Raw genomic sequence first — 72,089 nt, forward strand, 5'->3', positions numbered from 1 at the left:
AGGAAGGGAAAGGAAATTGATTGCTGTGTTGTTGAAATTAGCGTTGGTTTGGACATTTCTTGCATGCTACTTGATTATGTGATAAAAATAATAATTGGGAATTTAAAAACATAGGAGATTGAACGATGCACTAACACCAATGTATTTCCATTCTTCTTAGAACTTTTCAAAATCGTGAGATTACAACGAAGTGATGATATAAGTCGAATATTACTATTTATGTTGCCATAGGATTCGCTTTGTTTAAGCAATAATTCACTTATCTGTATGGAATGTGTGTGTGTGTGTGTTGGTTGTATCCCAAATGGCGCTCAGCTGCATGACATTACATATGGACAAATGGATAGATCTAACAGACATATGTATGTAAAATCGTGTGAATATTTTTATCCATCGACGCCGTTTTGTAAAAACCTTGCACCATGTTTATTTCGCGAGACAGAGTTTCCAAGATTCTTAAAATATGCATTCAGGACACTGATGCATAACGATACATACCTGGCGTTCGATAGAATGGAAACTTCATGAGGTCCACGCCCACCTGGAAATCAGAGTTCCAGACAAGGCAACATTCTAGGGTTGATAACACAGTCCGACAATTTTCAAAAAATTGTTTTACACATGAACATATCTCTAGAACTACAGAGTAAAATGGCACTTTACATTTCTTTCTCATCCTGTTGACATTTTAAAGGACATTTAAATTTCAAAGGGCAACATTTTCCAAAAAAGAAAAATTTTAAATACTTGTACTTATCGCACGATTCTGTTATTGGTGTCATAATAAAGAGGAGAATATTGGCTTTATATAATAATTTTCATTTATCGCAATCAAGGATAAGAAGGACAACAAAAATGTCCTTGAAAAATTGAATAATAAAAAGTCCTATGAAAACATCCTGCAATTTTTGTCAAAAAATATATGTTAATATCCTTTATGTAGTGCAACACTTCCCGAAATTTCTATATTCTAGCTTTGTAAGTTATTTTTTAAAAAATATCAAAGACATAAATACAACTAAGACTAGACAAAATGCATGCAACAAAAAAATGTTTACGAAACTATGTATAGAAACATTACCCTTAACAGGTTGCAGTTAATTCAAAATCGCAACCAAGGAGGAACATTTCATTAAATGGTATCAGAAACGAAATTTATTCATTCAAGGATCTATTCAAGAATAATTCTATGTCAATTGGATCGGTAAATTCGGTTAAATACGTAAAAATGTATAAAAGAAAAAAATGTTATATCACCATATCGTGATATAACATTATGTTAAATTCAAAAGCCATTCACTGAAGAATGATAGCAAAAAAATTTCTTATCTTGTTGTATTTATGTCTTTGAAAATATTTACATGAAATTCTTCAATGACAACAAAACATTTTATTCTATATCATTGTCACGGTGTGCCTTAACCTAATTTAAATGGAAGGTGCTTACACCTGAGAAGTTTTTGCAGATTCTGAAACTACAATGTTCATAGATGAGAAATATCGAGAAACAAAAAAAATCGCAGGAGGAATTTTCAAATAAATCGCGATTTAAGTTCACATTGAAAACGATTTTGATTGGAAACCGCGAGACCTATGTAAATGGGCTTAAAGAAAATGTTGTAGCTGTGAATATTCTCCACAAGACTGACCTTTATTATATTTTCGTAGGTTTTACCGTTTTAAAGATATAGAAGTTCAAATTACGACAATGCATTGACTTAAGACAAAAACCTAAAAATTTGAACTGAGCCTCTATATCTCAAAAATGGTAAAACCTACGAAAAAACCTAAAGGTAAGTCTTGTAGAGAATTTTCACAGCTACAACATTTTTTATACCCTCAGCCTTTAGGCTAGAAAGGGTATATACACTTTCATACGGGCAAAATTTGTCTCACCGAAATAATGGTTTTAGAACCCAAGTATGTTTGGACGAAATGTGTTTCAGACAATTTGGAGTCGACAATTTGGGGTCTGTCTGTCTGGCTGGTGCGCACGATAACTCTCGAACGGATCAACCGATTCGAACCAAATTTTGCACTTCGCAATATTTTGCCCAAACTTAGTTTAAGTTCGAAGATGGGTTATATCGGTCCACTCCTTCCGGTACCTCCCCCACAAAAGTTCGAAAATGTTCGGAAAATTTGTGCGCGCTATAACTCTTGAAGGGAGTAACCGATTTGGTCCACACTTTGCACATCGTGAAATTTCTACTAGACTTAGATGAGGTACCAATATGAACTCAATCGATCCACTCCTTCGGGTACCTCCCACACAAAATTTCGGAAATGTTCAGTTTAGGACCTGTTCCCGAATCGCTTTCATTTTTGTTGCAGCAACTTGTATTCACTGTCCCCCATACGGTACAAGTTTCATCAGGGGCAAGTCCATACTTCCTGAGAAAAAATCTTGAAAGTTGCGAAAACCCCCTATGACACCGTGTGTAGTGGTTGGAGCGCACGATAACTCTAGAAAGGAACTGCCGATTGGGTCTAAACTTTGGCCATGTTGTCCAAACAAAGTTTAAGTTCGAAGATAAGCCATATCGGTCCACTCCTTCCCGAACCTCCCCCACAAAAGTTCAAAAATGTTCGGAAAAATGTTTGCCACCATAACTCTTTATGGGAGTGACGGGTTTGGTCCATACTTTACACAACCTAATATATTTACCAGATATAGATCAGGTTCGAATATGGACTATAATTGTCCATACCTCCCACACAAAATTTCGGTTCAGTTTACTTTAAGACCTGAATCACTTTGATTTTTGTCGAAGCAACTTGCATTCGCTGCCTCAATTACGACGGTAAAAGGTTTTTCATGGGCAAGTCCATAGTTCTTGAGAAAACAGCACGAAAGGTGTAAAACCCCCTATGGCACCATATGTAGTGGCTGGAGAGCACCATAACTCTCGAACTGAGCAACCAATTTGTTCCAAAATTTGGCCTTCGTCATATTTTGTACAAACTTAGTTTCAGTTTGAGGATGGGTAATACCGGTCCACAACTTCCGGTACTTTCCCCTAATATTTGAAGTATGTCACAAAAATGGTACGAACGATATCTCTTGAACGGAGCAACCAAATTGGATATCCCAATATTTTGTCTAAATGTTTTTCTTCTTAGAGATTAGGGATGTGTTCCGTGGACAAGTCCATGCTTCCTGGAATACTAATGCAAAAGTTATACGATGACCAACTGAAATGACTAGTTGGCGCGATATCTATCGAAAATATGTATATGACTCCCAAAATAACATCCACTTCCATAATGGACTACGTTTATGTCGGTCAATTCCTTTAAGTACCTACTCCGCAGTCCTTTTGAACTTTAATCCTAATCCACACTTTTTTGCGTATGAACTTTGTATACCCTATACCACAATGTGGAAAAGGGTATTATAAGTTTGTTTTGGTAAAAATTCATGTAACACTGCGAAATATTCGTCGGAGACCCCCGATGTGGTATACCATTCTTCATATCTCGACGATATAAATCGATTTTGAGATGTGTGTCTGTCCGTCCGTCCGCCCGTCTGTCCATTATAAATTGTAAACAAGCTCCAGGCCGCAATTATGGACCGATCGTCACGAAATTTTGTATGGAGGTCGGGTTCAGATCAGAATAGATCCATATTCTTATTGGTGATGATCGTGAAATATTTAGTGGTTGAAATGGACCAAAAACATAACATTTATCCAATTTTCTAGCGGCTCTGTAGGTCTCAATAATAGTACGATCAACGCGTAATTTTAAATAGGGTAAGAGTATATCACAAAGGTGGAACGCTTGACCTTTCAATTGATGCTAATTATGTTGGTGTGCATGATCAGCTAACAGAGTTACAGCCTAATATATCCCGATATTTGTTTGTAGTCTAATAATTAGCGATGTGTGTCCGTCCATTAAAAATTGTAAACAAGATTAAGGCCGCAATTATGGACCGATTGTAACAAATTTTTTTAAGGAGATTGGGTTCGGGCCAGTATAGAAATGATTAGTTTTTGGTGATGATCGTTAAATGTTCAGGGGATGAAATGGACCAAACACATAATGTTAACCTCTGTAGATTAAAATAATAACCCGCAAAATGTTAAACAAAGTTTGAGTTTATGATGAAGAAGAAGCGTACAAACCAACGTAGAGATCAGATAATACTTAGCGGGTTAAGTGGACTGAAACTTTTTTGTGAAATTAGTAAAAATTTCAATAACGTAGCGGTTAAACAACGGAAGTAGTAGTACTACATAAGTGGGTTTCATTACATTTTAGTTTGTGTGAACTAAATTTTCCTTTCCTGCTACAAAAATGTCTTTTTGGTTTTGGTCATAGGTATTATACATTACATCTCTGATATTGGATAATTAAATTTTCACAATCATTGAAAAGAAGTTCCGTGGAGAGCGACTGTCCAGGGATAGTAGTATAGGGTATCCCATGGTCGTGTTTTGTCAGTTCGTATTTTACTACGTTCAATCGAGCACGAACCTACACGCAAAAAACTGATGTTCTAAGTCGATGTTCGCTCGTGGAATCGATCTTACAGACTTATCTATATCGATGTGTTTTAATCCGGTGGAGACTAGTTTTTTTTGACATTTGGAACAAAGGTAACTTCATATCGAATCTTGGCAATAAAATTACCTAGAATAATTTTAATGTTTAAGTCATGGCATCAGTTATACGTTTCTATTACTCCTAGGATGTTTGGTATTGCAAATTGTCCACGTTTTGATATAGCCCCCATAGAACGCTACCCCCGATTTTCGGTATTTTGATGGTTATAGCTTCATTATCACACCGAAATGGCTGAAATTTGGTACTTTCCCCAGAATATTGTCGGTATAGTAATCGCCTTCATATAGCACCCATAGAACGGTAATTCCTGATTTCAAGTATTTTGAAGTTGTGGCCGAAATGGATGAAATTTGATATTTAGTCTTCGTTGGGGTGTTAAACTTTCCCCTCTAAATATGTCTGTATAGGCCCACGCCTTCATATAGCCCCCATAGAACGGTACTTCCCGATTTTCGGTATTTTGAAGGTTATGACCACAATAATTCATCGAAATGGCTGAAATTTGGTATTTAGTCTTTATTTGGGGTATAAAACCTTCCATATGAAATTTTTCGGTACAGGTTCATGCATTCATATACCCCCATAGAACGGTACCTCCCGATTTTCTTTGTCATGAAGGTTGTGGACTCAATATTCCTCCGAAATGGGTGAAATTTGGTATTTGGTCTTCGTTCAGGGAGCAAAACTTTCCACCTGAAATTTGTAAGTATAGGTTTACGCCTTCATATTGCTCCCATAGAACTGTACCTCCCAAGTTTCGTTATTTTGAGGGTTGTGGATTCAATATTCCACCGAATTTGGTATTTAATCTTCGTTGGTGGTATAAAACATCCTCCCAGAAATGTGTCGGTACAGGTCCACGCCTTAGTATAGCCCCCATAGAACGGTATTTTGAAAGTTATGGCCACAATAATCCTTCGAAATGTCTGAAATTTGATATTTAATCTTCGTTGGGGTATTCAACATTCCCTCTAAATATGAAGGTATAGGATCACGCCTTCATATAGCCCCCATAGAACGATACATCCCAATTTTCGGTATTTTGAAGGTTGTGGCCTCCATATTCCACGGAGATGGGTGAAATTTGGTATTTGGTCTTCGTTGAGTTAGCAAAACTTTCCACCTGAAATTTGAAAGTATAGGTTTACGCCTTCACATTGCTCCCATAGAACTTTACCTCCCAATTTTCGTTATTTTGAGGGTTGTGGATTCAATATTCCACCGAAATGGCTGAAATTTGGTATTTGGTCTTCGTTCTGGGAGCAAAACTTTCCACCTGAAATTTGTAAGTATAGGTTTACGCCTTTATATTGCTCCCATACAACTGTACCTCCCAAGTTTCGTTATTTTGAGGGTTGTGGATTCAATATTCCACCGAATTTGGTATTTAATCTTCGTTGGTGGTATAAAACATCCTCCCAGAAATGTGTCGGTACAGGTCCACGCCTTAGTATAGCCCCCATAGAACGGTATTTTGAAAGTTATGGCCACAATAATCCTTCGAAATGTCTGAAATTTGATATTTAATCTTCGTTGGGGTATTCAACATTCCCTCTAAATATGAAGGTATAGGATCACGCCTTCATATAGCCCCCATAGAACGATACATCCCAATTTTCGGTATTTTGAAGGTTGTGGCCTCCATATTCCACGGAGATGGGTGAAATTTGGTATTTGGTCTTCGTTGAGGGAGCAAAACTTTCCACCTGAAATTTGTAAGTATAGGTTTACGCCTTCACATTGCTCCCATAGAACTGTACCTTCCAATTTTCGTTATTTTGAGGGTTGTGGATTCAATATTCCACCGAAATGGCTGAAATTTTGTATTTAGTCTTCATTGGGGGTATTCAGCTTCCCCCTCTAAACTTGTAGGTATAGTCCACGCCTTCATATAGCCCCCGTAGAACGGTACATCCCAATTTTCGGTATTTTGAAGGTTGTGGCCTCCATATTCCACGGAAATGGGTGAAATTTGGTATTTGGTCTTCGTTGTGGGAGCAAAACTTTCCACCTGAAATTTGTAAGTATAGGTTTACGCCTTCATATTGCTCCCATAGAAGTGTACCTCCCAAGTTTCGTTATTTTGAGGGTTGTGGATTCAATATTCCACCGAAATGGCTGAAATTGGGTATTTAGTCTTCTTTGGTGGTATAAAACTTTCCCCCGTAGTTTGGTCGTTCAGGTCCACGCCTTTATATAGCCCCCGTAGAACGGTACCTCCCAGTTTTCGGTATTTTGAAAGTTGGCCACATTGTTTTACCGAAATTGCTGGAATTTGGTATTTTGTCTTCTTCATAAACGAAAGGAAACTAATTGTTCAGTTTTACTTCAACACAACTCATGGTGGAGAGTATAACAAATTCGGGCTGGCCGAACTTACTTCTTATCCTAATTATAGCTAGTCTTTCATCCAACTGGGGTGAGCCTAAAGCTTCTGGTTAACTACATGCATAAAGCCAACTATGTGTCTAGAAGTTTTTTTCCACTCTCAAATTACAGCCAATATCGAAACATATTTCGAGGACATTTTCATAAATAATTTTAAACTATAGCAACTCTATATAAAAATGCTTGCTGTTCAGATGTTGTTGTCGCCACATATGATTTGTCACCACGTTTAATACGTTTAATAATTGTGTGTTTCCAAGTATGGATATACATACGTGCATACATATACGAGTACATATGCATAGCTTTGTTGGAGCTCCATACATTTTTACCTGTCGAAAATATTGCTTTGTCACAACGGATGAGTTTGTCTGCATTTCTGCCAACAACGGCGACATTCACATCCATTTACATTCCCATTTGTTTAGAATTATTCTTTAGAAAGGTATTTTTTCCGAATTTTTTCCGCTTTTGTTTTTCAATTTGCGAGTTTTATTTAGTATTTTCCGTTTCAAAGCCCTCTCATAAGCCATTCGAAATTTAACCTTGTGCTTCCTTTTTAGACAATGAAAAATATTCATAAAGGGCAAGGATTACAAAAGAATATTTATGTATGCGAGTGAGAGGATGCGTTTGATGGGAAACAAAAGTCTATTATTTTATTTTGCTATCGCTTCAAAGATGATAAATTGTCTTTTGTGTGATTGGTGTTCGCCATAATTGTGGATAAAGAAAACAATTTACATATCATTCAAGATTAAAAGTGTTGTTGTTGTAAAGATGATGTTAATATTTTGGCATGTGTATGGCTTCTAAAACACTTAAGGTTTACATTTACTCGCTTTTTGAATGCCAAAATACAAAGTCGTTCACTACATAGCAATTGCTGTCTGTCATTGAAGTTTATTATATAGTAAAACAATACGGATTGCAGCAATATGAGGCTTAGGTATTTGAAAGTTCAAGTAATTGTGTCTAACTAATATACCAGAATTTGGACATAATGGGTGGAACGCCGCTATACCGAAATTCTGATTTCAGTTTCAAATATATTCTTCACATTTCCACCCTTGAATTGCCTTTTTTCAATTTATTCTTCTATCTGTCAAGTCAAGTGATTCGTTTTGACATAACTTCAAACTTGACTTTACCACTGCCATGAATGGAGTCCACAATATGTACAACTTGGCCAAACTATGTAAACACCATATTTACACTTTCTAATTTCTTTTGGGTTTGAATACACTCACGTTGTTGTTCTTTAATGTTGCCTTAATAAACATTCGTCTGGAATGCATTTTACAAAACTTTAGCCAATTTAGAATATGTTGTTACGAATATAAATATTTTCGCAACATTAACGCTTTTGACAGTTATAAATTTACCAAAGAAAGACCATAACTCTTGTCGTAAAACTTGCAACTGTACCCAGCGAATATTTCACTTGAAATAACCGCAATATTTTTACCACAAAAACAAAACCATTTTGCCGCACATATAAAGAGAACACACATTCACTTGTCAAGATTGTAAACAAACTTCACACATGCAGAAGTTTTGTGTGAACATGTATGTGGGATTTGAAGAAGATAAAAGTCTTTGAAATTTGTTATATTGGTGATGTGCATCCTTCGAGTTCGCAAATTATGATATTCGGTTGGATGATGGACTTCAATGTAAATACTAAATTATATTTCAAATATTATTAGGAAGAAATAAATAGCTGTGTCTTTTTACGTGATAATTAGTAATAATTATTATACCCTACACCACTATGTGGGGAGGGTATTATAAGTTGGTTTTGGCCAAAAAGTTTGTAACGCATCGAAATAATGGCCGTAGACCCATACTTATATATATCAAAATGAATGTCTCGACGACCTGAGTCGATCTGGCTATGTGTGTCCGTCAGTCCGTCTGTCCGTCTGTCCGTCTGTCCATCTAAACCTTGTAATCACGCTACAGGTCACAATTTTGATCGGATCGTCACGAAATTTTGGATGTTGATGGGGGTCCCGGAGGGGAAGAAGCCTATTGATTTTGGTGATGGTCGGATAATATTTAAGAGTCGGAATGGGCAAAAAACTTATGTGGATAAAAATAAACTTTTTCCAAAGCTAATATCTCAGCTTCTATAAGGGGTATACCAAAAGCAAAACCTGACAATGAAAGTAGAAAAATATCACCTTTCTAACGATGTAAAGTGGGTTCTCGTGGGTTATCAAACAACGAAGATATCACAATAGTCGCAAATTAAACCCAAATTTTCATTTTTGGGATTTTAATTATAATGTCGAATATCACAGATTTGGTTGGATACTTTCCAAAAGCAAAGCCTTATTATGAAAGTAGAAGATCCCATCTTTACAATGATGCAAACTAGGTCGGCGTAGGTGACCAAATAACGGAGATCACAATAGTCGGTAATACATCCCATTTTTCCATTTTTTTGGAAATCACGCTACTGGGCGCAATTTTGATCGGATCGTCACGAAATTTCGAGGGTTAATGAGGGTCTCACAGAGGAAGAAGCCTATTGATTTTGATGATGGTCGGATAATATTTAGGGGTCGGAATGAGCAAAAACTTTATTTGGAGAAAAAGTCAACATTTTATTTCAAAGCAAATATCTCAGCGTCTATAAGGGGTCTACAAACAGCAAAACCTGGCAATGGAAGTATAAAATATCACCTTTACAACAATGTAACGTAGGTTGGCGTAGGTGGTCTAACAACGAAGATATCGCAATAGTCGCTAATAAAACCCAACTTCTCATTTTTGCGATTTAAATAATAATGACGGATATCACACCTTTGGTTGGGGACCTTCTAAAAGCAAAGCCTGACTATAGAAAGTAGAAAATCCCATCATTGAAATTATGCAAAGTAAGTTGGCGTAGGTAGTCAAATAATAGAGATATCGCAATAGTCGTTAATGCATCCCTTTTTTCCACTTTTTCTGCAATCACACTAAAGGTCGGAATTTTTATCGGATCATCACGAAATTTTCTCACAGAGATAGAAGCCTATTGATGTTGGTGATGTCAACAGTAGTCAAATATAAAATTAAATATTAATTATTTTGGTTCACTTCGCCTTAAGTCATTTGGTAAAAAAGCCAGATAGGTGAAAACTTTCGTATCTCCATAAAAGAAATGTTTTGGAGTGAAAAGATTATTCACAGAGGTAGTGGTGTAGGGTATCACATAGTCGGCCCGTACCGACTATAGCCTTTTCTCACTTGTTACTAATGTTGCAGATTTTGGCAGTTGTATAAAGGAAAAGTTGCTGAAAAAAATGTTTCAGCAACATTTAGTAAGTAAAAAGACACACCTAATATAAATGTAGTTATATCAATTTGTATCATATCAATATGTTCCTTCTCGTACAGAAAAAAAATTTCACATTTACAAAAAAAACAAGTAAGATAAGGCTATAGTCGGACTGGACCGAACATGTGATACCCTACACCACTATCTCTGGGCACTAGTTTCCCACAGAATTTCTTTTATATGATTGCGAGATAATTAAGCCATCAGGTCATATATACATACATAAGTTTATATACACGATACAAAATCATTGGCATACAAAAGATGTTCAATAAGAAAACTTATGATTCAAAGAGAACTCAAAATATTAAATTACATTAAACTAAGTTTGGTAGACATTTTTGAAAAGGATTGAGAGTTATTTGGCACAATAGGCCTTACCGGCAGGGTTTTTGGGCCATAATATCAGTAAGTTTGGACTTACTCGGAAAAAATGTTACCGTTTTAAAGGGATCAACTAAAAAAGCGTCAGTCGGCTTTGCCGACAGATATATGGGCAAAAAATTGTAAAATTGAGTTTTCCTTTTTAAAAAAATCAAAAAAATTTTTTGATGCTACATCAATGATTTTTGGTACATAGATTAAGAAAAAAATCGTCATTCCAAATATATTTTTGTTAATAACCTTGTTAGAGTTCTTTCTCTTTTTCGTCAAAATTTCGTCCAATAATGAATATATTCGGTTGCAACCAATTTTTGCTTTATAGTTTCCCTTTTGGCGAAAGTGTTTAGATCATTATATTAAATCACAAGGACTTCGTATTGTGGCATAAAATTAAAATAAAGTTAAAGTAAATATTACAACTTTTGAAGCGCATAGAAACCGCGTGGTCGTGGAAATGACATGATGCGCATCCGATTTTCGAAAACAGCGAGTCAATCCCTTTTATTTGATATACACTTTGTGAAATTCTATTTGGTGACCACGATGTAGCATCTGTTGCATATTAGGGGGTAAAATCAGTAAAATGGCTATGATTTCCACGAAGTACATTTACATTTTATGCGCATCCGATTTCAATGATCACCATTAAAAAATACATCAATCTATGCCGTTTCAATGCGATCCATCGATATCCGTGGATGTAGCATCGCACTTAATTTTTAGGAAAAATCTATTATGTCTCTGGATTCGCGATAGTTTTTAAATATCTGTTTTCGCAAATTTTAAATACGCGTATCGATCTATTTATTTGAGTAGAACTGACACATCTAAAACTCGTATTACTACGCGATATTTTCAAAAACAAATTTTCGAAATTTGAGGAGTATCATATCCGCCGATCTAGTGGACCAATTTGGGTGCGTTGCGGCTTATTAGATTCAGAACGCAAAAAAATAAATTTACGCGGGTTTCAACGGAAATCGTAAGACATTTGTAAAATTTGGACCAAAAAATAGGTTTTTCAGAAAAATTTACGCACAAAAATGTTGATTTTGTGTATTCTTTAACTTACTCTTTGAGCATTAAGCTGTGCATTGTGTTCTAAAGCTAATAATTGGACAATACTCGTAACAAATAAAAACGTGTTTGCTTCAACACATTTTTCCTTTTTTTTAAAATTAATGTGGTCACAGCTTCCGCACAAATAATTATTTTAAAAAAATCCCTCGGTGAATCGTGCTAAAACAGTTCATTTTACCGATATACATTCAGAGTTTGTGTTGATGTACAACAGATTGCGTGTTACAATACACCAAACATACGCTTCAACATAACATCGGTGTCATGCTTAAGTGTTCCATACGCCATTTTTGACTTTTTGAGATACAGGCGGTTTCTAGGGTTTTCCGGTATGCTCTTTCTGAATTTCTAGTCGGTTTTCTTCTATCTGCTCTAGATATCCACGCCTCGACGAGAAAGCATAAACTTTTTTCAGTTATGAAATTAATATTTTAAAAACTTACAAGTTTAAAAACACATTTCTAAAATCAGAATTTCCATTTTCGATTTAGAAGTATTTAATTTATTGAGGCAAAGATGGAAAATTTTTTGTCACTTTGTTCCATGTGATTTACAATATTTCACATTTGTGTCATAAGTGCGGATATGGAACAAATCGACAAAAATTCTTTTTTTAAAAAAATCTCTATAACTTTTATATTCCAATACATATTCCTCTAAATTTTTGCAAATATGTTCTATAAACTATTATTAATATTTCAAGTCAAAAATATAAATATTTGCTTTAGCCAGCTCTACACAGTTGTGACACAAAACATTAAAATGCGATTATCTCAAAACAGGCAAATGGCGTATGAAATACTTAAGCATGACACCGACGATAAGTTAAATTTCTACAAATATGCCCAATAGAGTGGGGCGATTTGAACACCACCACGGGCGCCTGCAGTTTCTGATTCTTGGGATTGTACTGAGCAAAAAAGTCAACTAGACCATATGTCTACGGTGAAAATCGAGCCCCCTGATTTTGACTTGAAGTTTTTTTCAAGGATTTTTGGATACTTTGGCATATATCAACCAAACCACTGAGATTTTCTATCCAACACAAAGACAACAATTGTAGCCAAGACAATAATAAAGAACTCTCTAGTACATCGCAAAAGCATTGGAACGCTTTGTGTTATGTTGTTTTTTTATCATGCACTTAAAGTTCATCAAGAATGAATTAATTCCCCATAACTCAGAAGTTTGAACCACATCAACCCAGTGATATTTTACATTTTTTTCTAGCTTCGAAACCAACAAAGTTTTAATCAGCTACTTGCTGTCATTTGATTGACCATTTTATTAGCTTTCTAATGATATACATATACGGTTAATCGGTTACTTAAAACCGGTTCCAAAATCGGTATTGATATCAAAATAACCGGTTCGAAAATTGAGATAACCGGATCTATCCTTCAATAAAATTTGTTATTAACGAGTTCGTCATTACAAGAGCTATTGATGGTAAGTATTTCAAAAGCACCACATACCAATAACGAATATACATAAAAACAAAACATAGTTTTCTGAACAAAAACCGGGTAAATGTCAAAAAGGACCATGAAAACGGGGAAATATCGATTGGTCATCAATGAGAACCGTACCTAAAATCTTCTGAACAACATTTTTGTAGAATATTTGGATGCTGTAAAATCTCGTCTTCTGGTACTTTTACTACGGTTCAAAAATAAAGGACGAAAAGGACATAACAGGAATGGAGTTAGAGGGATGAAATATTCTACAAAAAGATTCACCATTCAATTTGACTGAAGACATGTAATATCAAAATGAAGCTACAATAACGCTTTAGTGAGATATAAAGCTATTTTCTCACAAATTAAGGGGCCAAACGTAAACCATTAATCACGCAATATCTCGGAAACTTGATCTATGGTGAAAATTTCCTTTAGGGTTCTTAGTACACTCACCGAGGGCTTTCATTTTCAAAAGGGATTTCCACCCACTGAATTTGAGTCCCATTTTGTAGCACAGTGTCATTTATCGATATTTTCCGAATAATGTGCACTTTCTCGAGGCCATAACTGCCTGAAGGAGCGTTCCAATGCTTTTGCGATGTACTAGAGAGTTCTTTATTATTGTCTTGGCTACAATTGTTGTCTTTGTGTTGGATAGAAAATCTCAGTGGTTTGGTTGATATATGCCAAAGTATCCAAAAATCCTTGAAAAAAACTTCAAGTCAAAATCCGGGGGCTCGATTTTCACCATAGACATATGGTCTAGTTGACTTTTTAGCTCAGTACAATCCCAAGAATCAGAAACTCCAGGCACCCGATAACACTTTTTTCCTTCCATACAAATCGTCCGCCACATTTTTACACCTTTCGGGCTGTTTTCCCAAAAAATATGGACTTGCCCTAAAAAACATTTACCGTCGTAATGGAGGTAGCGAATGCCAATCGCTTCAACAAAAATCTAAGTAATTAGAGAGCAGGTCTTAAAGTGAACGTATTCGAAATTTTGTGTGAGAGCTACCAGAAGGAGTTGACAAATATAGTCCATATTCGAACATGATCTGTATCTGGTAGATATATTAGGATGTGCAAAGTATGGATTACATCGGTCACTCTCTTCAAGAGTTATCGTGCCCACAATTTTTCCGAAAATTTTTGAACTATTGTGGGGGAGGTACCTGAAGGAGTGGACCGATATGACTTATCTTCGAATTTATACTATGTTTGGACAAAATATTACGAAGGCCAAATTTTGGACAGAATCGGCAGATCCGTTCGAGAGCTATCTTGCGCTCCAACCACCTCACACGGTGTCATAGGGGTTTTTTTTGCAACTTTCAGGCTATTTTCTCAGGAAGTATGGACTTGCCCCTAATGAAACTTGTACCGTCGTATGGATTACAGTGAATACAAGTTGATGCAACAAAAATCAAAGCGATTCGAGAGCAGGTCCTAATCTGAACTTAGTGGGCCGATTGAGTCCACATTGAAACCCCCTCTAAGTCTGGTAGAAATTTCACGGTGTGCAAAGTATGGATAAAATCGGTTACTTTCTTCAAGAGTTATCGTGCGCACAAATTTTCCGAACAATTTCGAACTTTTGTGGGGGAGGTACCGGAAGGAGTGGACCGAACTTAAACTAAGTTTGGGCAAACTATTACGAAAGCCAAATTTTTGACTGAACCGGTTGATCCATTCGAAAGTTATCGTGCGCTCCAGCCAGACAGACGGACAGACGGACAGACATTGCTAAATCAACTCCAAATTGTCTGAAACAGAGTCCTTCCAAACATACTTGGGGTCTAAAACCATTATTTCGATGAGGCACATTTTGTCCGTATGAAAGTGTATATACCCTTGTTAGCATAAATGCTGAGGGTATAAAAATCAAAACGACCCGAGAGGAGCTCTTAAACTTCACTTTTTCCGAATTATATGTGGGAGCTACCTGAAGGAGTGAACCAATGTAGTCTTTATTCAACCCCATCTACATATATCTGGAAGGAATAATATGATGTGCAAAGTTTGAACCAAATCGGTTGCTCCCTATGGAGTTATCGTTCACATCTTTTTACAGAAAAAATTTGAAATTTTGTGGGGGAGCTACCAGAAGTAGTGGACCGATATAGTCCATACTCCACCCTGATACATGACTGGATGAAATAGTACGATGTGCAAAGTTTGGACAAATCAGAAATTTCCTTCGAGATTTATCTTGAGAATTTGCCATTTTAGTTTGTGCCGTCATGGTTGGAGCTCTTGGGCCATTATTTCAGGAAGTATGTACTTGTACCATCGTAAAGGGGACCCCATCGACAACCTGCTAAAAAAATTCGAAACGATTCGAGATGAGCTAAAAAATTTAATTCTTCCGAAATTTGTATGGGAAGTACCCGAAGGAGTGGACCGATATAATCCATATTCGAACTCGATCTATATTTGGAAGGAATAATACGATATGCAAAGTTTGGTCTACATCGATTGCTCCCTTCGTGAGTTATCGTTCACACCATTTTAGAGAAAAAAACTTTTGTGGGGGAAGTACCCGAAGGAGTGGACCAATATGGCCCATCTTCGAACCTCGTACAAAATTTGGTCAGTATCGACCAACAACTGCGACCACTTGCGTGATTATGGTTACATTACATACAATTAAAAGTGTGAGATCACTATATACATATTTGTATTAGGCTGTAACTCTGTTATCTTACAATGTACATCAAGATGATAAATACCAATGGAAAGATCGAGAGTTCCTTTTCTAAATATAACTTACGTAGGTAAAAGGTGTCTTCCAGGATTAAAGATACAGACATCAAATATCGTAAAATCAAATTACTTACAATTTTACGCCAGTCAGACTATTATTGCGACCTACAGAACCGCTACAAAATTGGATAAAAATTTGTTTTTGGTCCATTTTATCCCCTTAATATTTTGCGATCTATTGACTATTGGTTCATAATTGCGGACTGGAGTTTGGTTACAATTTAATGGACGGATGGACTGACACACATCTCAAAATCGCTTTATCTCGTCTAGATATGAATTTTGATATAACGCATGGGGGTCTACGAAGAATATTTTTCGGAAAAACTAACTCATACTACCCTTGCCACATAGTGGTGAAGAGTATAACAATTTCAAATAAAAAAAATTTTTGCAGTTTTTTAAACCGAACTTTTTATTCGAATATGTCCCAATGCCATTTCTATCTGTCTCAGCACTAACATAAACACATCTGTATACATTAGGGATAATAAATGCACATTCCTTCTGTTTGAAGATGAAGTGGTAGGGAAAGAATGAATGCTGCAATTCGCAAAACCGATTCATTTATCTTGGTGCTGATGGATAGCTAGAAATAAAAGAAAACGATGAAGTTTACTTGAGCATTGTGGTTAGCCAATTCAAATGGAAATAAGAAGGAATGAAGAACTGACAACCATAACTGCAAGACAGAATGAACATTCTATCAAACTCAATACCAGATATTTTAGAATTGTTTCTTCTTCGTCGTTTTTCGTTGTATTTACATTTGCAATGCCAAGATTTTTGTGGTTACGAAGCCGCATTAAAGTGCAGCCGAGAACTTATTCGTTCAACAAATTTCAGTTTAATTAAAGAAGGCAAATTTTAAACAAATGATGTGAGCAAGTGGTTATAAACTTGAATTGAATAAATTATAAATAGTTTCCAACTAAAATATACAGATAAATAAAAGCAAAATGTTTGTAATTTTGGGACGCGGGTCCAAGAATTTACAACGTGAGAAAAAAATGACAAATGGTTGAGAAATACAAGCAACCTTTCTACATGCAACAAAAAACTTCTCCGTTCAAAAATAGAGTCAATCCTTAAAAATCCTTTTACTGGAACCTGACAACTCAAACGTCTTTTTAGTAAGTGGCTAATAAAATTTTAGATACTATTGACTAGGTCATATACTCGTCGCAAGGATACCGTGGAATGTTTTTTTCACTAGAGACCTGGATAATTGGAGATAATCTGACATTGGATATCTCCAGTTGGCATACGGGCGTAGATTCTATAACTATGGATATTAACAGTCACTGTAAAAAAGGAGAAATGCTTTTAGAAATGCTTACTTCTTTACATGAACAGCTTTTTGGGGATAGCCTTATGGATTCCTGCCTGACATGGAAAAGGGATTTCAATGCCCTCAACGGAAAGCTGGTGGCACACCGTTGCTGCTTTGTGGGACGTCAGCATTGAGCTTATAACAAACTGTCTTGCAATGCCTATTGGCTTATGCTATATTTTTCTAGATGCTTAATGATTGTCATCCTTACAAAGACTATCTGTACTGCTGTCGGATGACTGCATACTATTTTGGGAAATCAGATCCCTGATTTAGCACTCGTGAACATAGGGCCTCCATAGTACTTTTTTTGCTTGGATGGGTGGAGGGTTGTGGCACCTTCAGGTTGGCCGCTGGAGAAATATATGCGGTATTAGGGACACGTAAAATCGATTTCGATTAATCGATCAAACGATTATTAACCGTAAAATTTCTAAAAGTCGCAGTCGATTACACTGTGCAGCAGCATTTTTGGGGGGTGGAAAATTTCTTTTGAATATGAAAGCACTTGATGAGTATACTAAGAACCCAAAAGGAAATTTTCGCCATAGGTCAAGTTTCTGAGATATCGCGCGATGAAGTTTTTGATTTTTTCCCTATAATACTTGGTAAAATAGCTCCATATCTCTATTTGGCGTTGTTGTAGCTTCATTTTGAGGTGACATGTCTTCAGTCAAATCGATTGGCGAATCTTTTGTAGAACATTTCATTCTTCTAACTCAATGCCTTTCATTTCCTTTTCGTCCTTTATTTCTTGAACCGTAGTGAAAGTACCACAAGATGAGATTTTTCAGCATCCAAATATTCTACAAAAATGTTGATCAGAAGATTTTAGCTACGGTTCTCTTTGACAGCTAATCGATTCTGTCACATTTTCATTGTCCTTTTTGACATTTAATCGGTTTTGGTTCAGAAACAAACTATGTTTTGTTTTTCTGTATATTCGGCATTGGTTATTTATTGATATGTAGTCATAACAGTTGGTTATTGCATATGTAGACATCTGGGGTGCTTCTGAAATATTTACCACAAATAGCTCTTGTAATGGTGAACACGTTAATAACAAATTTTCTTGGATGATAGATCCGGTTATCTCAATTTTGATCCGGATATTCCGACATTAAAACGGATTTTTGACCCGGTTTTAAGTAACCGATTAAACTTATATGACTACCGTTAAAAAGCTTATAGAGTTGTCAATCAAATTAAATTAATTCGTTTCTGAAAACTTTGTTAGTTGCAGTTCTAGAACAAAAAAACGATTTCTTAAACCGTTTTTAAGGAAAAATATCAGTACGCGCAAATATGGAGATCAAAGGCTGGGGGGCGAACAATTCTTTTTGGCGATGAAAGTCGATGAAGATAATAATACGAACGCGGAAGGACAGTTACGCCGTAGATCAAACTTCTGAGTTATAGCGAAATGAATTCCTTCTTGACAAACTATACATACTTACATGACAAAAAAACAAGCGAAATTTGATCGCGTCATAACTCAGAAGTTTGATCTACGGCGTAACTGTCCTTCCGCGTTCGTATTATTATCTTCATCGACTTTCATCGCCAAAAAGAATTGTTCGCCCCCCAGCCTTTGATCTCCATATTTGCGCGTACTGTTATTTTTCCTTAAAAACGGTTTAAGAAATCGTTTTTTTGTTCTAGAACTGCAACTAACAAAGTTTTCAGAAACGAATTAATTTAATTTGATTGACAACTCTATAAGCTTTTTAACGGTATCAAAATGAAGCTACAACAACGCCAAATAGAGATATGGAGCTATTTTACCAAGTATTATAGGGAAAAAATCAAAAACTTCATCGCGCGATATCTCAGAAACTTGACCTATGGCGAAAATTTCCTTTTGGGTTCTTAGTATACTCATCAAGTGCTTTCATATTCAAAAGAAATTTTCCACCCCCCAGACTTTGAGTTCCATTTTGTGTCACAGTGTTATTGACTGTGCGAAAACCGATTATTATCGATTACACTGTGAACCGAAATTTTGGGGGGTGGAAAATTCCTATTGGAGATGAAAGCCCTTGGTGAGTATATACAGAACCCCGAAGGACAGATTCGCCGTGAGTCGAACTTCCGCGATATGGCGTGATGAAGTTTTTGCTAGAGACCCTGTAAGTCATCAGGTGTTAGCGTTATATCTTTGTTCACTGTTGCTGTAGCTTATTTTTGAGATGACATGTCTTCAGTCAAATCGAATGATGATTATTTTCGTAGAGCACTTCGACCTTCTAACTTGCTTCATTAAATGTCCTTTTCGTTCTTTATTTTAAGAGCCGCTATAAAAGTACCACATGGTGACGTTTTTCAGCTTTGAAATGTTCTGCAAAAATGTCGGCCAGAAAATTTTAGGTAAGGCTCTCATTGACAACAAATCGATTTTGTCACGTTTTCGTGGTCTTTTATTGCATTTACCCTGTTTTTGTTCAGAAAAAGACTATATTTGATTTTTTGTATATTCGTTACAGAACAATGTAAATGTAAAAAATTACTATGAAAACGCGACAAAAGCGATTAGTTGTCAATGAGAGCCGTACCTAAAATTTTCTGGCCGACATTTTTGCAGAACGTTTCGAAGCTGAAAAACGTCATCTTGGGGTACTTTTATAGCGGCTCTTAAAATAAAGGACTAAAAGGACATTGAAGGAAGCGAGTTAGAAGGTCGAAGTGCTCTATGAAAATAATCCCCATTCGATCTGATTAAAGACATGTCATCTCAAAAATAAGCTAAAGCAACAGTGAACAAAGATCTAACGCTAATACCTGATGGCTTACAGGGTCTCTAGCAAAAACTTCATCACGCCATATCGCTAAAGTTCGACTCACGGCGAATCTGTCCTTCGGGGTTCTGTATATACTTACCAAGGGCTTTCATCTCCAATAGGAATATTCCACCCCCAGACTTTGAGCTCCATTTTGTTGCACAGTGTTATTATTAGTCGACTTTCGGAGGACGGAGTCAACTATTATTCGCAGTCAACCATTAGTCGTAGTCTATTATTATTCGTAGTCGGCTATTAATCGTGGTCGACTATTAATCGTAGTTGACTACTGGGTGTGCTAAAACCGCATAATTGATGGTACTTTTTTTATACATATAACCATCACGGATCGCATCAAAAAATGGTCGATTATAATCGGTTTTCGGCGGTTAACGATTAATCGAAAGTCGACTTTTAGAACACTCTCATATAATCGACTAACCGAAAATCGAGTTTTAAGTTTTTCTCGAAAACCGAATAATCGAAAAACCGATTATTGCAATTCACTGCGTATCTCTATGCGGTATTTTCCCTAAATTTACAGTTTATTGATTTTCTTTTCGTCTTTGCATATATCTCTGGCTCATAGAAATAACGGTTTTAGATCAAGTATGTTTGGACGAAATTCATTTCAGACAATTGGGAGTCAATTTAGCCATGTCCGTCCATCTGTCTGGCTAGCTTGTGCTCACGATAACTCTCGAACGGATCAACCGATTCGAACCAAATTTTGGGTATCGTAATATTTAGTCCAAACTTAGATTAAGTTTGCAGATCGTGGCCATATCGGTCCACTTTTTTGGTTTACCTCCCCCACAAAAGTTAAAAATTTGTCTGTAAAATTGGAGCAATCGATTTGGTACAGACTTTTCACATATTATTATTTTCACGTATTATTCTTTCCAAATATAGAACGGGTTCGAATATGGATTATATCGGACCAAGCCTTCGGGTACCTTCCACACAAAATTCGGAGAAACTGAAGTTTAAAAGCTCTTCTCAGATCGTTTTGACATTTTTACAATTTTTTTGGGCGAAAGTTCATACTTTCTTAATTAGTGGCCTAAAAGCTCCCAAGAACCCTGACGGCACCAACTAAAATGGCAAATTCGCCTTACAACTCTGGCAGGGAGTTTCTGACTGGTCCGAACTTTACACATCGTATGATTTCATCCAGTCATGTATCAGGTTGGAATCTGTACTTTTTCTGTGCACTTCTTCGGATACCTCCCACACAGAATTCGGAAAAATTGAAGTTTAGGAACTCCGCTCGGATCGTTTTGATTTTTTTTTCAGTAGGTTGCCTAGGGACCATTTTTTATGCAGTAAATCCACACCTCTTTACATAAAAGCTCCAAAAACCCCTGACGGCAAATACTAAAATGGCTAGGGTGCAAAATAACGCTCAAACTTTTCAACAATTTCTTCCAAACTTAGTTTATCGTAATTTACTATTTTGATTTCTCTATGAAACAGAAGATTCCTTACTAAAAAATGTTGTTATATGTCAGTGATTTGGAATAGCCCCACTGAACCTACAGATTCTACCTATTTCGAAGGAAACTCGTGATGCAAAATCAATTAATATTATTTTTGTCAGAGGCTGAGGTTGCCGGTCCGTCAGCACATCACATTTGACTGATACTTTCTTACGTGTAATACCCTACACCACTATGTGGCGTCCGTCAGTCCGTCTGTCCATCTAAACCTTGTAATCACGCTACAGGTCGCAATTTTGATCGGACTGTCACCAAATTTTGGGTGTCGATGGGGGTCTCAGAGGGTAAGAAGCCTATTGATTTTGGTGATGGTTGGATAATATTTAGGGGACGGATTGATCAAAACTTATTTGGAGAAAAAGTCAACGTTTTTTGTCCAAAGCGTATATCTCAGCTTTTATAAAGGCTATACCAAAAGCAAAACCTGACAACGAAAGTAAAAAATATCATTTGTCTATCGATGTAAAGTAGGTTGGCGTAGGTGGCCATATAACGGAGATATCGCAATTGGAAATTACGCTACAGTTCGCAACTTCGATAGAATCGTCACGAAATTTAGGTGTTTAATAGGGGGTCCCATAGAGGAAGAAGCCTATTAATTTTGTTGGTGGTCGGAAAATAGTGGTCGTAATGGGCAAACAAACGTATTTGGAGAACATTCAACGTTTTATTCATATGCGAATATCCCCGCTTCTGGTAGGCGTATTCCAAAGGAAAGCCCGTCAATGGAAGAAGGTGAGATTTCCTTTACATTATGCAAAAAAGGTTAGCGTAGGTGGTCAAACAACGGAGATATCGCAAAAGTCGGCAATTCATCCCATTTTTTCCATTCTTTGTAATCACACTACAGGTCGCAAATTTGATTTTATCGACACTAAATGTTGGTGGTTAATATGGATCCCAGAAGAAGCCCTATTAGTAGTATTCCAAATGGAAAGCCCGTCAATGGGTGAGGAAAATACCACCTTTATTATGACGCAAAATAGGTTGGCGCACATCCCACTTTCCCATTTTTTATTTTTATTGTACTGACGAGTATCTCAGCTTTGGTGGGATGCGTTTGAACAATGAAGACATTCTGAGCTTTAAAATGGTCCCAATCGCGTTACCAAAACAAATTTTAACGTTTTGAAATTTTTACTTTAATGTCAATACATCTGCTTCTATTTGGTGTATTAAAGACATGTAAAATGCAAAGCTTTAAATCAGTACCAAGTAGAGGTCGACAGTAGTTAAATATAAAATTAAAAATTAATTTAATTGCTTCAGTGCACGTTAAGTCGTATGGTATAAAAGCCAGATAGGTGAAAAGGTAAATATCTCCATAAAGGAATTACAACAACGCCCGCGGTCTGTCCGTAACATCGTAGCGGCAGTAAGCCAAGCATCACGCACATACAACAACACCCATGGTCCACTCATACTATCGTAACAACAGGGAATTGATACGCACTCAGCAACGCCTCCACCTACTTCAGTCGTGCAGTAGAGTCATTAGCTCACTATAAGTGAGGCGGAATAATTCGCAATCACTTCATTCAAGCTGAACCTTTAGTATATTGGTTTTCGCTGTTGGAGGCTGTTTGCTACTGCTGAAGGTTTGCTATCCACCAAGGCATTACTGGGTAGCGTGTTGCGTTCGCAAATTTTGGAAGGGACTACCCATTGTGGCTGTCCCATTAATACATTGCACACAGTGAAATTTGCTTACTGTCCCTATTAGAGAGACTTCGATTTCCTGTTCCACACAGACACTTCGGTTTTCTGTCCCGCATGGAGGGTTCGCCTTTCCGTCCCACACGGATGTTTCGACTTCCCATCCCATAAAGAAACGATCCCGATCATCATAAAACCCGATCGTCAATCAACACGATCCCGATCACCACCGAATCGCAACCTCAACCAGAGTCGTCGTTCCCGATCATCATAGAACCCAACTGATAAACACTCTCGTTATCAACCAACTTCGTCCTTACCGATCTTCGTTAAATATCGTCGTTCCGAACAACTTCGGTCGAGTTGCCGAACATCAGCGAATCGTCGTCACACGACGCATTGAACCGGTACAGTTCCCTATCACCTATAAATCGTCAGCAATCATTTAAGTCGATCGGCATCTGTCCTATCAGCATTCTCACCTCTGAAGAACACATAGTCGGGACGGGGCCGAGACTATAGCCTTTGCTCACTTGTTTTTATATATAAAATTCGTCAATGTCGAATATATTTTTTCTTGCCTTTGGCTAAGATTATATATCAATTGCTCTAAAGAGGAATGGCAAGACAGTCCAAAATCCTTGTTAGGTTTTGATCTTTTAGTCGAATACTATCAGCCACACAGCCCAGACCGTGACCTGACAGTGTAAGCAAAGATCTATTCATTCCTGCTACCGAAAAAAATGCATTGAGAAAAAAATGAAAATGCATTATTCTAATGTATACGTTACCACATATGTACTCATATTAGTTCGGCGAGTCCGTACTTGACCACCGTTGATAATGTGATGTTAGCGGGTGTGTCACGGTGACACAACTTATGTTCAACAATTTAGTTCTTATAACGATTGCTGTTTCTTCTAAAAATGGTCGTTGTGGGAGGGTCATCTTAGGGTACTCTTTATTCTTCTTCTTTTAAGATTTTATCAAGAGTGGCTTCCTAATACGACCCCTCTCATAAAATCTTTATCATTCTTTTGAAAAACGTGTAGTACGACATTATTTAGGAGTCGATTATGGATAGCAACTCAACAGTAGTTGGGTTGCCAGAAGAGAAACTCATGCAATTAAAATGAGCAAAAAGCGAAAATTATTATCACATTCAATAAATATCAGTGTTTTGAACCTTCAGCTATTAATTTAATTGTAAAAAAGTATAAATTTTAATGCGGAAATAGAAAATTCTATAACTAAATTTGCTGTGGGCAACGCAACTGGAGTTGGGTTGCTATCCATAATCGACCCCTTAGATCGCTGCTTTGAAAAGATTGCAACTGCCGCCATGTTAAAATAAATCCATTGCAGCGTATCAACCGAGGTTTAAAGCACATGGTTAATCACATGCTGCGTTCCCTCCGCATTGTTTCATACTCGGATAATGAAAATTCTTGTTTCGATTTGTTATTAAATGAAAATTCTTGTTTCGAGATTGATGTCTTTAGGTGTTCTTTATTTCTTCTCCAATATTTCGGAATTAATTAAATTCCATCTTCAAGGAGTGTTTTTTGATCTACAAATAAAGACAAAGTACGACTTATAATCTATATATTATTAATAACAAATCGAAAGGTCTATAAAATCAACAAATAATTTAAATATAATCTTTTTGCGTGTTTGTATTAAATTGATTTTGTATGCAATTTGATTATTCCAATTGTTAACAATAAATGCGTTCCCGTACACCAAAAAAGTTGCAAAATGTTCACTTCTCTTTGAACAAAAAAATGGCGCTGAATGGCTCTCTCTTTAGAAACTTTTTACACGACAAATTTGAGCGAGCAAAAATGTGCAACATGTTTGACGGCTTCCGATTGGCTGACACGCCGACTTTGACATTTGTTCCAGTTTTTTTTTTTGACGTTTCTGCCATTTTTCCGTTCCCGTACATTTTGGAAAAATGTGTGTGTTGGACTCATTTTCAATAGATTGCTCTTTTGACACTTTTATCATTAAAAAAGTACTGGAACGAAGCTAATATTTTTGATTTTTTGTCTGCTTCATGTTACATCACATTTAAAAATTATATAATCAATTAATTAGTCAATAAATTTCAATATCCCTCAGTTATTTTTTTAAATTGGTATTGTTGCATCAGGCAGTTATTCCCAGCAAACCAAAATCGGAATAAACATCCGAATTCGGACCGAATTCGATCCGAAAGTCGGAAAAAACATCCGAGTTCGGATGCGAATTCGGTCCGAACTCTGACCGAAAGTCATATGGCGTGGTTGACGTGTTCTCTGACCGAAATTCGGATGAAAATCGGAAGTTTTTGCAGACTTTCGGACCGAATTCGGTCCGAATTCTGATGAACTGTCGTATGAATTTCTGATTTATTAACCGACGTTCGGACAGATATCGGTCCGAATTCGGAAGAAAAATCTTATGAAATTCGGAAGTTTTGGACGACTTTCGGACCGAATACGGTCCGAAGTCTGATGAACTATTGTATGAATTTCTGATTTATTTACCGCCGTTCGCACAGAATTTGTTTTTATTATTTAAAAGTGTAAAATGTACACAGTTAATTCATGAAAACTTAAAATCCTTAAATTTAAATGTTTGTTCACCTACTATAAACATATGAAGGGTTTTAATATCATCTTATAGCCTGTTTATATTATAGATTTTTGCAAGGTTAACCTTCTCTATGAGGACTTATTTGACCTAACGGAATTGATATTCGAAACCCAGTGGTTTTCTAAATCCGTACGTCCCCACCAGCAGTGGGAACAACAAATTTATCAACAGGATCTGTGAAATATGTAAAACAATTTTATTAATATATGAAAAAATACATGTCTTCACATACAAAAGTTGATATACATGAAAGTATAAAGAAACTTAACTTTGGCAATATTTATAAAACATATGACTTTCCACGAAATAGCGTTGAAGTTTGACGAAAAAATATTTACTTTCATTAACTTTATAAAAATAAAAAATGTGTATACAACGGTTCACTATGAATGATCTTTAAACACTATCATGCATCAACACGCATAACAAAAATAAACCAAATTTGTTCTCCGTCACAGAAATTAAAACCCGAGCACTCATTTTTTCGTTCGCACTTCATCGGCACATCAAGAAATACACACAATTTGCCCAACATGTGCGAGCGCAACATGTACAATTCTTTTCTCTCTGCTTATTTACAATGAATATAGCCAAAGCAGCACAAGAGAAAAAATAAGAAAAATCCCTTCAGAGAGAGAGAGAGAGAGGGAAAAAGTTCGTCAGACTAATCGGACAGAGTTCGGAACGAATTCGGTCAGACGTGTCGGAAAAAACTTCCGACTTTGAGCAGACGTGTCGGACGTCCGACATTGTGTTTGCTGGGTTGTTACATGTTGATGCGATGGATGATTGAGGTATGTTTGTGTGTGTATGGGTGTGCTGAAGTTGCATTGTTGTTACATCACAACTCAGCATACACATCGCATACGGGATATTTTATCGCACTTGCTTGTATTGTTATGTATACGCCCGCAAGTACTCCGACATTTTCTCTCCGATATTGATTTTCTCTTACAACACCCAAAGGCGAAAAGTTTATTCGAATTTAATCGAAGTTAAATGGAAGTAAATAATGACGATAATTTATTACCGATGCACAATTACGAAGTTAAGCGGTCGTAACAGCATATGTAATGCTTCGTTATAAAATACGCGAAGGCAATAACTCTTGAGAATACAATCAATATGTGCATTATTACATCAATACTTAAATTAAATTTGAGGTTGAAACTTTATTTAAAAATGTGGATTAATTTAAAAGTGAAATGGAGTTTTATTGTAATTTTGTGAGTGGGTTTTGTAGTGAATAAATCTGATGGTTGGGGTAGAAGATTAGCTTAATTCGTTTTAATTTTGAGAATGCTCTGTGATACCACACCACAGAAAAATACCTGAACTGGTTGTGGAATTTGGCTAAACCTTTTAATACAAAAATCAACAACAAATGGAATCCCTCAGATGACCAATATACATATAAAATATGGATCTTACTCACTATATTAGGTGGTCCATAACGAAATTAAGAGTAGAGATAGAGTGGCTTGATTGAGACACCTCCAAAACATGGTTTTTCAATGCTTCAACAGCATTTTCTGGCGACTTAAATCGCTGACCACGCCTTGATGTTCCTGATGTGCTGTAACCACATGAAATCATTGGACCGCCAGTCAAACAGGCGCTGGTTTGAATCGATGTGTGAGAGCTCGCATTGTCATGATGCTGAACGATTCGTTTTCTCTTGTTCGTACTTCGAATTTCTGTGGAGACTTCAGGCAAACAAATTGTAGTGCAACACTCAGAACTAACCATCTTACATTTCTCAAGCCATATAGTCGCCACTCGGTCAGTGTCCGTGTCAGGTGTCCATTTGGATCGAAGGTCTTCTTCCATGAACAACTTTCGTTGGATATGGCTCGCTTTCGAAGACCAAAACGGTCGATCCTGTGTTGTTTCGGACTTTTATGCATAGATCCAAGATTCGTCTGTGACGATCTTATAAATGTCGTTAGAAGCACCGCGATTGAATTTATTTCATAAGCATTTCATAAGAGCCTTTTTCGAGCCATTGACCAATTTTGTTGGATTTAGAGAGAAAAATCAATGTTTGCGGCCAGGTGTTCATGCAATATTAATTGTTCTTACGGTATATCACATTGCATTATCTTGCATTACCCGTTTACGCACGGCTTTATTTTTTCTGGCACAACGTCCGATTTTCGGCGACCCTCGCGACCATAGTTTTTTGACGAGTATCGGCCAAGATTGAATTCATTAAACAAGTTTTTCATAGTGCACTTTTGCCGTGATTATCCACGTCGAAATTTGTGAACAATTATCGGACGAAAATCTTCACAAGTAAATTCAATTTTTTGCAAAGTGATATTTTTAAGTCACTGTAAACAACCCAACACATGGTCGTATGTCAAACTGTCCTGAGTACGCTGTCAAACTGTCAAACTTTTAAACAAATTTTAAATGACGCCTTTCGTCACTGCGTGTTGCCTAGACTAGAAAGTTTTGTAGTTCCCCTCGTAATGACTGATAAGATTATAAGATATTGGCTGATAAGGACGATAACATATGAATTGAGTAACCTTTGCTCATTTTCGGGCACCTCCCTCACAAAAGTTGAAAATGTTCGCTTAAATGCATCTTAAGGGCTGATCGAAATTTTTGCCGAAGGCACTCTCTGTGGTCCTCTTTACAGCAGTATAATAATTACCGTGGATAAGTAAATGTTCTACGAAAAAAATCCTCATTTGATTTGACTGAAGACATGTCATCTTAAATATAAGCTTAAACAACAGCGAACAAAGATATAACGCTGATTCCAGATGGCTTTTAGGGTCTCCAGCAAAATATTCATCACGCCATATCGAGAAAGTTCGACTCAGGGCGAATCTGTCCTTCGGGGTTCTGTATATACTCACCAAGGGCTTTCATCTCCAATAGAAATTTTCCACCCCCCAAAATTTCGATTCACAGTGGAATTATCAAAAGGAAGTATCTCTTTCGCAAAAGTATAACACTTTGGCGCTTTAATCCAGGTTAAATTCACTTCTCAGTTTGTGTTGAAATTTTAATAGCGGGTAGTCATTGCGATCATTAGAACATTATAATTTTTCTTATTAGGGAATTCCAATAATAATAATAATAATTGTTCCACAAACATCCCATAAGGGACAAGGGAGACTTCTCTCATATCAAAGAGTGCACCTCGATTCATATTAGCTCAATGATATGGGACCTACAGTTTATCGCCGAGTCCGAACGGCGTGTCTAAGACACCACTTTTGTAGAGAAGTTTTACATGGCTGAAATACTCAGGAAATGTCGCCAACATTACTGAGGGGTATTTTGCCACCGTTGAAAAGTGTTTTGATGTTGCCTGGCCGGGGAATCGTACCCACGACCTTATGTGTGCAAGGCGGTGTGTTTGTTTAAAATTTTATTATATTATTCTCCATACTTCCCTCGATAAAAAAGCAAAAACGCCTCAATGTAAGCAAAATTATGTTTACATTGCTTCTGGTGAATCCGTTAGTAGAATAATTAGGCAAACTGTTTAAGATGCCAGTTCATTTGCCTCTTCTTAAGGTAAGGCCCACATTAGGTAAATATTTGCTCCAGTGAGCGTAAATAATGCATTGACATCTATGCTCACTTGCTCTCAGTAACCGCACACTGCCGGCCGCTGGAGCAAATATTTGCCCAATGCGGAAGCAGACTTACAGTAAGGTCACACCATAAGTCTGCTTCCGCATTTGGCTTCTTCTCATATTATACATATGTGTACATCCCTCACATCGCATTGCCGGGACGACGATCCCAAACAATGACGACATCACATTGATTCCATTTATACATACAATTCCATACATTTGAAACTCATTCTGATCCTCTAATTCTCGACTTATTATTGCTAAGGAACATTATTGGGAAAATGTTCCTTTATTCATACAATTGTCTGTTTTTTCTCTTCTTCCAATCAAGTTTATAATTTTGTTTTAATCAATCACAGGCCCCAAACACTGTCTTCTACCTACCACAATATACTGAATTTTATTTCATGATTATGTATTTATTCTGTACAAGGGTCAATGTTATTCCTTCTCTCTCTCTTTCTCTCTTTGATACTTGAATTTTAATTTGACATTAAAATCCTCTTGTAAGCACTCGATCTCTTCTTTAGAATTTTACGCAATGTGAAAATCTGATAGTTTTTTTGTAAGTTAAACATCAGCCTTACCTAACCTTTATCCTACAGCCAATATATCGTCACCGGTCTTAAAGTACTCAAGTGAAAAACCGTTCGTATTGCTGCCTTAACATCATGCCACCCAGCGTAAACTTTGAATACAATCTTCTGAGAGTTGCTCAATGACACGCTATATTCGATTGGGCGGTGTCGTTATATGGGAGCTATAAAGTGAACATATGACGACTATTTTTGATGGAGAATTGCAAAATTAAAGCCAATTTATACGGAAAATGCAGATGCAACTTTTAATGTACCTGAAAACATTTTCAAACTTGACGTGCCTACGATGAACCCATGTCATCGACCCATGTTGCCAAAAAAGTTATTGTAGGTCACAGTTGAACCTGTAAGGTTTTTTACGTTCTTTATACCCTCAGACTTTAGGCTAAAGTGGGTGTATACACTTTGATACGACCAAAAATGTGCCTCATCGAAATAATGGTTTAAGACCCCAAGTATGTCTGGACGAAATCAGTTTCAGGCGATTTGAAATCGATTTACCCATATCCGTCCGTCTGTCTGTTTGGCTGGCTGGTGCGTAAAATAGTTCTTGAACAGAATGGTTCAAATTTGCTGTTTGTTCACTGTAATTATACCCTCAGCATTTATGCTAACGACGGTATATACACTTTCATACGGGCAAAATGTGCCTCATCGAAGTAATGGTTTTAGACACCAAGTATGTTTGGACGAAATGTGTTTCAGACAATTTGGAGTCGATTTAGCAATGTCCGTCCGTCTGTCTGTCTGTCCGTCTGTCTGGCTGGCTGGTGCGCACGATAACTCTCGAACGGATGAACCGATTTGGTCCAAAATTTGGCTATTGCAATATTTTGTCCAAACTTAGTTTAAATTCGAAGCTGGGTTATATGGGTCCACTCTTTCCGGTACCTCCACCACAAAAGTTCGAAAATGTTCGGGAAATTTGTGCGCACGATATCTCTTGAAGGGAGTAACCGATTTGGTCCAAAGTTTGCACATCATGAAATTTCTACCAAACTTATTTGAGGTTCCAATATGGACTCAATCGGTCCACGCCTTCGGGTACCTCCCGCACAAAATTTCGGAAAAGTTCAGTTTAGGGCCTGCTCTGGAATCGTTTTGATTTTTGTTGTAGCATCTTGTATTCACGGCCCCCCATACGGCGGTACAAGTTTCAGCAGGGGCAAAACCCTACTTTCTGAGAAAATAGCCTGAAAGGTTAAAAAACCCTATGACACCGTGTGTAGTGGTTGTAGCGCAAGATAACTCTCGAACGGATCTGCCGATTCGATCCAAAATTTGGCCTTCATAATATTTTGTCCAAACTTAGTTCAAGTTCGAAGATAAGCCATATCGGTCCACTTCTTCACTCCACAATTTTGCGCAAAATAACTCTCGAAGGGAGTAACCGATTTGGTCCATACATTACACATTCAAATATATCTACCAGATTTAGATCAGGCTCGAATACGGACTTTATTTGTCCACACCTTCGGGTAGCTATCACACAAAATTTCGGATAAGTTCACTTTAAGACCTGCTTCCGAATCACTTTGATTTTTGTTGAAGCAACTTGCATTCGCTGCCTCAGTTACGACTGTAAAAGTTTTTTTAAGGGCTTCTTGAGATATGGTCCTGTTTACAGCGATATTATGTTTTCCGTGGACAAGTCCATGCTTCCGGGCATACTGGTCAAAATTTATACGATGACCCACTGAAATGCCTAGTGGGCGCGATATCTATCGAAAAGATGTGACTGCCAAAATAAGATCCACTTCGATAATGGACTATATCGGTCCATTCCACTTTTGAACTTTAATCCTAATCCACATTTTTATCGGCAAGTTCAAATGTCCAAAAAGTGTTTTAATTCACATTGTAACGCCCAAAAGTCCCTACACTTGTTTTTGGAGTTCATTACAACTATTATTTGTTTATTCAATATTGTACTGATGTATCTATGAATATTAATGTGTTTATTTTATGCTTTGTAATTAATTTTCATATATTTACCTTTAATGGATGAAGTAAACTTTATTTTCTTTATATTTGAAATAATAAATTATTTAAATTATCATTTAAATATTAACGGTCAAACAGGCCACCTAGTGAGGATATTAAACATCAACACATATATGCACCCCTGGCGGCTAAGAATGAGACTAAAGCGACAATTAATAGTACCACTGACAGAACAACGTACTGTAAACATTGCCTGTGGGAAAGCAGTGAGTGGATGGAGTGAGCGGCCGTTCTGCTATAAAAGGAGCTGTTGTTCACACATTCGGGGCAGTCGTCTGTTGATGGCTGATGAGTGAGGTTGATTGGGAAGAAAAAAAGGTGCGCAACTTTGGTTGGTCTGAGCCTTAGTAAGCTGAACAATAAGCCGTAACTCGTTGTGGTGACTGGACCGTGCGCAGGGCCAAGTGGGCGCTGTAGCAATACACCCTATTCTTCGGGCTGCGTTGACGCCTGACTGACCGCAGGGCCAAGTGGGGGCTGTAGTAATACACCCTATTCTTCGGGCTGCGCTGACGCCGACTGAACGCAGTGCCAAGTGGGGGCTGTAGCAATACACCCTATTCTTCGGGCTGCGTTGACGCCTGACTGACCGCAGGGCCAAGTGGGGGCTGTAGCAATACACCATATTCTTCGGGCTGCGTTGACGCCTGACTGACCGCAGGGCCAAGTGGGGGCTGTAGCAATACACCCTATTCTTCGGGCTGCGTTGACGCCTGACTGACCGCAGGGCCAAGTGGGGGCTGTAGCAATACACCCTATTCTTCGGGCTGCGCCGACGCCGACTGACCGCAGGGCCAAGTGGGGGCTGTAGCAATACACCCTATTCTTCGGGCTGCGCCGACGCCGACTGACCGCAGGGCCAAGTGGGGGCTGTAGCAATACACCCTATTCTTCGGGCTGCGCCGACGTCGACTTATCGTACATTGACCGTGTCAGCATAGCGTCACCACGTGTCATTGTTGTGAGCTTCGGGCAGCTGTTGTGTCGAAGCTGCCGTCATCATAGCGTATCATCAGCGGGCAGTTGTTGTGCCAAATCTGCCACCATCATACCGCTTCACCATCGGGCAGTTGGTCAAAGCTGCCGCCATCATCTTTATCGTGCCGCTACTGTCCAAGTGGCCAATATCACCATTCGTCGTCATCCGCATCGGGCCGCCGCTGTACCAAAGCCGCCGCCAGTAACAATCTACGCCATCCACATCGGGTCGCCGCTGTGGTCAAGCCGCTGCCAAAACAACTCGCCGTCATCCAACCTAACTTATCGTGCCGCTGTTGCTGCATCTCGTTAATAACTTCAACAACAGATCCGCTGCTGAATTTACAATGCTCCCGTATTAACGATAAGCTGTTTTTGTGTTATTGTTGCCGTGCAGTCAAAGTGTTCAGTGTAGTGTAGTGATAGTGTTTAAGTAAATAAAGACATTTATAACGATTTATTAAACAAAATATATCAGTGTGAGTTTCTCTCCCTTACGTCCAATATCTGAAATAAATTCTTGTGACGACCCTGGCCCCGCTGAACCTACCCCAGCTTCAAAGTGAGATAACACGTCGTCACAATGGCGCCCGAGCAGGGACATTAAAAGGGAGAGATATTAAAAGAAAAAATATATATATTAACAATAAAACAATTAATTTATAAAAGACGTGAAAAAAAAGAAACTCGGTGAAGTGAAAAAAATAATAGAAACCATGCAAAAAGATAATACATCGTTGAAAGTATCCTGGGCTTACATGCTGAAACAAGAAGATTTGGTTGAATATCTAACCGAATTAAAACTTGATACAAACGGGAAAGTGGATGAACTTCGGAAAAGGTTGCACGAAATTTTTGCACGAAGATCACGACGAAAGCGTCTACTCAAGACTCCTGGCATTACAAAGCAAACACGAGTGTGTCACTCCTACCTCGTCACGAAATAAGTTGTCATTTATAATAGTAACCCCGACACCTGCGCTAATGGAGAACCTCCTACCACACTCTTCATCCAAGATGGATCCTACTAAAGAGACACAAGTCCCTAATGGAGTGCTAAACGAAAAAAACACGAAAAAGTTATCACCTGTACAAACTGAGGGTGCCCGCCGTAAGATTACGATACCTGAAGCAGCCAACAACTCCCCCCGCCAATTGCATATAATCCTCGATCAAATTCATAAATGGAATGTTACATTCGACAATGGAAAGGACCCCATTGGATTTGTGGAACGGGTTGAAGAATTGGCAACCACATACTGTGTGCAATTAAATCTCTTAACCAAAGTAATTCCTGAATTGTTGCGAGGTAAATCTTTAATATGGTTAAGGAATAATAATGGACACTGGTCTACGTGGAGTGAATTCAAACGAGATTTCCTGAATTTCTTCCTACCACCAAGATACTTCGAGAAACTGGAGGATGAAATTCGGAAGAGATCACAACGACATAGAGAGCCGTTTAAGGAATATGTACTGGCTATTCAGAACCTGATGCAACACATCGACATGACCGAGGAACAAAAATTGGAGCGTATTTTTCGGAATTCGCAGCCAGAATATCAATGGTATATTCGCCGTAAAGATTTTACTACGCTACCAGAATTGATTGCGCTAGCAGATGAACTGGAGAGCATTCCGAATCCTGGTCGTCCTGAGCCCCAGAGATATATGCCGCATCATAGTCGACAAACAGACAGTCACCGGAATAATCTCTACAGAACGGAACAAGACAATCAGTCGAAAAGAAGGAATTCATCGGGTGCAATACAGCAACAGGATGAACCCCCCACCAGAAAGAGTGATCGCCAAGCCACATCATTTGTATGTGAAGAACACCGGCTTACTGCTACCGTTTTAATAGAAGGACGATTAGTTAAAGCAACTGTCGACACAGGGGCCACCAGCTGTTTTATCAAGAGGGAATTTGCTGAAAGTTTAAAGAAGAATGTAGCCTACACACGACAACAATCCAGTGTCATCCTTGCAGACGGCACGGCGGTAAATATCACCAAATCAACCTTACTTTACGTCACTTTTGGAAACCAAAGTTCAAATTGCCCGTTCTTCATCATGCCGCAGTTTAAGGAAAACATAATTTTAGGATTGGAATTCTTGAAGTTATTTCCGACCACTATTCATTGTGCAGGATTAAGTGTCACCCTAGGAAAGCCCACTACTTCGACCGAGCGCTGTACAATGGTCATGGAAAGTGATGATACGTCGAATGAGGTAAGAAAGTCAGTGACAGTGGTAGAAAATGTCCTAGAAGAACTAAATGTGCTTAATGATCGCCTAACGTTATCCCAAAGAGATATCATCAAACACTTTTTATCGCAAGAATTGCCATTGTTCAACAAATTAAGGGGTCTCTCAACGATAGCAGAACACAAAATTTGTATGACAGACGATCGGCCCATTAAGTTGCGGTATGCGCCAAGAAATCCTGCTATGCAAGCCGTCATGGATGCTGAAGTAAATAAACTCATCGAACGTGGTTGTATTGAGCCTTCGAAAAGTCCATATAGTTTCCCTATAACCCTAGTTAGGAAGAAAAATGGAGACTGGAGGACATGCATGGATTTTCGCCAACTAAATAAAAGATCCGTTCCAGATGCATACCCTTTGCCGCGCGTAGACTCAATATTAAATCGACTCCGGAATGCCAAATATGTGAGTAGTTTGGATCTCAAAGATGGCAACTGGCAAATTCCCATGGAAAAAGAAAGTCGAAAGTATACCGCATTTGCAGTAGCTGGAAGAGGGTTGTATCAATGGAAGGTGATGCCGTTCGGGTTGCATTCTGCGCCAGCAACCTTCCAAAGAGCACTAGATAGTGTAATTGGACCAGAAATAGATCCCCACGCCTTCGCATACCTCGACGATATAATCGTAATTGGCAGAACTTTTGAGGAGCACCTGGATAACCTGCGGAAGGTCTTTATGAGACTACGAGCGGCTAACCTAAAAATTAATGTGGAGAAATGTGAATTTTTCAGAACGGAAACCAAGTATTTAGGCCATGTCGTCAGCAGCGATGGCATAAAAACAGATCCCGCCAAGGTTGCGGCCATTGCTGATATGAAGCCGCCAACATCCGTGAAGGAAGTACGACGATTTCTCGGGGTAGCATCTTGGTATCGGAGATTCGTGCCTCAATTTGCGACCATATCCCAGCCACTAACGAGTATGCTGAAGAAAGGAAGGCACTGGAAATGGGGATCAGAACAGGAGAAAGCCTTTGAAACACTGAAAACCAAATTAACGGAGGCTCCGGTGCTCGCATGCCCAGATTTTACCAAAACCTTCTCTCTACAAACAGATGCCAGCGATTATGGACTTGGGGCAGTGTTGACGCAAGAATTGGAGGGTGAAGAAAGAGTAATAGCCTATGCCAGCCGACACCTCAACAAGGCCGAACGAAATTACTCGGCCACAGAAAAGGAGTGTTTGGCTATTATTTGGGGCATTAGGCAGATGAGGCCATACCTAGAGGGCTATAACTTCATCGTTATTACGGACCATTTAGCTTTAAAGTGGCTAAATTCTATTGAAAGTCCCACCGGCCGACTTGCTCGTTGGGCCCTTGAGCTTCAACAGTTCAATTTTACAGTTAAATATCGTCGAGGAAAGCAGAATGTTGTCGCTGATGCTCTCTCTAGGCAGCCGGTAGAGATGCTGGGCTTGGCTTCGATAAAAACCGACAATAGTAGCTGTTCTTGGATCGAGAAGTTGAAAAAAACCATTCAGAAAAACCCCACAAAGCACGCCGATTACACCATCATTGAAGAAAACGTGTATCGTCATCTACCGAAACAAATCAACGATGAGGACTGTACGCCGTGGAAATTGTGCGTGCCTACCGCTTCAAGAACACAGGTGCTTAAAGAAAACCACGATAGCGTGACAGGAGGGCACATGGGTATTAGGAAGACCAGCAACAAAGTGGCAAACCGGTATTACTGGCCAGGGATGTTTCAAGACATTCGGCGTTATGTCCAGCGTTGTGAATCTTGCCAGAAATACAAGGTCAGTCAACAGAAGCCAGCCGGGGAAATGCTTACGAGAATACCGGAGGAACCATGGGCCACTATTTGTGCCGATTTCGTAGGGCCACTTCCACGATCGAAGCATGGAAACACGATGCTTCTCGTAATTGTGGACCGGTTCTCAAAATGGACCGAATTGATCCCACTGCGAAAAGCTACATCGGAAGGACTGATAAAAGGATGCAGGGAAAGAATAATTTCCAGATATGGAGTCCCAAAAGTAATAATAACCGATAACGGTACACAATTCACGAGCAAGCAATTTGGGAAATTCCTCGCAGAAATGGGCATTAGACACCAGCTGACGGCTCCTTATACGCCACAGGAAAATCCCACGGAAAGAGCAAATAGGACAGTAAAAACGATGATAGCCCAGGTGTCACAGCAACATCACAACAAATGGGACGATAAGCTGCCAGAAATTATGTTGGCTATAAATACCAGCGCATCGGAGTCTACAGGATACTCACCGGCATACCTGACGCAGGGCCGAGAACCAAGGCTACCCCAGGCTCTGTATGATCAGGTAACGACGGGGACCGGCGCAAGAGAGGTGCTACCCGATGATCGTGCCCAAGAGTTGAAGGAGATCTTTACTATTGTTCGAAGGAATCTGGCTAAAGCTTCCCAAAACCAACGACGACAGTACAACTTAAGACGGCGGGTCTGGAAGCCTCAAATTGGTGAGAAAGTACTGGTTCGTCTCCACCCACAATCGAAAGCCATCGACAGTTTCGCTGCAAAATTAGCCCCAAAATACGGAGGTCCTTTTATAGTCCAGACATATAAATCCCCCGTCATCGCAGTCGTTAGAGGAAAGGACAATGATACGCGAGTGGCCCACTTGAGCGATATGAAACCTTATTTTGAAGCAGAACAAAGTAGAAATAGTCCGTAGATTCATAGATTCGTAGTAAATCGTAGTTCGGTTGCATGGTAGTCGAGTCACTTTAATTTCCTAACAACTGTTTCTCATTCTTTTATTTATAGACCACAAATTGAAATCATTAAAATTAAAATCGATAGTTAAATACCAACCGAATAATCAGAAATTAAATAACATACGCTACTCTGCACGGCATCCATGGAGCCAGATAGTCCAAATACACAAAAATTCAAAAACGCTAAACAGAAGTTTCGAGCGAACTGGGAAAAAGCGGAAGCGCAAAAACGTCGAACGATCTGGCTAGAGGAGGGCCCGAGTACAAGCCAAACATCCAGAGTGAGAACAAGTCGTAAGCCAAATCAAAGAACGCCTAGTAGCCAACAAACTCCAATGTCATCTGCACAACAAATTTTTTATCGAATGCAACATACTACGCCAAATGAAACATTCAATGAACAGGTGGAGACAGACCAGAAAACGAGTGACAGTGTTGAGCAAGAAAACCGCCCGGTGGACGAAGAAACACAGCCCAATATGGACGTCCCTCGCACACCAACCTATGCCAGAGATTTTGAGTCCCCAAGGAGCAATAAACAGACCACCACAACCGTAACACCATCCACGTCGATAGGCTCAGAAATACCCATTACCCCGGGTAGAGGGTGGTGCCTGGACTCCGATGATGAATCAACAATCCCTCGATCAATAAATGATGAGTCAGAAACAGAAACCTTAGGCGACATGGACGAAGGGGATCGTCACACGCTGTATGGTTATTTAGACCGAGATGTCATGCGCCGATCACGATCACCGCTGTCAGAGAGTGATGTTTCAATGGAGGGATCGGGAGACGAAGATTTCCATACACCCACCCCACCCCGTAGACGTGGCTTGGGTTTCATACGCCAAACAGATCGTCAATACAAATATCTAGGCTGCCGTTGCTACGAAAGGACGGTTACTGTCCAGCTTCTAGTACCAGATAACGATCAAGATACGGTACCAGCTATCGGCGACGTAGAAGGTGAACCCCCACTGACCGTAGCAGCCCAACAGACATCCGATAACGATGAAGCAGGTGACATGACCATACAGCAGAAATCAACTGGGGACACCCACACTGACGTCGTCGCTAGGAGTGATGAGATGACCTCCCTCCAAGGAATGGGAAAACACGCTATACAAAGTCCCACCCTAGCACCTACCGAGGAGGACGTCCCTTCATCGTCATACCCGAACCCTCAGTGGGAGGAAGACTCACGATCTTCCCAGAACAGTTTCGTGACAGTTTCAGAGGAACCAAGTATGGAGTGGTGGACACAGTGGCAAACATTAGTTGGTGTCCCGCCACCATCCCCTCTGTCTATACCAGTAGAGGAAAATATATCACAAGGCGAAGCGTTCAAAGTACCAACCACAACAGGTACCTGCTATGGCTGGTCAAACCCTAAGCCAGACACCTCAGATGAAGAGAGTGGAAAACAAAACAGTCCCAACTCTACTAGCTGTTCGTCAGTTTCATCCAGTTCCCGATCGATGTCGGAATCGTCAACTAGCGTATCGACGTCGACCAATTCGTCAGTGCCACCAAATAAAGTATGTAGCAGTGTGCGATATATCAATGAAATATTTACACCCATTGATGATACTCCAAACACGGCGAAGCCCCAGCTGCCTGATCATACAACAGGGGCCATACCAAAGGAAAGTGTGGGCGATCAATATTCCGATGTGGTGGAGTACCCAGTAGCCCTACAAGCCCGTATACAAAAAATTAAAGATAATTGGAAGAGAGGATACAAATTGAAGCGTATTATTAAATCCGAAGGGCAGCAGTACCGGATCGTGATAACAGCGGACGGTGTCGTTAAAGTGTCCCGCCGAGCCTCTGCATCAGTCGCAGACATATCTTAGGATTCGACACTTATCAAGTCGAACGAAAGCACCTATGCTGATGATAAAACAGAAAGAACAATCCACCGGGCTTCCCTGCAGTTCATAGCCAACCGCAACGAGACAGCCACACACGGGGAAACAAAAAAAAAAAATCAGAGGAAAAAAGGGGGGCCATGTAACGCCCAAAAGTCCCTACACTTGTTTTTGGGGTTCATTACAACTATTATTTGTTTATTCAATATTGTACTGATGTATCTATGAATATTAATGTGTTTATTTTATGCTTTGTAATTAATTTTCATATATTTACCTTTAATGGATGAAGTAAACTTTATTTTCTTTATATTTGAAATAATAAATTATTTAAATTATCATTTAAATATTAACGGTCAAACAGGCCACCTAGTGAGGATATTAAACATCAACACATATATGCACCCCTGGCGGCTAAGAATGAGACTAAAGCGACAATTAATAGTACCACTGACAGAACAACGTACTGTAAACATTGCCTGTGGGAAAGCAGTGAGTGGATGGAGTGAGCGGCCGTTCTGCTATAAAAGGAGCTGTTGTTCACACATTCGGGGCAGTCGTCTGTTGATGGCTGATGAGTGAGGTTGATTGGGAAGAAGAAAAGGTGCGCAACTTTGGTTGGTCTGAGCCTTAGTAAGCTGAACAATAAGCCGTAACTCGTTGTGGTGACTGGACCGTGCGCAGGGCCAAGTGGGGGCTGTAGTAATACACCCTATTCTTCGGGCTGCGCTGACGCCGACTGAACGCAGGGCCAAGTGGGGGCTGTAGCAATACACCCTATTCTTCGGGCTGCGTTGACGGCTGACTGACCGCAGGGCCAAGTGGGGGCTGTAGCAATACACCCTATTCTTCGGGCTGCGTTGACGCCTGACTGACCGCAGGGCCAAGTGGGGGCTGTAGCAATACACCCTATTCTTCGGGCTGCGTTGACGCCTGACTGACCGCAGGGCCAAGTGGGGGCTGTAGCAATACACCCTATTCTTCGGGCTGCGCCGACGCCGACTGACCGCAGGGCCAAGTGGGGGCTGTAGCAATACACCCTATTCTTCGGGCTGCGCCGACGTCGACTTATCGTACATTGACCGTGTCAGCATAGCGTCACCACGTGTCATCGTTGTGAGCTTCGGGCAGCTGTTGTGTCGAAGCTGCCGTCATCATAGCGTATCATCAGCGGGCAGTTGTTGTGCCAAATCTGCCACCATCATACCGCTTCACCATCGGGCAGTTGGTCAAAGCTGCCGCCATCATCTTTATCGTGCCGCTTCTGTCCAAGTGGCCAATATCACCATTCGTCGTCATCCGCATCGGGCCGCCGCTGTACCAAAGCCGCCGCCAGTAACAATCTACGCCATCCACATCGGGTCGCCGCTGTGGCCAAGCCGCTGCCAATACAACTCGCCGTCATCCAACCTAACTCATCGTGCCGCTGTTGCTGCATCTCGTTAATAACTTCAACAACAGATCCGCTGCTGAATTTACAATGCTCCCGTATTAACGATAAGCTGTTTTTGTGTTATTGTTGCCGTGCAGTCAAAGTGTTCAGTGTAGTGTAGTGATAGTGTTTAAGTAAATAAAGACATTTATAACGATTTATTAAACAAAATATATCAGTGTGAGTTTCTCTCCCTTACGTCCAATATCTGAAATAAATTCTTGTGACGACCCTGGCCCCGCTGAACCTACCCCAGCTTCAAAGTGAGATAACACGTCGTCACAACATGGGCTGAGGGTATATGTCTGTCGGCAAAGCCGACTGATACTTTTTTACTTGTTTTCATGTCAATTCATCTACCGAATCATGAAAACATTTCGGTCCTCGAACAATTTAGAAAGAATAGAACGATGAAAGAGAATGATTCGATTAACTATTTCGATCTCGGAACTATTTGGTACGGAACTATTTGGAAAACTATGTAACTACATTAAGGAACTAGTTCCTTTTGTTAAAAGGAACCAGAAAGATCGATACGCACCGGGAACTAGATTGTCCAACTCTAACGAAAAGTACTAAATGGTACTAAATTTGGTACATTTTGGATTTGGGCGAACGGATTATTGTTGGAGTGTAGAATTGAGATCTGGAGGTAGTTTTGGAAATGCATAGTTATGTGTACGAAAATTACTAAATTGTACAATTTTATAAATTCGTTGCTTTATGTACTTAGTGGTTCGAAATTTTGTATAATTTGGTTAGCGCTGGAATCCTGAAATTTGAAATTAAGATTAGTGTAGGATTGAGATATGTAGTTGTGGATTGTGGGTGTGATAAAACGAAACTGAATGTTACTCAATTTTTTATTGGTGGAATATGTATTTTGAAATAAGTGTCAGTGTTGGTGTATAGCGTTTATATATGGAGGTAGTTTAAGAAATACGTACCATAAATATATCCAACAAAACGCGGTTGTTATCTAGGGTTGATATAAGGATGGTATGAATATCGCTGTTGGTTGGTCTATGGAGGTTGTATTGCAAATACCTACTGTAAGGCTGCGAGAAGTACTAAATGGAACAAACTTGGTGTTTGATTTATAAATAAAGATGGAATTATATAATTTGAAATTATACTATTAGGGTACAGCAAGTTCTAAAGGGTAATGTAATAAAAAATCGAACTAATGGGGTACGAACACAGTAATTAAATGACATTTAATATCAACTAAAATAGGTGCTAATACAACGAAATGTCCATATTAAATGTTGTTTATTTGTTTTTATACCCTCCACCATAGGATGGGGGTATATTAAGTTTGTCACTACGTTTGTAACTACTCGAAATAATCATTGCAGACCCCACAAAGTATATATATTCTTGATCAGCGTGCAATTCTACATCGATATAGCCATGTCCGTCCGTCTGTCTGTCTGTCCGTCTGTCCGTCTGTGGAAATCACTCTAGCGTCCAAACGGATTGACGTAGGTTGATGAAATGTTGGGAAAATATGTTATATTTACGTAGGACTTTTGGTATTGAAAGCGGGCTATGTAGGTCCACGCTTTCGTATAGCCCCCATACAAAATGACGCGTGACGCGTCGTCGTTTTAAGGAATTTTTAAGATATTTGGCCCATTTTACCACCGAATTGGTTGTAATTTGGTACTTTGTGTCTCCAGAGGCCAAAAAATATTCCTACCAAAGTTGGGTTATATAGGTCCACGTTTTGGTATAGCCCCCATATAAGGCCCCATATAAAGTACGCGTCATTTTAATATATTTTGAATGTATTAGACCCATTTGACCACAGAATTGGTTGTAATTTGGTATTTTGTGTCTTCAGAGGCCATAAAACATTCCTACCAAAGTTGGGTTATAAAGGTCCACGTTTTGGTATAGTCCCCACATTAGACCCCTTATAAAGTACTCGTCATTTTAATATATTTTGAATGTATTGGACCCATTTGACCAAAGAATCGGTTGTGACTTTGTATTTTGTGTTTCCAGAGGCTAAGAAACATTTCTACCATAAAATGTTTATATAGGTCCACGTGTTGATATAGCCCCCATAATACAATATCTCCCGATTTTCGATATTTTGAACGTTTTAGCCTCATTATCACACCGATATGGCTGAAATTTGGTATTTAGTCTTCTTTAGGCGTATAAAACTTTCCCCCAGAAATTTGTAGGTATAGGTCCGCGCCATCATATAGCCCCCATAGAACGGTACCTTCCGAATTTCGGTATTTTGAAGGTTGTGGCCACATTAATCCACCGAAATGGCTGAAATTTGTGGTGGAGGGTATAAAAAGTTCGGCCCGACCGAACTTAACGCTTTTCTTACTTGTTTATTTTCTTTCCGCATACAAAGTAGTCGGCACTTTGTTAGTCCCCTTGTAAATCATTGCTATATTTATTTATTTCAAATTTGTATTATAATAAAAAACTACAATAAAATTATATAAAAATAGCACTGGCATCTAAGGCTATCGGCTAACATTGCTATATCACAATGTGTGTTTTTACTCAAATGCTTAACAATTCTCCCATTTAATTGTTTCCCCTTGATATTACAAATTTTGTAAATGATTTGCTTAAAGTTTCATCCTGTTTCCTGGCAAAAGCACAGCCGTTCTCTTGACTAGCTCCTTTCAGCTTTGAGGATAACTACAATTATTGTGTTAGTCTTTTTCGGTTCCATTGAGACATGGAAGATGTCTACGAGTGAAATAATGAAATCCTTTCTTCCGTTCTTTTCAAATATTCATTTACCTAATTTTTATGCAAATACTACGTAATGCGACCTAATGCTTATTCCTCTTGTAAATGTGGATAATTTATTCAAATACTTTTGGTTTTGGCATAATGATGGTGAATCGAAGAAGAAGAGAAAATGAGAAGGGAAAAAAGACACACAGCAGCAGAGTATTGTAATGAGTAAAGGATTTTGGCGAAATGAATTCCTTTGTTGAAGCTAAAATTATAATAATGATATGATTTTAATTAAAGTTTAAAATTCCACATAGAAAAAAATTCTGCATTTTAATGAGCACGTTTCGTAGCAATTGTTTTATGGCAGGAGAAACAACTATGGCCTTTTTGCCATTTGAAATTTAAGGCATTAGTGGCACGAAGGCAGTAAACTATGCTGAGATATGCAAGAAAACTATTTTACGTAATGACCTCATTGAATATGACGAAATATGAAACTTATGTCGAACAGGAAACACAACACAGCATTCAGTGGAAAGCCATTATTAATAAGGTTATCGGTTTAATCAATTTAATGGAGGGAATAATCAAAAAGTGAAAATCAAACAAATTTAAAAATTTCAGGTAAATTTTACTGATGGATTATTGATGAGAATTTCTCTTTGACGTAATAATTTTGGAGGTATTATTATTATTATTTTTATACCCTCCACCATAGTATGGAGGGTATATTAAGTTTGTCATTCCGTTTGTAACACATCGAACTAATCATTTGCGACCCTATAAAGTATATATATTCTTGATCAGGATAAAATTCTAAGACGATCTAGCCATGTCCGTCTGTCCGTCCGTCTGTCCGTCTGTTGTAATCACTCTAGCGTCCGCAATAATTGAGATAGAGTGCTGAAATTTTGCACCCGAGGGTCTTTTTTCCATAGGCAGGTCAACTTCGAAGATGGGCTATATCGGTCCACTCTTTGGTATAGTCCCCATATAACGGTACCTCCGGATTTGAGGTATTTTGACGTTATTCGTCACATTTGGCTTCGTCACTTAGGGTTCCTAGTGATCAACAAACTTATATCCCAAAGGATATGGGCATAGGTCCATGTTTTGGTATAGTCCCCATATAACGGTACCTCCCGATTTTTGGTATTTTGAGAATTTTAGCCACATTTTTTAACCGAATTATCTGCAATTTGACATTTGAGGTTCTCAGTCGCCATAAAATATCTCCACGAAACATCGTCAACATAGGTCCATGTTTTGGTATACCCCCCATATATCGGTACCTCCCGATTTTCGGTATTTTGAGAATTTTAGCTACAAATTTTAATTGAACTAGCTGTAATTTGCCATTTGAGGTTCTCAGTGATCATGAAATATCTCCGTTAAGCATCGTCAACATAGGTCCATGTTTTGGTATAGCCCCCATATAACGGTACCTCCCGATTTTCGGTATTTTGAGAATTTTAGCCACAATTTGTAACCAAACGAGCTGTAATTTGACATTTGAAGTTCTCAGTGGTCGTGAAACATCTCCACCAAACATCGTCAACATAGGTCCCTGTTTTGGTATAGCCGCCATATAACGGTACCTCCCGATTTTCGGTATTTTGAGAATTTTAGCCACAATTTGTAACCAAACGAGCTGTAATTTGACATTTGAAGTTCTCAGTGGTCATAAAACATCCCCACCAAACATCGTCAACATAGGTCCATGTTTTGGTATAGCCCCCATATAACGGTATCTCCCGATTTTCGGTATTTTGAGAATTTTAGCTGCAATTTTTAACCGAACTAGCTGTAATTTGCCATTTGAGGTTCTCAGTGGTCATAAAACATCCCCACCAAACATCGTCAACATAGGTCCATGTTTTGGTATAGCCCGCATATAACGGTATCTCCCGATTTTCGGTATTTTGAGAATTTTAGCTGCAATTTTTAACGGAACTAGCTGTAATGATCGGTATTTTGAGAATTTTAGCTACAATTTTGTCTATTCAAAAATAATCGTTAATATAGGTCCCTGTTTTGGTATATCCCCCATATAACTGTACCTCACGATTTTCGGGAATTTTCAGTGGTCACGAAATTTCTTCACTAAAATTCGTCAACATGGGTCAATTTTTGAAGGTCTACATTGTTTTGATGAAACTACCCTCAATTTGAATCTTGAAGTTCCCTGCAGCTATAAAACTTTTCCGCCAAAAAATTTAAAGATAGGTTGACTCTTTGATATAGCCCCGTATGTGGTACCTTTCACCTCGCTGAACACAGATTAGATTAGATAACACTGTGCAACAAAATGGAGGTGAAAGTCTTGGGCACGGAAAATTCCTCTAGGGGAAGAAAGGCCTTGGTGAGTATATTATGAACACCGAAAGACAGATCCGCAGTGAGTCGAACTTCCGCCTTATGGTGTGATGAAATTTTTGTTAGAGACCCTGTGGGCCAGCGGGAATTAGTGTTATATCTTTGTTCACTGTTGCTTAAGTGCTATACAAAAACAACAAACAAGCATATAATGCTAATTCATGATGGCTTACAGGGTCTCTTGCAAAAACTTCATCACGCCATAACGCTGAAGTTCGACTCACGGCGCATCTGTCTTTCGGGGTTTTTAATATACACACACCAAGGGCTTTCCTCTCCAAAATTAATTATTTCTGCTCCAACATTTGTGTTCACAGTGTAATTTAAGCAATAGTGGGAGGCAGTAGGAGTCTATCCATTGTCGAAAAATTTTTCCATCTAAAATTGTAAAAGGACCCTAATTATTCCATTTTAATTAAGACTATTTTATGGTGGAGGGTATAAAACGACTTTTTACTTGTTTTTTTTTTTTAATATCAAGCTAAATATCCTTCAATATTGTACAAACTCATAGCCCAGCCAAATATACATACCCAAGCGTATGAAGCGTAGACCAAAACTTAACGTAAATTATTCAAACAGAAAAACTCATTATATTTTTCTTTTATTCATTTCTTCTTTTTAATTTAAATTGTTTCATTCGAATCTGAAAAAAAATATTTGTTCGAAGATATTGTGTGCTCCAAAGAAAATGTGGATGTGGTTCACCACATCCATGGCGTAACGACTAAATGAAATACCAAAAAGTTTCCTCATTAAATGCACCAATGGCTTACTTTTTTCTACCATTTAAGGATGCAACGATATTCTGCGTTTTTTCTTAACTTTGACTCTACTTTTGCTGAAGCTTCAACTTGTGAAGAAAATTGCAAATTAAATGTGCACGTAGTTCTCCAAGTTCATCATTTTTCTCATTTTGTGCGTTGCTATGTTTTTTTAAGTAATTCTATGAACATCTTACGTATGTATGTATGTATGTATGTATGTATGTATGTATGTATGTATGTATGTATGTATGTGTGAGTCTGCTTCAATTCTTCTGAGGAAAAAAATCCGTAGTATATGATGGAAAGATCAAAACGCTTTAAATTAAAATAGCAATCATTAAAAAATTAGTTTAAAAAAATATTAAATTTCACTTGGGCACGTAAATTTTAATGTATCAAATTGAAAATTATTATCTGGAGAAAATGACTTTAAGAAAATAATTTTTGCATATATTTCAATCCATTTGGTTGTTAACTTATTCTCTATCGGTGGCGTAGGGCATAAAAGATACCACGTAAAGGTCCCGACCGGCTTTAAAATGGCAAAGCCCAGGATTTATCTTGGACACAAACCTTCCCGTGGTGTCATCTGGGGAGCTGCTTTTAACACCCGTTAAAGGCAATGAGCTAGCATGTGCCGCGCGTTCACCCGCAAGAACGTTAAAAACTTGGGTTAGTAACCCTCCCCTAGAAGAAAAGCAGCCTACTATGAAAACCAAAAGAAAAGTAAGACAAACCCCGTAAACGTTTTAAAGGCCATAATCTGCGAATCTGCACCTGGAATGTTCGCACTCTTTATAAAGAAGGCACAGGCAGATGTACTTGAAAAATAAAAGGCCGAAATACGTCACAACAACACCTAAAGTTGACGGACTGTATTATAGCTGCCATGACACAAATGAGTTTGGTTGCGGATTTGTAGTTGGTTTTAACATCTGGACTCCAGCTTCACCCCAGTGAATGAAAGACTTGAAACTATACGGATAACAGCAAAAATTCTTCAATACTAGTTTTATCTGCGCTCATTCGCCAAACGAAGACAAGGACGAACAGACCAAAGATATATTCTACGAGCGCTTAGAAGAGACATATGACTGTTGTCCTGCCCATGACGTTAAAATTATTCTAGGCTATTTTAATGCCAAAATTAGAAAGGAGAATATATTTGGCCCAACTGTCGGGAAATTCAGTCTTCATAGTGATACATCTGACAATGGAATGAGGCTGATATACTTCGCAGAGGCAAAAAACGTGGTAGTAAGCAGTACCAGATTTAAGCATCTATACAAGCAGAAAAAACCGCCTCTCTAACATATGTCCCAAACACATTTTGCAGCAAACAAATATATATTTGCAACAGTCCCAAACATAACACATGTTTGGGTCCTGCAAACAAATATAAGTTTGGGTGCAAACAAATTATATGTTTGGGTGCAAACAATTTAAATGTTTGGGTTCAAACAAATACAAACCCAAAAGCCACAAAAAAAAACAAACACATGCTCCAGTGGGCGATTACTGAGAGCAAGGGAACGTAAATTTCAATGTAAAACACTTTGAAATGTATGCTCTCTTGCTCTCAGTAAGAGCTCACTTGATATCTCTATAATATACACACAAAACACTTATTTATTCACTCACTTTACCCTCTTGACGCTACGCTGGCAACTAAAACACTGAAGATAGAAAAAACAAAATAATTCATACCATTTCTTCTTATCCTCTTCGCCTACTACCTTGGTTAACAACAACAAAACAAGAAACACACGAGTTTGGCGCATTCACGTCATCAAAGCACCAGAGCCCCCTTCTTCGCTTCTACGTCTTCTATTATACAATACACACAACTCTTTATTATAAAACAGCATTCCGCAGCCGCGAGAGCACTGTTATTACTCTCGTTGACAAACATCCTCTCTCCACCCATGAAAAAGATGTTCTAACATAAAAAATATGTTTTACCCAAACATATCAAATTGAGATATGTTACAAAATGTTTCAAACATATATTTGTTTGGACCCAAACATATTATGTTTGGATCCAAACATATATTTGTTTGCAACCGGTCCCAAACATATATTTGTTTGGACCCAAACATATTTCTAACATAAATTTTTCTGCGTGTGTATTCATAAGGGCACCTGTCTGTCTCCAGATCAGAAAAATAGTAATCAACTTGATCACGTTGTGATAGATGAAAAATATACATCCAGCGCGTTTGATGTAAGATCGTTCCGAGGTGTAAACATAGACCCCGACCACCACCTTGTTGCAGCAAAGGTACGTGCCAGATTAAACGCAGCAAATAAAGTACGAACAGACACAACACGGAAGTTGGACATCGGTAAGCTGCAATCATAACATATAGAGCATATTCTACTCAACTGGCCCAATTGCTTAATCAAAGCACTCTTCGTCCCGATAACATGTCAACACAAGGGCAAAGTATTGCCCATGCCATGCAAACAGCCGTAAAATCAGTACTTAGATACCAAAGAGCTCCACCAAGGAATCCATGGTATGACCAGGAGTGTCGTGCTGCTGCCGAAGAGATAAATGCGGCATATAGAACTACTTTGCAATCAGTAGCAACGCGTAGTACACGAGAGTCGTATCGGGAGAAAAGAAGAGAGGGGAAACGTATTTTACGCAGGAAAAAGTGAGAAATGGAAAGCGGGAGTGTGAAAAAATCGAGATGAAGTCTTAACTTTTTTCCAAAGAGTAAAACATCAAATTGATGGCTTTGGTACAGGCACATCCTCCTGTAGAGACCAGCAATGGAATTTGGAAACTGATACAGAAAGTGTGCTAAGGATATGGAAAGAGCATTTTTCCAAACTGTTGTTATCTAATAGTAGCGAAGTCGACGAAGATACCACAGATCCAATCCCAGAAGATGGTATTGAATGTATACCACCCGGCCAAGATGAGGCAATGACAGCAATAAACCGGCTGAAGAATAATAAGGCAGCAGGAGCTGATGGCCTACCAGCCGAGCTGTTTAAAATCGGAGGCTACACACTGATAAGGTGTATGTATCAGCTAGTTAGCTCCATCTGGCAGGAGAACACGTCCCGTCCATAAGAAAGGAGATAAGACTTTATGCTCCAACTATAGGGGCATAAGTCTTCTCCCTATCGCCTACAAGATACTCGTAGTGTCAGGGATATTGTGCGAATGACTAGATCCTATGGGCAACAAAATAATTGAACTATAACGATGCATCTTTAGACCTAGAAAGTACGCCATTGATCAGATATTTTCCCTGCGGCAAATCCTGGAGAAGACCCAAGAAATGCAGATCGTCACCTACCATCTTTTTGTCGATTATAAAGCAGCCTTCGACAGCCCCCTACGTTCAAAGGTATTTCAAGCCATGTCTGAATTTGGTATCCCCGCAAAGCTCATTAGCCTTTGTAAAATTACTTTAACAGACACTCCATCCTCAGTTCAATTAGATGAGAATCTACCCTAACAGTTTTGTACCAAAGGAGGTTTCAGGCAAGGAAACATATATGAATATGAACGAAAAAAATTAGTTGGTTTCCATTTTTACTTTGACTTTGAAAATCGTGAAAAGTTTGATATTATCACAAGTCGAGAGAAAACAAAAAATACACGTTGGCTTCAACCCATCTAAACTCATTTTTTAACATAAATATAGCAGCTGATTCTACGCATATGAAATTATAAGACCAATATTTTCTGCCAAGTCTAAAAACATTTCATTTTGTCCAAAAGCATTTAATTTGTATAATATATTTACATCCACAGTTCGCGAGTTATAAAAGGGTAAACCCTGGCTATGTTACATTTTCAAAAATATTGCCCATATAGTCATTTGATTCCTCGTGTCTTAACTCCTTGAGGTGTTCGCAACTTTTAATTCCTGTTGCCTTAACTCCTGGGGGCGTTGTAACCCTATATTTTTCTTGCCCTAACACGTGAGGTGTTCGTAACCCTTCGTTTCGTAACACATGTGTCATAATCCTTACTATAAAACAGTAGGCAAAGAATTAACTTTAGCCTAAATAAACACATAAAGCTGCAAAAATGCAGCCCAACAACTAAAGGCCAACAACAACAAAAAGCATCAGCACGGCCGCCTCCGTTGATCAATGCGTGAAGCAAAAACAACAACTTTCTCATTGTTCGCATTCTTTGCAAAGCAAAGGCGACAAAAACATAGTGAATATGATTTTCTTTCTAACGCACAGTGGATCCAGCCATTTGCCAATAATAAAATAAACTGAATGTAAAATTTTTGGTACAACATTTGGCAAATCCGACTGCTATGACATGGATCTTTTTAAACATATATTAGTTTCTATTTCAGGCGAACCCTTTCTTCTTAAGAATAGCTCCAAAAGTACAACTTACAATTTACGTGCAAATGAATATATTCAAAATATCGGGAAACTAATACATATTGCAAAATATTATAATGGATTTTGATGGAGGAGGTAATAGCTTATTTTTAGAAAAAAATAGTCTTTTAACGTGTTGTGGAATTCCAGTTAGCTTTATGTTTTCTTAGTGTTTTTTGTATTAAAAATTACCTAAGGTTTTAGTCATGATGCCCTCTAGTGCCCACCTCTGGAATAATTTCCCAATGTCGGTCATTGGTTTAAGATTATTATTAGCATCAATGGAGGAGGAACGATATAAGATCTATTAAAAAATGTACAAATTTTCAGACAAAAATATTGGTCTATTTAACCCGCTAAATTTCGTGTTTTTTTTTTTTTTTTTTTTTTTTTTTTTGTTTACCCATGCCTATTTTTATACCCTCAGCATTTATCCTAACGAGGTTATGTACACTTTCATATGGGCAAAATGTTCCTCATCGAAATAATGGCTTTAAACACCATGTATGTTTGGACGAATAGTGCTTCAGACAATTTGGAGTTGATTTACCCATGTCCGTCCGTCTGTATGTCTGCCTGGCTGGCTGGAGCGCACGATAACTCTCGAACGGATCAAACGATTCGGTCCAAAATTTGGCTTTCGTAATATTTTGTCCAAACTAAGTTTAAGTTCGAAGATGAGTTATATCGGTCCACTCCTTCCGGTACCTCCCCCACAAATGTTCGGAAAATTTGTGCGCACGATAACTCTTGAAGGGAGTAACCGATTTGTTCCATACTTTGCACATCGTGAAATTTCTACCAGACTTAGATGAGGTTTCAATATGGACTCAATCGGTCCACTCCTTCGGGTAACTCCCACACAAATTTTCGGAAAAGTTCAGTTTAGAGCCTGCACTCTAATCGCTTTGATTTTTGTTGTAGTAACTCGTATTCACTGCCCCCCCATACGACGGTACAAGCTTCATCAGGGGCAAGTCCATTATTCCTCAGAAAAAAGCCAGAAAGTTGCAAAAAAAACCTCTATGACAACGTGTGTAGTGGTTGGAACGAAATATTACTCTCGAAAGGATCTACCGATTCAGTCCAAAATGACCATATTTTGTGCAAACTTAGTTTAAGTTTGAAGATAAGCCATATCGGTTCACTCCTTCAGGTACCTCCCCCACAAAAGTTCAAAAATGTTCGGAAAATTTGTACGCACGATAACTCTTGATGGGAGTGACCGATTTGGTCCATACTTTGCACATCCTAATATATCTACCAGATATAGATCAGGTTCAAATATGGATTATATTTGTTCACTCCTTCTGGTACCTCCCACACAAAATTTCGGATAAATTAACTTTAAGACTCTCGAATCAATTTGGTTTTTGTTGAAGCAACTTGCAATCGCTGCCTCAATTACGTCAGTAAAAGTTTTTTTCAGGGGGAAGTCCATACTTCTTGCGAAAACAGACCGAAACCTGTAAAAACCCCTATACAACTAAACGTAGTGGCTAGAGGGCTCGAACCGAATACTGCGTTCGTCCACACTTTGGATAACGTAATAATTTTTTCGAGTATTAGATGAAATTCGAAGGTGGTGTCTGTAGGTCCACTCCTTCCGGTACCTCCCCCACAAAAGTTTGAAAATATTCGCTAAAATGGCAACCGATTTGACCCAAAATTTGGATCTCTACATAGTTTCTAAACTTAGTTTATTTTCAAATTTGACCCTATCTGTACAATCCTTTGTGTATCACCCACACAAATGTTCAACATTTTTGTGTGGTTAACGTTCTGTTCGAGGATCCTTTGGACATTTTTACCGAAGGTTTTCCTAGTGGCCCTGTTTACAGCGATATTATGTTTTTAGTAGGCTAGTATGTTAAAAAAGCCCTACACATTGATTTCTCCTAATCCATATTTTTATCGGTTCAAACGCCCAAATTTTTTTTAAATACATACTTTTTTTTCTTTTTGGGGAAAAAAGTATATCAATCCACACAGGCTGAGGGTATATCTCTGTCGGCAAAGCCGACTGATACTTTTTTATCTATGTTCTGTTGTTGAGTATTATATCCGAACGAATGATCTTTCTAAAGAATATGTTAGGAAACCCCAACAGGTTAGCCTATATGGGCTCAAATATAGGAAAAAGTTAAAATTATTACATTATTAAATTACACTCGGAGTCGACACGGAGTCGGAGCCAGAGTCGTGAAAAAAATTGGTCTGGAGTCGGAGTCGACCCAAAAATACCTCGTTTCTGAAACCCTGTTTGCGACAGTAATTTTTTTTTCTTGTGCAAGTCAATTTTTATACCCTCAGCCTTTAGGCTAAGGAGGGTATATACACTTTGATACGATGAAAATGTGCCTCATCGAAATAATGGTTTTAGACCCCAAGTATGTTTGGACGAAATGTGTTTCAGACAATTTGGAGTCGATCTAGCCATGTCCGTCCGTCTGTCTGTCTGCCTGTCCTGCTGGCTGGAGCGCACGATAACTCTCGAACGGATGAACCGATTCGGTTCAAATTTTGGCTTTCGTAATATTTTGCCCAAACTTAGTATAAGTTCGAAGATGAGCTACATCGGTCCACTCCTTCCGGTACCTCCCCCAAAAAAGTTCGAAAATATTCGGAAAGTTTGTGCGCATGATAACTCTTGAAGGGAGTGACCGATTTGGTCCATACTTTGTATAGCGTAAACTTTCTACCAGAGTTATATGAGGTTTCAATATGGTCTCAATAGGTCCACTCCTTCGGGTACCTCCCACACAAAATTTCGGAAAAGTTCAGTTTAGGGCCATCTCTCGAATCGCTTTGTTTTTTGTTTTAGCAACTAGTATTCACTGCCCCCATACGACGGTACAAGTTTCATCCATACTTCCTGAGAAAATATCATGAAAGTTGCAAAAAACCCTATGACACCGTGTGAGGTGGTTGGAGCGCAAGATAACTTTCGAACGGATCTGCCGATTCCGTCCAAAATACGGGCTTAGTAATATTTTGTCCAAACATAGTTTAAGTTTGAAGATAAGCCATATCGGTCCACTCCTTCAGGTACCTCCCCCACAAAAGCTCAAAAATGTTCGGGAAAATTGTTCGTACGGTAACTCTTGAAGGGAGTGGCCGAATTGGTCTATATTTTACACATCCTAATATATCTACCTGGTATAGATCAGGTTCAAATATGGACTATATTTGTCCACTCCATCCGGTACCTCCCACACAAAATTTCGGATAAGTTTACTTTAAGGCATAATATGGAATCACTTAGATTTTTGTTGAAGCAACTTGCATTCGCTGCCTCAATTACGATGGTAAAAGTTTTTTTAGGGGCATGTCCATACTTCTTGAGCAAACAGTCCGAAGAGTTTAAAAACCCCCTATGGCACCATATGTTGTGGCTGGCGATCCACTTCCATAACGGTCAATGTCGATCTATTCCTTTTAGTATCTCTTCCGCAAAACTTTCGAAACGCCCAACATTTTAAAACACCCTAAATACATACATTTTTTTTGGGAAAAAAATTGTTTCACACAGGCTGAGGGTATATCTCTGTCGGCAAAGCCGACTGATACTTTTTTACTTGTTTCGGAGTAAATCAATACTTCCTGAGATAATGGCACAAAAGCTCCAAAACCATGTCGGCACATACTAAAATGGATATTGTGCAAGATAACTCTAAAACTTTTTCAAAAATTAATTCCAAACTTAGTTTAACGTAATTTAATAATTCGAGTCCTTTATGAAGAAATTTGGTTACTAAAAATGTTTCGTATGTGTCAAAGATTTGTTATAGCCCCACATAACGGTACGTACTGTTGTCAGTTGCTGAGGGTATATCTCCATCAGCACAGCTGACTTATACTTTCTTACATATTTTTCTGTTGTTTTGTTTTCCCATGACTATTTTTGTATCATCAGATAATCGGTACTTTTGTTCATAACATTTTGTATTAACCGCATAAAACTCTCTCCAGAGGGGAGAATGCCAAACCATGACCACATTTTCCATACAAGTAGAACCACTGTGTAACGATTCAATTTGTAAGGTTAACACATTTAGGACCAATTTTCTAGATGGTCTTATTGACCCCTTTATTGATACAGATTCAGCGGCAACGGAAACATATGAAGTTGTTTGGCGCCAACTGAAACTATAGTCCGCCCTACCTCCATCTGTAGCTAATCTATTTCATTTCCACGGTGCAACATTTTTTTCTTTTTGAAATGTTTGGATGCAACAAAATATGGACTTAACCTAAAATAAACAAATAAAGATGTTGCAGTTTGATACTGACAAAATTGTGCACGAGGTACAAACATACATACGTGAAAATTTTACAGGTTAATACAATTTCCAAAATATATAACCCCTAAACATAACTGCAAACCATTTATTATGTTTACTATACAAAATAAAGCGAAAAATATCTTTAGGACCGACCACTTTCGACTACCTCAAATGAGTGAGTGAAGCATCAAAATCATTAATCTTCATACAACGCCTTCAAGGAGGGGACAAGACGGATACCATATACTTCTTGTAATTTCCAGTATTTTTCAATTAATGAAATATCTTTCTCATCTTCTTTCCATCACAATGATAAATGAAGTGATTTCCATAGAATATTCCATTACAAAATATTTTCCCTTGAAATTCTAAAAAAAAAAAACATAAATTAAGTGCCCTGTTATGCTTTTTTATGCTTTTGTTTTTCAAGAGGCTAATACCCTAGCAATGTAGACGACAACATGCAGGTTAATGGACCTCCACAATAACGCTATACATAAGCCATATTTCAAATCATGGTCTGAACAGTGACTGGTGGATTTTTATATTTTTTCAAAGCAAAACAAAAAATGATAAATGATGACAGAATGTATGATGAAAAATGTTTTTCATTTTGAAATTTAAAAGGTTCAAAATTCAATCTCAAATATTCTGCAAGACTTGATAAAGGGGATAATGGATTGGAGATAAGGGAACATTTGCTCCATATGTGTAATAATTGTTAAGTCTAACAAAAGAGTTGTTGTGCCTACAGATGCTAATGATTAAAAACAATACCGTCTCTCGCCAAAAAATTATATTCTCTCATAAGCAAAAAAGATGGTAAATAAAAAGACAGTTCTAGGATAGTTTGGGAAATAACTTCAATAGGCTGGTCTATTCGTTGACTTGAAGATCGTATGAATGCGTACTTTAGCAGCTGAAAATTGTCATTGACATAGTTAAATATATCGAGTTACAATGTTGTGTTGTCTATGTCATATCATGTGAATAAATAAATAAATATAAATATATAAATATATATAAATGAAGTGTTTTAGGAGGGGTCCCATAATGTCTACCATTAAAATTAAATTTCGTAGAAAAGTCAAAATGGGCTGAAGCCAACAAGTTTTTTATGTTCCCTTCCGATTTCTGGCTTAACATTACATTTTATAGACCTATGCGAATAGAAAGAATCACAGAATACTCCATGGGCAATATGATGCTACTGTATGATTTTTCAATATATCCACTGTATCCACCTAAAATTGACGATGACATTTTGAAGCCGGAATTTCGGGGTTTTTTGAATTTCTGTAATAATCCGGACGCGCAACACGATAATATTCAATACTCATAATAGGATTATATAACTCGTGATTTATCGTCGTTTAATGTATATCTCATGAGTGTGCTCCATACAGCATCCTAGTAATTGGAGTCGAAAGGCCAAAATTTCATGCGTTAATTTTCTAAAAAAACCTATTTTTGCGTGTAAAATTTACAACTGTCATTCAATTTCCTTTGAACCCCGTGCGAATTTAGGTTTTTCATGCGACGGATCTAATGAGCCCATCCACGATCGAATCCATTCACTAAAACCGCGGATGTAGATACCTCGAAAATAGGAAAATGAGCAAAAATATATTTTGAAGTCCGCAAACTAAACCGCGATTTTTTTATAAATGGAATCCTTTATACGCGATTATAATATTTGAGAAAACGCGTATCATAAACTACAGAGATACGCGAGTAATATGGGCTTTTTACGCAAAATAGAATGTGAAGGCACATCTGCGGTTCTTAAAGAATCTATTTGAAATATATGTATATTGACGTATGCATTGCGCGACTTTTACCCACTTCAAGGTTTCTTGCATTGTGTGATGCAACTGACGGCACACTTTGGCCGCTGAGTGAAACATCGAAATATGCATAAATATTGAAAGATAGTGATTCGCTGTATCCAAAAACAGATGTGCATCAACTGATTTTAACTAATTCGCGAATAATAGGCTTTTTACGAGTAATTTTCACATTTTTTGAATAATTGTAATTTCAATATTGCTCTTAATTTCCTATTCTTATAAGTTATCACAGTAAGCAACTAAGCTTTCGCGATGGTAAACCATATTTTTTGAAGAAGTTTTAGCAGTTCACATTAATTATTGTATGGGATTTTAGCGAAATAGTTGAAAAACTCCCAAATATTTTTTTCTAGTTTCTCGAATTAAACCAAAAAATATATTTACAACAATACTTTGCAACAATAAGTTTTTCTATTTTGTTGTTGCTATAATATGCAATTTAGGTACCCAATCTCTATAAATATGGTTTCATATTTGTCTACGCATTGTCAATATTCTGTAGATATTTTTTTTTTAATTTATTTTTTAGATGTTTGTACGGACTCTGGGTAGGATAAATTGGATTTGATTCAAGATTTTTTTATTATTTGTTGATTTTTCGCGAAAATAAAAATAAAATTAGTACATATTTAACATCTGCGGATAGAAAAGGAATGTTGTTAACGATTTATGCATAATTTTTCTCATAACAACAAATAAGACATTTTTAAATATTTTTTTTTTTTTTTTTTTTTTTTTTTTTTTTTTTTGAGTATAAAAACCGCTATAACATTTGCGCGCATCGGCAAATTTTGTGAACGCGAACAGATTTGAAACTAGAATTTTTTCCCTAACCTCTATACCAAAAATCGTAGACGTGCTCGCGAACTAGCTGTAATATGACATTTGAGATTCTCTCTCAACAAAGGTCCTTGTTTTGGTACAGCACCCATATAATTGTAATTTGTCATTTGAGGTTCCCGTTGGTCAGAAAACTTGTCCACCCAAAATTGTATAGACCCCATACAACGGTACCTCCGGATTTTAGGTATGTTGGAGATATATGCTGAATTTTTTCTCCGAACTAGATCTACATTGACACTTGCGGTTCCCATTAGCCACAAAACTTCGCTTCCTAAAACTTTTAGCTATGTTGACATTTCGGTAAAGCCTCCAGATTTTATGTGCTGCAAGATTTATCCTGCATTTGTTCCTGTAATTTTACATTTGAGATTCTCTCACAGCGGTCACAAGACTTCTCCACCAAAAAATTGTCAACATAGGCCCATGTTTTGGTATAACCTTCAAAGATTCCCAGTGGTCAGAATACTTATATCGTGGTTTTGATATTAAATGATGTAAAACTAATTTATAATCTACTGTTGTTAAAATACGATAAGAAGGATAATTGGCTGAGGAATCGGCAACTTGGATTCAGTAAATGATTTGATGATGATCGGGAACTATGAGATTCGCCGTTCGGTAGTAGGCGATCTGAAGATAATCGGGATCTCAGTGATTTGCTGTTCGGTAGTAGGCGATTTGAACATAGTCGGAAACTTGAAGATCCGCTGTTCCGTAGTAGGCGATTTGAAGATAATCGGGAACTCGGTGATTCGTGTTGTCGATGTTCGGCCACTCGGTGATCGGGGTTTGGCCACTCGGTGATTCGTGTTGTAGATGTTCGGCCAATCGATGTTCGGGATCTCGATAATTCGTGTTGTGGATGTTCGGCTACTCGGGGTTCGTATTTGTTCGGCCACTCGGGGTTAGTATGTATGTGGCCACTCCGTGATTCGGTTTTCAGGGTTCGGTAATTCATGTAGTAGCTGTGTGGCCACTCGGTGATTCAGCACTCGGTTCGTTTGTTCGGGTCGCCGTTAGTTAGTGTTAGTTCTAAGTTAACCTCTACAGTATACTACTGGAACAACACCCGAAGGTGGAGTGGAACAACAACCGGAGATGGAGTGGTACAACACCCGAAGGTGGAGTGGAACAACACCCGAAGTGGAGTGGAAAAACCCAGAGATGGAGTGGAACAACACCCGGTGGTGGAGTGAATGTATGAGCCGAAGGTGGAGTGAATGTATGAGCCACCGCGCAAAGGGGTAGCTTCCAAAATACTTCCCAAACTCTATCCACTCCCGTGTCGGTCGGCGGACTACGACCACACAACTGTACTCAAGCCCGTATGGCTGCCTCCCTGCAGTAGCAAGTCTGTCAGTCCCTTCACAAACTGAAATACTTAAATGAACGGTTGCATAAAGCGCTTGAGAAGTACTCCGTTGTTGTCATTCTGGTTATTTATTACATTGCATTATAACGCACCGCTTCTATGGTAACGTAAGGGGTTTTATAAGTGTGGATGGCATTCAGTTGTTGTTGGTATTATGTTCGTGATCATTTTGTCACGTTACAAACATCTTTACCAAATATTGTCAAAAAGGTTCATAATTTGGTACCTTCCGATTTTGCATATCTTAGAGATATTAACTACATTTTTTTGACTGAACTACCAGAAATTGGGCATTTGAGGTAATTTGAAGTTCCCAGTGGTCGCAAAACGCCTTCGTCAAAATTTGTATACCCTCCACCATAGTATGGAGGGTATATTAAGTTTGTCATTCCGTTTGTAACACATCGAACTAATCATTTGCGACCCCATAAAGTATATATATTCTTGATCAGGATAAAATTCTAAGACGATCTAGCCATGTCCGTCCGTCCGTCTGTCCGTCTGTTGTAATCACTCTAGCGTCCGCAATAATTGAGATAGAGTGCTAAAATGCACCCGAGGGTCTTTTTTCCATAGGCAGGTCAAGTTCGAAGATGGGCTATATCGGTCCACTGTTTGGTATAGCCCCCATATAACGGTACCTCCGGATTTGAGGTATTTTGACGTTTTTTGCCACATTTGAATAACGAATTAGATATAATTAGGCACTTAGAGTTCCTAGTGATCAACAAACTTATATCCCAAAGGATATGGGCATAGGTCCATGTTTTGGTATAGTCCCCATATAACGGTACCTCCCGATTTTCGGTATTTTGAGAATTTTAGCTACAATTTTTAACCGAACTATCTGCAATTTGACATTTGAGGTTCTTAGTGGTCATGAAACATCTCCACGAAACATCGTCAACATAGGTGCATGCTTTAGTATAGCCCCATATATCGGTACCTCCAGATTTTCGGTATTTTGAGAATTTTAGCTACAATTTTTAACCGAACTAGCTGTAATTTGTCATTTGAGGTTCTCAGTGGTTATGAAATATCTACACCAAACATCGTCTACATAGGTCCATATTTTGGTATAGCCCCCATATAACGGTACATCCCGATTTTCGGTATTTTGAGAATTTTTGCCACAATTTGTAACTGAACTATCTGCAATTTGACATTTGAGGTTCTCAATGGTCATGAAACATTTCCACCAAACATCGTCAACATAGGTCCATGTTTTGGTATAGCCCCCATATAACGGTACCTCCCGATTTTCGGTATTTTGAGCATTTTAGTTATAATTTTTTACCGAACTAGCTGTAATTTGACATTTGAGGTTCACAGTGGTCATAAAACATCTCCAACGAAACATCGCCAACATAGGTCCATGTTTTGGTATAGCCCCCATATAACGGTATCTCCCTATTTTCGGTATTTTTAACCGAACTAGCTGTAATGATCGGTATTTTAAGAATTTTAGCTACAATTTTGTCTATTCAAAAATAATCGTCAATATAGGACCGTGTTTTGGTATACCCCCATATAACTGTACCTCCCGATTTTCGGGAATTCTCAGTGGTCACGAAATTTCTTCACAAAAATTCGTCACCATGGGTCCATTTTTGATGGTCTACATTGTTTTAATGAAACTACCCTCAATTTGACTCTTGAAGTTCCCTGCAGCTATAAAACTTTTCCGCCAAAAAATTTTAAGATAGGTTGACTCTTTGATATAGCCCCGTAAGTGGTACCTTTCACCTAGCTGAACACATTTTTTATACCCTACACTACTATGTAGAAAGGGTATTATAAGTTTGTTTTGGGAAAAATTCATGTAACACCGCGAAATATTCGTCGGAGACCCCCAATGTGGTATACCAATGTTCATATCTCGGCGAGATAAAGCGATTTTAAGATGTGTGTCCGTCCGTCCGTCCGTCCGTGTGTCCGTCTGTCCATTATAAATTGTAATCAAACTCCAGGCCGCAATTATGGACCGATCCTCACGAAATTTGGTATGGAGGTCGGTTTCACATCAGAATAGATCGCTATTTTAATTGGTGATGATCGTGAAATATTTAGCGGGTGAAATGGACCAAAAACATAATTTTTTTCCGATTTTGTAGTTGCTCTGTAGGTCGCAATAATAGTCCGATAGCCTCGAAATTTTAAATAAGATAAGAGTATATGACAAAGAAGAAGCTAGCGATTTGAGATGGCGATCAGATGATATTTAGAGGGTTAAATGGACCACAACTTTTGTGTGAAAATTGTAAAATTTTTTTATAAACAGCTTATATCTTTATTCCTGAAAGACACATTCCCCACTCGTGAGTTACATTTGGAAGACGATCTCTTGACCTTTCAATAGATGTCAATTATGTTGATGTACGTGATCAGATAACAGAGTTACAGCCTAATATATCCAGTTTTTTGTTTGTAGTATAATTATAAACCCGCTAGAGGTCGCAATTATAGTTCAATAGTCGCGAAATTTTGCACGTGGTAAGAGTTTACGTAGAAGAAAATGCCTATAATTTTGAATGATGATCTGATATTATTTAGCGGGTGACATTGATCATTAGTTTTGTATGAAAAATGTTCAGTTTTTATTTTGGGTCCATGTTTTAATTTCTGGAAGGCATATACCGGCAAAGTAGCCTACAAATTGCAATAATGTGTCTGCCAGATAACGGGAATACTGCCTAATATGTAATGGGGTTTCTGTAGAGAACCATAATTTCCTCCCATGCTACCAATTGTCTTATATCATGACAGAGAAATCTTCAGTTCCGTTCATCTGTCTCTCTTACTGTCTAGTTGGCTGGTGCGCACGATAACTCCCGAACAGATCTACCGATTGGAACCAAATTTTGCACTTCGTAATTTTTGCCCAAACTTAGTTTAATTTCGAATATGGGCCACATCGGTTCACTCCTTCAACACCTCCCCCTCAAAAGTTCAAAATTTGTCTGAAAAATTGTGTGAACGATAATTGTCGAAGTGCGAAATCGATTTGGTCCAAACTTTCCATATATTAGTATTCCTTCCAGATATAGATCCGGTAAGACTATATCATTCCACAATTTCAAGTATCTCCCACACAAAATTTGGAAAGGTGAAATTTAAGAGTCCTATCGAATAGTTTTGATTTTCTTCAGCAGATTGTCCTTGCGGTCCCCTTTGCGATGGTACAATTGCAGTGGCAAGTCCATACCTTCAGCGATTATGGCCGAAAAGGTCGTTTCTTGGACCTTGAAAAACAAGCAAGAAACCTAACTAAAATGGCAAATCCGCAAGATAACTCTCAAGCGGATTTTCTGATTGGTCCAAACTTTGCACATCCTATTATTTCATCCAGTCATGTATCAGGTTGGAATATGGACTATATCGGTCCCGTTCTTCGAGTACCTCCTACACAAAATTTGGGAAAAGTGCAGTTTAAGGACCAGTTTCGGATCTATTTGAATTTTTTGAAGAAGGTTCTTTTCACGGTACCTATTGCAGCGGTACAATTTTTCCGGAGTAAGTCCATACTTCCTGAGATAATGGTCCAAAATTGCCAAAAAATAATTCTCAAACTTTTTCAGAAGTTAGATTTGGTAAAGCCTTACATTACGATACCTACAAAATATATATTTTTTATACGGCATAATTATTGTGTTTGCTTCTTTTTTGGTCAGATGCTGAGGGTATATCACCGTTAGCGGAGCTGACTTATAAGTACTATCTTACTTAGTGTGTAATTGAATATGAATAATTTTGGGATTTAAAAATTTATTTGCATTCAAATTATTTGAATTTCTATTCATTATTATTAGTTATTGATATGTGACGTATTTTTATCGCCGAATCCGAAAGGCGTGTACAAATTGCCACTTGTAGAGAAGTTTTTCATGGTTGAAATAATCAGGAAAATTTGATGTGGCCGTTGAAAATTTTATGTGGCCAGGCCTGGGAATCATACCCGGACATTCAGCGTGCAATGCGGTTGCACATAGCTAATTCCTACAGGTTGTGGTGTAGGGTATCACATGGTCGGCTCCGTCCGACTATAGCCTTTGCTTACTTGTTTTATATTAGATTAGATAACACTGTGCAACAAAATGGAGGTGAAAGTCTGGGGCACGGAAAATTCCTCTAGGGGAAGAAAGGCCTTGTTAACGGTACCTCCGATTTCAATTTTTTTTTTTTAGTTTTTATCTACCTAATAATGAAACAATAGAATTCTATAGAATTTTGCAAAAATTACGTATTTTCCTAAATTGGGAAAATTGTAGACTTTAAGCACGCCACGCCCACACCTTTCAATATTTTGACCGAATTCCATATAGAAATTAACAATCGGTGACGACAAAAATTTCGGGTTTTTGACCAGTAAAATCGAGTCCTGAACCATTGTGTGCTGTTTTTGCTTGCTGTGTATCCGCCGTTGACGCCAATGCCCATTATTATTGGTGAATTACGGAATCTATTGAACGTTCTTTTTGCCATGAAGTCATAATAAATTTCTCTTAAATTCTTCTAATTAATTTCTCTTAAATTTCCCAACATAAACACTTCATTAAAAGACAATCCAATTAACGTCTTAATTACCAATCTTTTTCGGCAACATTTCTTTCAATTTAAATTAATAGTATCAAATTACTGTTTACAAAATTGCTAAGATTACATGATCCGATGCAAAGGGGAAAATCGCAACAAATATGTTTGTGGCTACAAATAAATCTTGTTGTTAAGTGATTTTGAATGTATGTAAATTAGATTTAACTATTAATTTAGTTAATTAAACAATGTGGAGAAAGGACAAGTTTGGAAAATGTTTCATTCATATGACTTTGTGTGTGTGTGTCTTTAACACAACAGCAAATATATTTTCAAATCTCTTGTGTGTAAGCGGTATCGATGGTTGTGTATATTTTAAATGGTAAAGTAATATTCGAGTTATACATTTTAACATTCACATGTTCCCTCTCTTTTCGACTTTCCTCCAACGTATCTGGTTTTCATATTAATTACTACCAAATGAAACCTCTTTCAATCGGTTTTCCTACATAACACAACATGTAGCATTTACTGCTAATCGGAGATGGGAATGTTATTAAGAATTTACATGGAAAGAGACATTTGAAAGGACTTCACCCATCATAGTTTATGTTTATTATGGACCTAACTTTTCTTAATGTATCTAATAATCCCAACTAGTTTGTCTGTATATAAATTTCCTTTAGAACAAAAACCTTTGAATAGCTTATTTTACATCTCTGTGTTATTTGCCATTCTAGTTGTACGACCACACAATTCTGCAACATTATAATATATGCACATAAGTTAAACTGGAAATTGTAACCAATTTTTGTTGGCTTTTAGGGTAATACACTTATTTGTATATACATACACTAACACAGCCAAATATGCCTATGGGTCTTTGAATGAGTTTTAGAGAATTTGTATGCGGTTATATTGCAAAGGAAGATATTCTGTTCCCTTGAAAGTGTGAATATGTGGAAAAGTTTCTTAGCATTCTAACTTTTGGAAATTCCAGAAAATTGTTGTGTTGGTATTTATTCAATTACAGACACATGTATAAGGAATTTAGATTAATTAAAGGAATAGTAAATATGGTAATACGGTATTACATGAAGCATAGAGACTAACTAAATTACTGGCCATTCACCTTGTAAGCTGACTATTGCCCCCTACACCAATGTGTTGGTAAAATATCTAAGTTAACCTTGCCCGTAAGGCATATCATTTCCTGATGGAAACAATGCTGTCACAACAACCCATAATTTGTACATCAATTTAATTAATATTTCACATTCATATACTCGTAAATACAATTTAAACTTTTAACTTACCACATTACAGAAAATCAACGAGTCCTTATATCACTCAGATGATTTAAGTGAAAAGTAATATTAATTCAATTTTCTCATTTCCGCTATGCCCCGTAAGCAAATGCAAATCAACTGAGTCCACAGACAATCCATTTGCAAATCCCAACATGTTGATGATAGATCTAAGTTACGACTTCACAAAGTAACAAGGTCCACAAGTAACTAAGCACAATAATCAATTCATGGCGATCTAATAGAATAAAGTATTCACTCCATGAGGAAAAGTAAGGATACATTTTACAAAGGAGTAGAACCATTACTACAACTCAACAGCAACAACAACAATGAACAGATATTAAGATGTGAAACCAATTTATTTTCCAACATTCCCATGACAAGACCGAGGTGGAAGAGGAGATAAGGCAACTGACATTTGTTGAATTGACTGACCGTTGAAAACACGGCTTGCTTGCTTGAAGTGGATAAATCCTTTAACAAATATATTTTCTCTGTTTTTATTCCATAACAAATGATGGGTATTTCTCTTTCTGTAATATTTCCATTCGAATTGCGAGAAGATAAATGCCAGTGACTGCTTCATCAAGTTATTTCTGTTATTTACATCATAATGAAACTCCGCTGGGCTTTGTAAACATGTAAAGCAACAAGCATTAAGCGTAGGGTTATGGAAGTTTAAAGTATTATTGTGAATATTGAAGTATTTTGAAATTAAATTATATCTCTTTTGAAGTACTTCTACGGGTATTTGTTCTTGAACTTTTTAATGAAACTGAACTTTAGGCTTGACTTATTTTCAACTGATACACACTTTTCATGGATACATTGAAGGATATGTTCAAGTGGCTTTATTAGCTTAATTAAAGGAAAGATTTAAAAACCATTAGGGAAACGAACAAAGTCGAACGGAGTGAATATGTGAATACGTATACAACACGGAATGATTTCATGGCATTTCTTTCAGTAATGATAGTACTTTAATTCCACCGTCATGTCATGGATTAATACTCGGAGGAGTAAAACAGTAGATTTATTGACCGTCAAAGAAGATGTACATACACATGAAATCGGATGAATTGATATCTTAAAAATCTTAACTAATTTTAATAGGGCAGTATTGATATAGACCGCTCGCTACCTGTCCGAATTTCATAATAAAATGTTACATACCGTAAATATTTACCAAATTTCGTCAAATTTGTTCAAACTCCTACATACGTAACGTAATTGGTGCACTAAATACCTAAAATCGGGCGAAAATATATATGAGAACTATATTCAAATCTGAAAAAATTTCAATATATTTTGGCAAACTTTTTGTATACCGAATTCAGTCACACATTTCAAGTTTCATATAAATCGGACATACATAGCGTTATTGGGTCACTAAATACCTAAAATCAAGTAAAATATATATGGGAGTTATATCCGAATCTGAACCGATTTAAACATATTTTGGCAAACGTTTTTGTAGACCGAATTCCGTCACACGTTTAAAATTTCATCAATATCGGTCATATGTAGCCTGATTGGAACGCTAAATACCTAAAATCAGGCGAAAATATATATGGGAGCCATATTCAAATCTGAACAGATTTCAATATAATATTTTTCTAGACCGAATTCCTTCATACGTTTCAAATTTCATCAAAATCGGCCATATGTAGCGCGTGTGGGAGCTATATCCAAATCTGAATCGATTTCAATATCATTTGGCAAGCATTTTTTGGACCGAATTACGCCACACATTTCAAATTTAATCAAAATTGGATTGGGGATGTGGTTACTAACCCGACGCCCAAACCCAAGTTTTTAACGTTCTTATGGGCGAACGCGCGGAGCATTTTACCTCACTACCTTTAAAGGGCGTTAAAGGCAACCCCCAGGCGAAACCACGGGTGGTCAGCGTCCACTTGACATGAAAGAGGGACCAAGATAAATCCTGCCCTTTGCCATATCAAGACAGTTGCTTGGTATCTTTCACCCCCATAAAATAACTCGTAACTCATAAATAAAACTCGTAACTTTTAGCCGAAGTTCTATAGAGTCGAATGTCGACGAAACTTATGCAAGTCATGGAATGTTAATGGGGATTTTTTTCTTGAAAAATTTGCAGAGGAAAATGTGGACTGTTTTAAAATACTGCACAACAAAATGCAACGTTTTTAAAACTAAATGCGTAGGGGAAGTTCCCAATATTTGTAAATTTTTGGAAATATTCGAGTTAGGATTCCATGGAATCCTTGCATTTTAGGCAAACAAATTTCATAAAAAACTATTTTTGCTGAGACAGGCTGGGGTTTGAACCCACGTCTTTAAAAAAAAAAAACACAGGAAAAAAGTGTTGTCACGGCGTGTTAGCGTTCTGAGCCAAACTCATAACTTTCAAAGGCAGCGCTAAGCGTTTGTCATGAAAGCACAACTAAATGGGAAAATCCTCATTGTTGTTGTAAAAAACAAAACAAAAATGCATTTGAAAGTTCGAGGACAGCGAAGCCGCTCCACATCCGATATGTCTGAAGAGCCTTTACTGAAGGCGAAACATGCATGTCACATAGTGGTGGGTGTGTGGGTTCGAATCGTCGGTTTTCCTCTTTCACTTGCATTATAGATCATAAAAGCTCGATTAAAAAATTAAAAAAATTGTGTTTTTTTTTGCCAAAATTTATAGAGATATTTAATTGTTATATCGTCGGTGTCATCCTTAAGTGTTCCATACGTAATTTTTGACTTTTAGAGATATAGGTGGTTTCAAGGGTTTTCGCGTATGCTCTTTCTGAATTTTTGTGTTTTGTTGGCATAATTGATATAGATATTTCAATGTTATATCGTCGGTGTCATACTTAAGTGTACCATACGCCGTTTTTTACTTTTTGAGATATAGGTGGTTTCAAGGGTTTTCGCGTATGCTCAACCACAACTACTATGATTTGTAAACTACTATGAAAAATTCTTCAACTGTGATGGATGAGAAATGTTCTCTGAGGACTGCATTCACACGAGAGTTGCTTAACACAACTGTGACCGGCGACGAAAATCTTTGACCCCGTCTTTTATACTTGATGAGCGGGAATCAAATGAACTCATTGGGTTCCAAGTCATAGCTGTACGGCGGATGACCCATCAATTCCTCGTTTTCCTCGGTCAAAAAGGCGCTGGTTTGAATCTGGCAAACAAATTAGTGTACCACTGATAACAAACCGTCCTAGGTTCCTCAAGATCTACAATAGCCACATGGTCAGTTTAGCCGAAGAAACAGGTGACCATTTGCTTCGAAGTGTTTCTTCAATGAACAACTTTGGTTGAATTAGCCTCGCCTTCGTTTGAAGCACCGCGATCGTATTTATTCGCAATTTCTTTACACCAATCGACAAGAGCATTTTTGGAGTGATTGTCAAATTGTGCTGGATCTAACAAAAACAAGTAAGAAAAGTCTATAGTCGGACGGAGCCGACCATGGGATACGCTATACCACTATCCCTGGACAATCGCTCTCCACGGAACTTCTTTTCAATGATTGTGAAAATTTAATTATCAAATATCAGAGATGTAATGTATAATACTTATGACCAAAACCAAAAAGTTATCTAGCATGACAAAGACATTTTTGTAGCAGGAAAGGAAAATTTAAAATATGTAGTAATACTACTTCCGTTGTTTAAACCGCTACGTTATTGAAATTTTTACCAATTTCACACAAAAGTTTCAGTCCATTTAACCCGCTAAGTATTATTTGATCTTCACGTTGATTTGTACGCTTCTTCTTAATCACAAACTCAAACTTTGTTTAAAATTTTGCGGGTTATTATTTTGACCTACAGAGCCGTTACAAAATTAGTTAAAATGTTGATTTTGGTCCATTTCATCCCCTGAACATCGTGAAGATCATCACCAAAAACTAATCATTTCTATTCTGGCCCGAAGCCAATCTCCTTAAAAAATTTGTTACAATCGGTCCATAATTGAGGCCTTAAGCTTGTTTACAATTTTTAATGGAAGGACACACATCGCTAAATCGCTTTATCTCGTAGAGATATGAATTTTGACATACCAAATAAGGGGTCTAGGACGAATATTTCGTGGTGTTACATAAACTTTTGGAGAGACAATATGTAGCATGGGATAAAAATGTGGTTCTCTACACAGAACCCATTATATATTAGGCAGTAGGCCCGTTATCTAGCAAACACTTTATTGCAATTTACATCAGAGGAAAGGTCAGTAGTTTTTTTCCATATGTAGGCTACTTTGCGAAATATATATGTCCTCAAGGAATTAAAATATCGACCAAAAATAACATTTTTATATTTTTCATACAAAAGTAATGGTCCATTTCACCCGCTAAAGAATATCAGATCATCATTCAAAATTGTAGGCATATTTTTCGACCTATACTCTTACCCGGTGCAAAATTTCGTGACTATTGATGTATAACTGCGACTTCTAGCGAGTTTATTATTACACTACAAATAAATAACGGAATATATTAGGCTGTAACTCTGTTATCTGATTATGCACACCAACATAATTCGCATCAATTGAAAGGTCAAGCGTTCCACTTTCAAGTATATCTCACTTGTCCGGAATGTTACTTCCAGGAATTAAGATATAAGCTGTATATTAAAAATTTTCAACATTTTCGCACAAAAGTTTTGGTCCATTTAACCCTCTAAATATTATCTGATCGCCATCTCAAATTGCATGCTTCTCCCTTGTGATATACTCTTACATTATTTAAAATTACGCGTTGATCGGACTATTATTGAGACCTACAGAGCCGCTAGAAAATTGGATAAATATTATGTTTTTGGTCCATTTCACCCGCTAAATATTTCACGATCATCACCAATAAGAATAGGGATCTATTCTGATCTGAGCCCGGACCTCCATACAAAATTTCGTGACGATCGGTCCATAATTGCGGCCTGAGCGTGTTTACAATTTATAATGGACAGACGGACGGAGGGACACACATCTCAAAATCGCTTTATCTCGTCGAGATATGAAGAATGGTATACCACATTGGGGGTCTCCGACGAATATTTCGCGGTGTTACATGAATTTTTCCCAAAACAAACTTATAATACCCTTTTCCACATTGTGGTATAGGGTATAAAAACCATTTTTGCGTCCAGGTGTTCATGCAATATCAAATGTTAGTTGGTGGAAGAAATGCCCAATGATGCCTCTATCTTACGGAATATAACATGGCGATCTTTCATTATCCGTTTTTTGGCACAACGGCCGTTTTCGGACAAACCTCACGACCATCGTTTTCGGCCAAGATTGAATTCATAAAACGAGTTTGTCATAGCGCTATAGGATGGTCTTTATCGAAATATAAAGATTTAATTGGATCGATGCACACTTGTCGTGATTATTCCCGTCGAATATTGTGAAAAATTAAAATTAGAATTAGAAGGACTATCTGGTTTAACCGGATACGAGATATGCCTTCATTGACAGCCCTATATGTTCAAAAAAAAGAAGCCTTTGCGAATTGTTTTTTACAAATTCTGCAGTCCACCAATAAAACGCCAACAACAATAACAGGCATGAGAACGGACTTCGTTGATCAATGCGTAAAGCAAAAATAACAACTTGCTCTGCATATTGCAAGCAACATTTCTATGTACGCAAGCCTCATTATCTCACCGAAATGGCTGAAAATTGTCATTTAGTCCTCATTTAGGGTATAATAGGTCCACGCCTACATATAGCCCCCAAGAACGGAACCCGCCGATTTTCGGTATTTTAGGTTTTAGCCCCATTATCTAATTGAAATATTTGAAAGTTGGAATTTAGTCTTCGCCAGCGGAATAAAACTTTCCTCTTCAAATGTGTCGGTATATGTAACGTCTTGATATATCCCCCGTAGAACGGTACCTTCCGATATTAGGTATTTTGAAGGTTTTAGTCTCATTATCTTACCGAAATGGCTGAAATTTGGTATTTAGTTTTCGTTGGGCGTACAAATTTTCCACCTGAAAATTGTCGGTATAGGTTTATTTCTTCGTATAGCCTCCAAAGAATGGTACCTCCCGCTCGTTATTTTGAAGGTTTTAGCCTTATTATCCTCTTGAAATGTGTGAAATTTGGCATTACAGTTTGTGGTGGAGGGTTCGGACCGGCCGAACTTAACGTTGCGCTTACATGTTTTACAAACATTACAAATAATGACCTTCGCCCTAATATAGCAAACATTACAAATAAATATTTACCATGTGTTAATGGAATTTTAAAATATATTTATTTGAGGAAAAATATTTTCGATTGCTTAAGTCTGGAGTATTCC

The sequence above is a fragment of the Musca autumnalis genome, unplaced genomic scaffold (assembly GCF_047663935.1).
Source record: "Musca autumnalis isolate F117 unplaced genomic scaffold, ASM4766393v1 scaffold_1, whole genome shotgun sequence".
Lineage (NCBI taxonomy): Eukaryota > Metazoa > Arthropoda > Insecta > Diptera > Muscidae > Musca > Musca autumnalis.